We start from the raw sequence: 67,429 nt of genomic DNA, 5'->3' as shown, positions 1-67,429 counted from the left end.
AATTTTATGATATGTATTATTCACATAATTTACTTTAACCATTTTTTAACCAATATATAAATATAAATGTTCGCATATAATATGTTGTTTGATTCGTCTCGATAAATATTTTTAAAATATCAAATTTTTATATTTTTTTTTATAGATAATCAATGATATTAATAGTCAAAGTTGTGTATTGACATATATGAAGTGGTTGACTACGACATGTATTTAACAACAAATGGAGCGAGTAGTATTTTGCTGATAAAATTAACATTTATGTAATTAAGTGAATTTTACTTTTTGTTAGGACTGCTATAATATATATTTTTTTTTATCCCTTGAGCTAGTGAGGACTGGCGCTAGTCACACAAAAAAAAAAACAAGTTACATTTTAAAATGACTAATATACCCTTTAACTAAAATAAAAATTTCAAATTAACTAAATTTACATTAACGTAGATTGAACATAAGTAAACTTAATTTACATTAACTTAAATTGAACATAAGTAAACTTAATTTACATTAACCTAGATTGAACGTAAGTAAACTGAATTTACAAACTTAATTTACATTAACCTAGATTGAACGTAAGTAAACTGAATTTACATTAACTATATTGAACATAAGTAAACTTAATTTACATTAACCTAGATTGAACGTAAGTAAACTGAATTTACATTAACCTAGATTGAACGTAAGTAAACTTAATTTACATTAACCTAGATTGAACGTAAGTAAACTTAATTTACACTAACCTCTTATATACATACGTAAACTAAATTTACATTAATCTAAATTGAACATAACTAAACTTAATTTACATTAACTTAGATTGAACGTAAGTAAACTGAATTTACACTAACCTAAATTGAACATACGTAAACTTGAATTTACATTAACCTACATACGTAAACTACACTAACCCTTTTATATACATACACGTAAACTTAATTTACACTAACCTCTCATTTAAAATCAAATTGACAGGCATATCTCATACCAAAACAAACAATAAACAGATAGAAACTCATCGAAAATGAAATTCATAAAATTCACTAATCTTTATGAATATAGTACAGATCAATAACAAAGATGTTGATTCAGATATTGGTTGCACATCTATGGTGATTTGTGGATGAAAGGGATAAGGGTTCAGAATGATTATAAAAGATGAGTTTTTAAAAATTTACATGAAGATGACAATTTTAATATTATTGTAAAATTTTAAATAAATTTAGATGTAACTTGTTTTTTTGGGGTGTAACTAGCACCCGTCGCTAGTGAGGTGTTCTGGACAACTATAATACTGATTTATACATGGGCAAATCAGACGAAATCACATGCATTATTATCATTAACGAGGGTCCAAAAAATATATTATCATAAGTATAAATCTCATCAGCAAAAAACAAAAAAAAAATCAAAAGTATTTATTCATTTATTCTTTTGATAAAAAAAATGTTTAGGGGCAATATTAGCCATTGACTTTACAAAGCTCACGGGGGCGGTCTCAAATTATTGAACACTTATTTCTTTTAGTCCTTTTTACTTCATAAACTATTTTAAAATAATAATAATAATAATAATAATAATAATAATAATAATAATAATAATAATAATAATTATAACGTAATACATTTTCCATTAAAAAATAATTTATTAGGTTTGTTATGTCATATGTCTCTTATTAAAAAAAATTGCTATTTTTTAGAGGAATATTTTTTTATTTTTTTTGGTAAGATAAGAGTATAACATACAATGAGATAATCAACTAAATGCATACTCATAATAATATATATAAAAAAATTACAAAATAACAAAAAACTTGAGGGAAATATAACTTACAATCTAGTAAGTCCATAAAAAGTGTAGGTTTAACCCAAACATCTAAAACAATACAAGTAGATCCAATTTTAGTTAATTCTAATAAAACTCTAATCATAGGTCTACAAATCGGTGTATTAATCAATCGTCAATATAGAAAGAGTTTAATAATCAATAACTTCCTGAAATAGCAACAAGAAAAATGATTGTTTTAGATCAACTATATTAATTATTGAATAAAACAATTCATATATTTTTATATTCATTAATTGACGTGACAACATATAATTAAATGTATGTGCAAAATTCTTTGAAAATATGAAACTCTTTCTTAGAGGGGTTTATAGAATGTTTATGAGATTAAAATCCGTCAGCCGTGACGTAAGCAAGTGTCTGTCTTATTCATATTTGGTCCAAACTTGCAATGTTAATTTTTGTTTTTGTTTCATACAAAATACAATAATACATCATGCACTCACTCACTCAATTTAGCAGCAAGCATGTAATAGCGTCAAGTGTGATATCACATTTTTTGTCTTGTTACTCTTGTACTATTACCTCTTCAATTATTCACTTATTAGGAAATCATTTTCTCTTATCACTTCTTCCCATAATATCATTCATAATTTTTTAAGGAAACCCACGTGTATATCCCTATCTATTTTTATGGAAAATACTAATAAATCTCTTGGTACACATACCCTTAGAAAAATAAAACCACCTTATATGCTAACATTTGTATTTATATAATAGTTAAAAAATATGGTCAAAACAAGTTATGTTAATAGTTCATATTGTCAAACTATGACATGTATTTAAGAATGAAGAGAATGTACTACAAGTCTACAACCCAACATTATTCCACAAAGTGAGCTCATATACATAAATTAAACAACGCCAAAATATTTTATCATATATTAATATCCAACTTATCAATCTCTGAATATCTCTTAATGCGAAAAAAAATATTACGAAAAATGAAAGATCGAAATTGTACCTTGAAAAATAAGGGGATCAAAATCGCGAATGAAAAAAAAAGGTTTAAATGTGTCATTGGTCCCTGCATTTTCATCAGATTTTGGCATTGGTCCCTGCACTTTTTTTTTTGTTTGGCATTGGTTCCTGCACTTTGTAAAAATATTGGTATTGGTCCCTCTGTTAACTTTCTGTTAAAAAAAAACACAAAACCAACGGAGTGCCATGTGGCCCAATCATTTCACGCCACGTGGCACCAATATCAATATTTTTACAAAGTGCAGAGACCAATACCAATATTTTTACAAAGTGCAGGGACCAATTTCAAACAAAAAAAAGTGTAGGGACCAATGCCAAAATCTGATCGAAAGTGCAAGGACTAAAGACATATTTAAACCAAAAAAAATATAGAGAACCACATGCTAAATAATTGGGGTTGACCATATGGGAATTGTGACCGCATGATATCTATATTCCTTGGCCAAATCATTGGTTATTTATATCTGTCAGTTAGCAACACTCTGCAAACTATGTCATTGTACTTTTCAGTTTTCACTATCTTTATTTGCTACAGAAAAAAAGTTGTGGAAGTAGAAAAAAAAAAAAAAAAAAAAAAAACTAAACAACTCTTGTTTTCAATTTGAATGGGATGGGAAAAATCTAAGACTCATTCTTTTCCTGCAAGTTCAAGGCCAACATAGTTTACTTGTAACTTGGTTCATGTTGGTTTTCTTGTGTGAAGCAACAAGGTATGAATCACTCTCATGTACTTCACTGTGACATTTTTCTTATATGCTGTTCTATCGAGCACAGACACTTCAAATTGAACGTGTATCTTGTGTACAACAACAGACAAGTATCAATGTCGGATACTGACATTTTAGATTGAAAAACGTGTCGCTTGTCCAACAACCGACAAGTATCCATGTCTGACACCGACACATTGATTTCATTGGACTACTTTAGCTTTATCAAATTATTACTAGTGTTGACGTATCAGTGTCAGTGATGTGTCTGTATCCATGTCAGTGCTTCATAGATGACCGTGTCCCATTTATTTTATCCCTTTTTTTCTTTCTCTCCATATTTTAACATGAGGATGTTTATGGTTTCATGTTGCAGTTATTCTTCATTCTTGTGTTGGAAAAAAAGCTCTGAAGTTAACAGCATCGTCGTGTGAACTGATTGAAGCAAAGATGGGTTTTGAACCATTGATTTGGTATTGCAAGCCAGAACCAAACAGTATTTGGTCTAAAACAGTAGATAGTGCTTTTGGGTCATATACACCATGTGCAATCAATACTCTTGTTATCTCAACCTCAAATTTGGTTCTTATGGGGTTGTGTTTATATAGAATATGGCTTATTATTTTCAATGCCAAAGCTCAAAGGTTTTGTTTGAAATCAAATTACTATAATTATATTCTTGCAATGTTGGCTAGTTATTGTGCTTTTCAGCCTTTGTTGAGATTATGGACTGTAAATTCAGTCTTCAACCTGAACGAGGAAGCTGATTTTGCTCCTTTTGAGGTGAGTCTGGCATATCATACTCCAATGAGATGCCTTTGCATGAATGCACCCTCAAAGTTGATATTTGATGTTGTTAGCTTTATGCTCTTTTTGGATAAATAACTTAGTGCTTATAACATAAACACTTATTATATAAGTGCTTATGTATTAATTATTTCTATAACAAAGATAAAATGAAGTCAAACTGTTTTCAGAAGCCTATAAGGTATAAGCTGTTTTCAAAAGCTAATCATGAGAGCTTATTAAAATAAGATGAAAACATCTTATGGACATGTCATAAGTTGTTTTCATAAGCTCTAATAAGCCAATCCAAACATGACGTAGATTGTTCATCTAGTCACAGTTGTCATTTGAAATTGTAGAAAATAACGTTTTGTTCAAATTCCGTTACGCAAGTGTTATAGTACCGCTATTTGAAACAATGTGCACCAAATAGCATATCAAGGAAAAATAGTGATGTGTTCAAATTCCACTACAGTACAACGTCGGTATAGTTGGATTTTAACTGCACCGAATGTAGTGATACCTAAGAGTTATATGTCATGCTGTAAGAGAGAAACATGTAAAATTTGGGTGAATTTGTGTGGAATGTGAAATTTAAACCCCTTTATGTTTCTGTGTTCTTGCAGATAATGTCGCTGATCATTGAATCAGTTACATGGTTCTCAATGATAATTCTCATCCTCTTGGAAACAAAGATTTATATTAGGCAATTTAGGTGGTTGGTGAGGTTTGGAGTTATTTATGTTTTGGTGGGAGATATTGTAATGTTTGACCTTCTTCTGTCAGTGAAAGATTACTCTAGCAGGTTTGATTTTAAACTTTTCAATCCATAACATTTTCACTTTTAGATCGATAATAATTCACTCTATTTCATACTAATGCTTTGATTTCATTTTTGCAGATCTTCCCTATATCTGTATATTAGCACTATCATCTGCCAGGTACATTTCTGATTTCCCCTCATTTTACAATCTTCATTATACCTATAGTTTGATTTCATTTATTTGACTGCAATACTTAATACAATCTTGTTTTATTAAAACTACCTACCAGTCTTCTATGTAGCACTGACACTTCAGATTGAAGACGTGTCCGGTGCTCGACAACTATCGATGTTGGACGCCGACACGACACTGAAACACATTGTTACATTCAATCAATTTAATTTTTTAAAATTATTACAAGTGTCTACGTGTTAGTGTCATCTACTGTGTTCGTGTGTGTCAGTTCATCATAATGTTGCATGCATTGTAAGGCACTAATGAGCATAATGAACTTACTGTGGCTACTTTATCTGATGTAGGTGCTGTTTGGTACCTTACTTCTAGTTTACATTCCTAATTTGGTTCCATATTCTGGTCATGCAACATTCCAAGCTGACATACCTGACAACGGTGAATATGAACCACTTTGTGGAGATGATCAAGTTTGCCCTGAGATGCGCGCCAATTTCTTATCTAGTGAGTGATCCATGAAATGGATGAATTAATACTATGTTTTTTTTCAAAATTCTTTGCTAACTACAATTTCTAGTATTAATGTTTTATTTATGCATTATGTGAAGGATTAAGTTATGGATGGATAACTCCACTCATGAAACAAGGCTATCGAAAACCTATCACTGAAAAGGATGTTTGGAAGCTCGACAAATGGGACCAAACAGAAACGTTAAACGAAAAGTATACATTCTCTTTTCATATCGTAAAGTTCTTCATAAAATCATATATCCTGTATATATATAATTTAAAGTACTTTTTCTTTCTGCAGCTTCCAAAAGTGCTGGACATCAGAATTTCAAAGCTCTAACCCTTGGCTTTTAAGAGCATTAAACAGTAGTCTAGGGAAAAGGTGCATATGACAGCTTTTTCATGATAATTTGGCTTTTTAAATCGTTAGATCTTTATTTCGACTCTTGAAAATTACCTTAGTAATGTTGTTCTCTCATTTGTTTATTTGACTTGGCTTAAATTTGGTTAGGTTTTGGTTTGGAGGCATCTTTAAGGTGAGTCCTCATTTTTTATCTTTAACTTGATTGCCTCAAATGAATTAGTAAACATTTTCAAATTGCAAGATATTTAACATTTAATTTTCAGGTTGAGTGGATTATTTCTCATCTCAACTATAATGCATGATTTTAATTTGCGGTTACGTTGGAAACCTTTATATTGCGGCCATATTATGGTCGAAATTGCAGTTGCGATGTCATTGTTGTGACATGATAATCTGCTATATTGCAACTGCAATTTGAAATCATGCTATAATGTACAAGGTTTACATTTTATAGTAACCTGTAATCTCATTAGAGTATGAAAATGTTGTACATTGAAGGGCGTGTGATAACATTGTTGAACTATGTGTGTTCTGATTCTTGTGGAACTTTGAAATTTTTAACGATCTTTGCAGATTGGTAATGATCTTTCTCAATTTGTCGGGCCTATTCTTCTGAATCATCTCTTAGATGTAAGTTTATTTCTCTCAAAAACCAAATTGGATTGATGCGAACGTACAAAATAAAGAATGCGAAGAAGCACAATAGTACAATGATGGAAAAGATGAGAAAAAAATGGATACACAAGAATGTTTATGGCTTGAACTTGATATATTTTAGTGTATAACTGCTGTTTTTAATGTGCAGTCAATGCAAAATGGAGATCCGTCTTGGATCGGTTACATCTACGCCTTCTCCATATTTGTTGGAGTGGTAAGGATACTGTCTCTTATAATTTGAAGAGTTTTAGTTCAGTAAAATCATCTTCTGGTGAACCTTGTACATTTTAAGTGTTGATGGAGTTTTAAGTAGTCCCGTGACAGTAACTACAACAGCCACTCTGTTGTCGAAGATGCAGGCACAATTAGTCGAAATCCGCAATCAATCGTTGAAGTCTTGAATGTTTATTTATCTGTTTAATTTAGAGCTAGATTTTCTATTCTAACAAGAATGATAGAGGAATATACATTTTTTTACATTTCACAATGGACAGAGTTGGTCTTTGATATCATAACTTTTGTATACCTTTCATAGCATTCAAAGAAATAAGAAATGAACACTTAATAGATGTTTCTACCCTTTTCAGTCAGCCGGTGTTGTATGTGAGGCACAGTATTTCCAGAATGTTATGCGTGTTGGTTTTCGGCTTAGATCAACACTGGTACATCATCTCTTTCTCCTAAAATAAACTGGTTTTTCCTAGTATACCTACACAGTTTATATGATGTGACTTTGTCTAATTATAGGTAGCGGCTATATTCAGAAAATCTTTGAAGCTAACTCATGAAAGTAGAAAGAAGTTCTCAATGGGGAAGCTTATGAATATGATAACAACCGATGCCAATGCATTACAGGTTCATTTCCTACTTAACGGTGTTTTGTCAAATAGCCCTATGAAAAACACTACACTGTCCTAGTTCTGCTATAAGCACAGTAGCGGCACTGCTATGCTATAGTATAAATTTCATTTTCTAATAATATTGCTTTAAAATGTTCAGCAAATATGTCAACAACTTCATGGACTATGGTCAGCACCATTCCGAATCATCATAGCAATGGTTCTCCTATACCAGCAACTAGGTGTTGCTTCACTTATTGGATCGCTATTGCTAGTTCTCATTATTCCACTGCAGGCATGTTTTGATATCTCACAAGCACATGTACATGTTATTTTTATAGATTTATCTACCATTAATAAACTAATAATTATTATTTTTTGAGGACAGACATTTGTGATTAGCAAAATGAGAAAACTGACAAAGGAAGGACTGCAACAGACAGACAAAAGGGTTGGTCTGATGAATGAAATTCTTTCTGCCATGGATACAGTAAAGTATGAGAACATTAAAATATTTCCACTTTCAAAATTCAATTATAGATTATCATGTCTTAACATTGTTTGTGATATGCTGAATATTATTCAGATGTTATGCATGGGAAACAAGCTTTCAGTCTAGAATTCAAACCATTCGACATAACGAACTATCATGGTTTCGCAAAGCACAACTTCTATATGCTGTATGAATACGATCCTATGAAACTTGATATGGTTTTATAATTCAGAGTGTTTCCATATCATTTCTATTATTCAGTGAAATTTATAATTCTAATATGCATGTGTTACACAACAATTTTTATGGCATGCTTGTTAACAATTTCAATGACACATGAAATTCTCCTAGACGATGAAAATTTATAACATTTTTCCTAACTATCATTCTTCTATTGCAGCTAAATAGTTTTATACTGAACAGCATCCCAGTTCTTGTGACAGTAACTTCCTTTGGAGTGTTTACTTTACTTGGTGGAGAATTAACACCTGCAAGAGCATTCACATCACTATCATTGTTTTCGGTTTTGCGCTTTCCTTTAAATATGCTTCCAAATTTACTGAGTCAGGTTGTTACTTGCCCTAATCTCATTCAGTAAATGCTATTTTAGTCTTTTTCCCCCAAATAAAAGAGATATAATAACTACATTGTTATGCTCTATGATTTTGATCCCTATAAGATTTTTATACTTTTTAGTCTTTTGCTTTTAACAAAAACAAAATACTCTTTGCCGCTCATAAGGGACTACATGCTTTAAGGAAAAAAAAAACGTATAAAATTGTGATAGGGACTAAAATGAATATATATTTTTGGTTCATAAGAACCAAAAACATATTTAATCCAAATCTTAGAAATAAATTTATGATAAAGATATGAAGCCATTTCTTACTGTGTACTGATTGTATTTTCTAACAGGTAGCAAATGCAAATGTCTCATTGCAACGTTTGGAGGAACTGTTTTCAGCCGAGGAACGAAATTTACAACAGAATCCACCTATTGTTCCAGGACTTCCAGCCATCTCAATAAAGAATGGATTCTTTTCATGGGATCCTAAGGTCAATTTTTTTACTGATTCTTAGGAGCATTGCCATTATTTCGATTATGTTGCATGTAATTTTGATTAGAATTCTCTCTTCCCTCCATCATCCTGAAAAAATACAACATAGACCATATCATGGACAACTAGTGTTATCAAATAGTAGCTATATATAGCGGAATAAACAACTATTGCTTAGCAATACATGATTTAGTACAGAATATTGTTAAATAGCGCTATAGTGCTATAGCGTAGTAGAATTTGAACAAAACGCCATTGTTCAATAATACATAATTTGCAGGAAGAGAAGAATCCCACATTATCAAATATCAATGTTGAAATACCAGTTGGAAGCTTAGTTGCAATCATTGGAGGTACTGGAGAAGGGAAAACATCACTTATTTCAGCAATGCTTGGAGAGCTACCTCTTGTATCTGATGGAAATGCTATAATCAGAGGCACTGTCGCTTATGTTCCTCAGATTTCATGGATTTACAATGCTACGGTGATTTGCAACTTATTGTATTCATATCAGATTTATGATTTATTCGTAAGTACTATTTAATTTATCATTCTAAATCAGATATTATTTTGCAGGTTCGTGAAAATATATTATTTGGTTCAAAATTTGACCATGGACGGTATTCGAAGGCTATCGATGTCACTTCTTTGGAGCATGATCTCAACTTTTTACCTGTAAGATTGATAATAAAATTTCATATTATCTATAGTTTTCTAAAATTAATGCTGAAGTTTCTTATAATGTACTTATCTCACTTATATATTTTCAGGGACGCGATTTTACGGAGATTGGAGAAAGAGGAGTCAATATTAGTGGTGGACAAAAGCAAAGAGTTTCTTTAGCTAGGGCTGTATATTCAAATTCAGATGTATATATATTTGATGATCCTTTGAGTGCTCTTGATGCTCATATTGCTCAAGAGGTATTGTCCTAGCCATCAGATGTACTATATAGGATTTTCTTTTGTCCTGCGGTATAAATATTGGAATTGTTAATGTCAACATTAATTGTTGACAATTTAATTTCTTTGTAAATTATCTATGATCGTAGTTCATATAACCTGATTTTCCGTGAACTTTAGGTTTTCAAGAACTGTATAAAGGAAGGGCTGCAAGGAAAAACCAGGGTTCTTGTCACCAACCAGCTTCATTTTCTCCCTCAGGTGGATAAAATTATTCTTGTTAGTGAAGGAATGATTAAGGAGCAAGGAACATTTGAGGAGTTGTCGAAATGCGGGCCTCTATTTCAGAAACTAATGGAAAATGCAGGGAAAATGGAACAAGAAGTAGATAGTAACAAAGATAGTGATAATGTTACACCCTTGAGTGATGAGGCAATTGTAGAGTTACCAAATGATGCAAGCTATGAGAAGAAGGGAAAATTGCGAAAATCAGTACTTGTTAAGAAAGAAGAGCGGGAGACAGGCGTGGTTAGCTGGAAAGTTTTAACGAGGTAAGTTTGAAGAGTACATGAATCTTTTCCTTCAAATTATTGTTATTAGGTTTCATGAACCAACTATCTCATAAGGTTAAGCTGATTAAGTGAGGGATAATACACATGTCCATTTATGCTGTGATGTAATTCAATTTTATACTAGAAGAATGAGAAAGGCAAGGCTCAAAGTGTTAAACAACGTTTCAAATGTTTCGGAAACGAAAAAAAATATAGATCCAATATTATTCTCAACATTTTCGTTTACAAATTTTGAAAATAGATCGAGAATTTTCAGAAGTTTTGAAAATGTTAAACACCGTTTTGAATGTTTCGGAAATGCATTCTTCCTATCTTGCCTTTCATCTTTTGTCTATCACAATTGTTCACTGCACTAGTCTTCCTTATCCTTGTTAGCCATTTAAAATTTTAGATAATGAAAACGGAATATGTTTTCAATAAATAAACGGGTAAAGATCCTCTCCATTTATAAAAATAAATGGAAGTTGCAATTTGGAGAGAGATAGACAAAAAAATAAGTGATGGGTCCCACCATCATTAATTATTTTTTACTTTTTATGTGTCTTTATCTCTCTAAATGGAACAAATGGAGAAATTTATAAATGGAGAGGATCTTAAGAATTCAATTCCCTTCGTCAAAATGACAAAATGTTGTTTTTTCTATCATCTGTCTCATTAAAATGAAAGATTCTCGATCCCGTACTTTTGTACCGTTTCATCTCATTGGCCTTATCTCCTTTCAATGTGGGATTTAGGTTTTTCACAATACACCCCTCATGCCTAGCACCATTGGGATCGATGCATGGATAATATGGTGGGTGACCGAATAGATAGGCTCTGATACCATATTAGGTTTAGATTGAGCCTAAATCGTCCTCATCTAAATAAAATAAGTAAATATCCAACGTCTAGTTTAATTTTCTTATGGATGCTGTCGTGGTGTTTGTATCCGGTTGTATCTCTTTTATTTTTGTGAGCACCATCTCTTCTTTGCTATTTTTTCTACTTGGATTCAATTTATATGCTCTAGTTTGGTTATCACTTGTAAAGTTGTAATCATATATCGAAAATTACAGGTACACATCCGCTTTGGGAGGACTGTGGGTAGTTGCTATACTTTTTGCATGCTACACATTAACAGAAGCTCTTCGAATTTCGAGTAGTACATGGTTGAGTGTGTGGACATCTCAAGATTCAACCGCAGCTTCTCGAGCAGGCTATTTTCTTTTCATCTATGCAATGTTCTCATTTGGACAGGTAATTCTTCAATGGCTATGAGTTTCTATTTAACAACCATTTCTTCTTAGTTTTCACATGCTTCGAAACTCAAATATTTAAATTTCTACTTTGAATATTTAGTATCTTTTGCTTTACTTGTAAGGAATCAGTATAGTTCAGGAAAATGTTCATCCTTCAACACGCTATGAAATGAATATTTCATTTTCTGCATTCAGGTATCCGTAGCACTTGCAAACTCTTATTGGTTGATCATTTCAAGTCTTCGTGCTGCGAAAAGATTGCACGATGCAATGCTAGATAAAATTTTACATGCTCCAATGGTATTCTTCCAGACTAATCCTGTCGGCCGCATAATTAATAGATTTGCGAAAGACACGGGAGACATCGATACCAATGTTTTTAACTTGATGAATATGTTTCTGGGGCAAGTCTGGCAACTACTTTCAACATTTGTTCTTATAGGCACTGTCAGCACCATATCCCTGTGGGCCATAATGCCGCTTCTGATATTTTTCTATATTGCTTATATATACTACCAGGTGTGTTCTATATCTTTCCCTTACTTTAGGAATGAGTAGTAGATGAACATTTTAGTCCTTTAAATTGTAAGGGCCGGTCAACTTAGTCCCCAAATTTGCGAAATAGCAACTTAGTCCTTCAAATTTCCAAAATATAAATTTAATCCCTTAAATTGTAAAAAGCATATATCAGACAATTTAGTCCACTTTTCAAATTTTACACCACAATTTTGAAGGTTCTATGCTTGTTTCAATGCACAAAAGACTATTTATGTCAACATGTATGTCTTTTACCGGCTTTGATGGATGTTTGCTAAAGAAATATTTTGATGGAGGGACTAAATTGCTCGATCCTTATAATTTAGAGTACCAAATGCTGATTTCTTTAGGAATTGATAATTTTTTCGAGGAATTGACTAATCTTTCCTATCAACTTCATGCCTAATAGAGCACGGCTCGAGAGGTGAAGCGCATGGATTCCATTACAAGATCTCCTGTTTATGCACATTTTGGAGAATCATTGAACGGTTTGTCAAGCATTCGTGCTTACAAAGTGTACGACAGGATGTCAAACATCAATGGGAAATTCATGGATAACAATATAAGATTTACTCTTGTGAATATTAGTTCAAACCGTTGGCTAACCATAAGGTTAGAAAGTTTAGGAGGCCTCATGATTTGGTTGATAGCGACATTTGCTGTCTTACAAAATGCAAGATCTGAAAATCCTACACTGATTGCATCTACAATGGGTCTACTTCTCAGTTATACATTGAACATAACAAATCTTTTAAGTGGTGTACTTAGACAAGCAAGTAGAGCTGAAAACAGTTTGAATTCGGTCGAGCGCGTTGACACATATATAAATTTAGAAACGGAGGGTCAAAGTATAATTGAGACAAACCGTCCACCACCAGGATGGCCAACAAAAGGATCAATTGAGTTTGAGAATGTTGTTCTTAGTTATAGGCCGGAACTTCCTCCGGTCTTGCATGGATTGTCCTTTGTAGTGCCTTCAACTGAGAAGATAGGTGTAGTTGGAAGAACTGGTGCAGGAAAGTCTAGCATGCTTAATGCACTGTTCCGGATTGTGGAATTGCAAAGCGGAAGAATCATTATTGATGGATGTGATATTTCTACATTCGGACTAGTAGATTTGCGAAGAGTTCTTACTATCATACCACAGTCGCCTGTTCTTTTCTCCGGTATGAACTGTAATTTTGATCATGCATGCACGTTACAATAAAATACATGACTATTCTTGTATTTTAAGTTTTCATTTAATTGTAAATAATCATTGGCTATTAATTTTGATAAGAATTTAATGTTCTGAAAATTGTCATTCTCTATTTTTAGGAACTGTTCGTTTCAATCTCGATCCATTTAATGAACACAGCGATGCTGATTTATGGGAAGCTTTGGAAAGGGCACACTTGAAAGATGTAATAAGAAGAAATTCTTTTGGTCTAGATGCTCAGGTACATAGATTATGGAAGAAATTCTTTTGTGCATTTGATAATAGTCATCAACTGAAATTCTTTTAGTGAAGTAAGTGTATTTGAAATTTTCAACTGAAAGGAAGAAACATGACAAGTTAATCTTTTGCACCGAATAAAGGTTTCCGAGGGAGGAGACAACTTTAGTGTTGGACAAAGGCAACTATTAAGTTTGGCTAGAGCATTGCTAAGAAGATCAAAGGTTCTTGTCCTCGATGAAGCTACTGCTGCTGTAGATGTTAGAACAGACGCTCTAATACAGAAAACCATCCGACAAGAATTTCATTCCTGCACAATGCTCATCATTGCACATAGATTGAATACAATTATCGACTGCAATCGAATTCTGTTGCTCGATGCTGGCAAGGTACATCCAAGTAGCATGAATGAACTATAAATATTAACTTCTTGCATGTTTTACTTATAATGGCTCTATGAAAATGAATTAATTGAATATCATTACATGTGCTAGAGTTAATGATTCATCTTCTTGTATGCTTTACAGGTTCTTGAATACAATTCACCTGAGAAACTCTTACAAAATGAAGAAACTGCATTCTACAAAATGGTTCAAAGTACCGGTCCTGCAAATGCCGAGTATTTATGTAGCTTAGTATTTGGAAGGAAAGAGAATAATTCAAATGAATTTAACAAGGAGTCGGAAAACAGTACGAGACAGTTAGCATCTACAAATTGGGCTGCTGCTACTCAGTTTGCAATAGCTTCTACACTTTCTTCTTTACATCAACACCTTCAAAGTCCAAATACTAACGACAATAAAGACATTCTTAATAGAACAAAGGATGCAGTAGTTACACTTCAAGAAGTTCTAGAAGGAAAGCATGATGATACTATAGAAGAGACATTGACTCAATATCATGTTCCTACAGATAGATGGTGGTCTACTCTCTACAAAGTTATTGAAGGTAAACATAAATATATTAAGTTTATAACTAATGTATTAAAATTTGGATCAGAGATTAAACAGGTGAGACCTCCTAGTCATGGTTTAATCAGCGTGTGATGTAATCTGAATCAAATCAACTGATACATTGACTGGTTCCAGTTCAATGAGTTGAACCTGCCGGTTCTGTACGATTTTTAAAACATCGATTATAACAAATAAAAAATAATCTATCTTGATGGCCTTACAAGAAAACAAGATATGTGACTTTGCCTGACAAGTCCTCATGTTCCTTTCTAGTTAATGGAAAATAATTTTCCTTTCTAGTTAACTTCTTTATGACTACTCCCATTTTGAAGTACTATAAGTTATACGACATATTCCATTATAATGTTTCCATCTGTATTTGTTAATTTCTGATCATATGTTCAATTTTTCCTCCAGGTCTTGCTGTCTTGATCAGGTTGCCTCAGGACAACAACTATAACCAATTAGAACCTGATTTTGAAGGAAGATCATTTGACTAATTATATAATACATACATCTTGAAAATGAGATAAAAGAGTTACATGGAATCCAATATCAAAGGGATATCCAACAGGGTTGAATCGAGCATAAGAGAGGTTTAAACTCACACAATGTGGCAAACAAAGGTTTGAAACTCGGCTGCGACCGAGAGAGCTACCTACATTTTACGTCTGACAGTGCTTCGAATAGAATTACCTTTAGTAAAAGAAACCTATGGAAAACAAAATAAAATAAAAGAACTCAGAGGGATATGGTTCCGATCACAAGACTCTTCAGATTGTTTTTTTGTAACATTTTATATTTTTGTCTTGTATCAATAAAAAAAATAGGGTTACTTTCCTTCTTGTCACAAAGAAAAACTAGGGTTAATTTCCTTTTAGCAAGAACTATTTCAAGGAAGATTGTACTTATTGTAATAAAAGTAAGTTATTTTACCCCTTGTGCTGCTTGTTATTTTCAGTTTTACAAATTATATAAAATTTGGTAAACAAAATGAATTTCATTTGGATAATATGATAGTGGACTTCAATTTGACGGATCGTATTAAGTCATGTGGGCTTCATGACGATTTTCAGGAACACGTTTAATTGGAAAAAATTAAAATACAACAATTATTATAGTTAGAACGAATAATAACGAGTGCATATCCAACAGTCGGGGTTAGTGCTCAGTTGAGATTGGATCATTTCATGGACATCTGTAGATGCACAAAAGGCATTAAGAACGAGTTATAAACAAATGAAAACAGGAATAGAGTAGTTATATTCAGATAGACCAATAGATTACATAGTTCATGTAGTTACAAAGAGGTTTATCTACATGATCTAACCCTAGGAGTTTAACTACTCATGTTATTTTAAACAAAAATAAAAGTATATGAAAAGAAATACATGAATCATAATCATCGTTGGTCGATTCCTCACCTTCGGGATGTTTCCTATCGCTAACAACCTTTCCTAAATCGCGGTTTCGCCTTTCTCTGGTCGTTAGGGTGCGTTTTTCAAGTGAGGCTGGGACTCTGTATTTATAGGCGTGTAAAACCCCCTAACTCTCTGGAACAATAATTGTGGGATGCATTATAGCTTCTATGCTCCGCGTCTTAGGCAGTAGTAGTGCACCTCACAATTCATCGTTATGGATGGCACTATGTGTAGATCAATACACGCATCGGGTCATGGACAATAGATATATCCGGTTTTTCCTTCTTTCTGGGCGACCCAATGCTTATAGCATGCATCGCGTCATGGACAATAGATGGCTCGTCTGCAATTCTTCATCCCTTGTCCCACCATTTCATCTCACTGAAACGTCCATAGTGACTATACCTCAAGAAATCATTTTAATATCCTCGTAAAAAATATAGCATGACCACAAAGTTGTCTCGTTAGGGTGATTTTGGCATGTTCCAAGGTTTTTCTTTATTTTTCTCTCTTTTGCTAATCCATTGATTTATTTACAAAAAACTAAACTAAAACAAATTGAAACTTCCTAAAAAGTTGCTCGAAAATAATGTCGTTGCATTCTTGTATTGAAGATTTAGGGGATGTCCTTTTCACTTCTTGTACTATTTGAAAGTTTGAGGGCAACATTCCGCCTAATGATCATCATGAAACCACATAGTAAGTTTTATCAATTGATTACAAAAAATATACCAAGCCATGAAACACCGAATCTAAACTAAGTGCATCAACCTTATTCGATTTATATTAGACCATTCAAAGTTTTGCCACCACCGACGAACATGAATGGTTTCCAATATAAGGATGTTCAACACCATTTCGTTCAAAAATTGAGAAGTCGGCCATGAAGAAAGAGAGAGGGTTTCCCTAGGGAAGCCCTAGCAGAGCCAACAAATTCATATCTTATTCATTTCTTCGTCTACTTATTCATGGTTTTTCCGTTAAGAAAGATTAGTTTTATCAATACACATTTCTCATAGATGATTTGTGATTACATGCATCTTATGTTATTTTTATAATGTTTTTCACTCATTTTCTTTTAATTTTCATCAAGAATAGAGGAGCATATTAGAGCAATTGCTTATGATTTTCAGGATATTTTGTAATGTTTTCTATTTGAGTCATGTAATTCTACTTTTCCTGAAACATAGCAATTCTACGGTGTTTTGATGTAATTCAAGAAGAAATCATGCAAATCGGCAAAGCAAAACATCATGAAGACTTGTGAAGATCTTGGAAGACCGTAAATGAAGATTCAAAGAACGAAGAAACGGACGATTGCATGCTGGAATTGCACTGATGCTCCCCAAGTGTGTTGCCATGCGCCCTAAGTGTCTGTCATGCGCCTAGAGCATGCTGTCATGCTCCAGGCACATGAAAATTAGCTTTGTGCGTCCAGGAAAGCACCCCAAGTGTGCTGGGAGCGCGCCATATCTGATTTTTTTGGAGTTTTAAGTGGAAAAGTCCGGTTTTTAAGACCAACTTTAGGTGGAAACTCTCCATATAAATATCACTCCTCTGGTTCATAATTTTTCAGTCAGAACGAAGTGGTTCAAGACGAAGAAAAAACACTAGGAGCTTCATGGGAGGAGTATCTCTCCTCACTATAATTCTCTATGGTATGTTTTATTTCTTTTATAAATCAATACAAGTTTCTCAAAATTTGATTCAGACTCTGCTTGGGCACATGCTTTTAATTGATTTACCATATTCAATTCAGAGATGAATGAAAAGATTAACAATGATTTAATTGATTTACAAATAAGTGTGATTTAATTTAAAGATGTTTTGAGCTTTCATTTTCAGTGGTTATATTGATTTACAAAGATTCTGTTTGCAACGATGAGACTGCCAACGTCGACGAGAGTGTGCAGCGATGGTGCTGAGAGAAGGAGGAAGGAGTGATCGTTCTATTTTAGAGAAGAAAAAACGTGTGTTTTTTTTGTTGCAAAAGTGGGTATCTTATTTTTCATCAAAAAAGTGTTTATGCTAGAGCTTTTAATCCTAGCCCTTGATTTAACATTTGCCAAATATCACACATCAATGAAATGAAAAGGGATAAATGGAGGGTTGTTAAATAGAGCAAAGTGCCAAAGCAAGACTACCTCATGTTTAAGACTAGGGCTGGACATCGGACGGTTAGGGTCGGATGTCGGACCCAAACCCTCAATCCGGACAAGCCGACGGTGATAGTCGGACAATCCATTTCCGTCCAATTGAGTATTCGGTTTTTTCCGGTGTCGGTTTGACGGTTATCGCGGTTGGGCGGTTCGGTAGCGTCGGTTGTTCGTTCAAACAAAAATTGATAAAAAAAAAAAAAAATCTGCAAATCCATATCTTAAGAAAAAAAAAAAAACTCCAAAAACTGATTTTCAGAAATTGTTCCTTGTTAACATATACAACAAATAAAAACGCAAATGATTGTGAAAATCCTGCCAGATCTAGTTGCGGTTGCAGCTTGTCTTCTTGAATCAAATATGGAAGCATGTGTAGATCTATGAACCTTGAGCAGATTTGATGCAAATGCTATAGTTATTTTTGTTCATTGAAACTTTTAAAATGTTGGGAGTTATAGTATGTTGAAAAGAAAGAGATGGTTGAAATTGTTGTTAGTGATGTTTGTTTGATGTTTAAAGGATGGTGATAGAGATGATTTCTGGAAAGGATCATGATTAATGGAAAGGATTGTGTGAATCGTTTCTCGTTCTCAAGTTCAGAAGAGAGAATAACAACAATAACAGCGACGGCAGGAAGAGAAATTATGGAGACTAAGGTTTTTCTCTTTGAGTTAGGATTATATATGTCTGGGCCTTGCTACAATTGGGGTGCCATTTGGGCTAGACTTATGCAGAAAACCAGGATGTAAACTGACTGATGTATGGATCGGGCGAGTTCGGCTTTTGTTGGGCCTATCCACCCCACCCGAAACCGTCCACACCAAACCAAAGAAACCTACTTCTCTTGCTCCGCCTTACCCGTTTGACCCGCCTAACTTGAACCGACGCATTTCGGATCCAATGGGTCGGCCGGTGTGGGTCGATTTCACAATTCTTGTCCAACCCTATTTAAGACTCCCTTTCCCTTCTCTCTCCAAAATGTATAGGGCGTGGGGTCCACAAAAAGTACACTTTGCTTCTCTCGCCGAGAGAAAACTAAACTACTCCATCCGTCTCAAAATGAGTGTCGTTTTAGCTAGTTGTACATAAAAGAATGAATGTAATGAAATAAACATTAGACAAACACTTTTACTAAACTGCCCAAGAAAAAGACAAATTTAAAGTTGCATTGAAAATTGTGTGAGAGAAAAGTTGGAGTATTTATTGAGGGTAGAGTTGGGAGAAAAAAAATTAAAGTTGTATTGAAAATGTAAAGTAACATTCATTTTAAAACAATATTTTTTTACTAAAGTGACACTGATTATCAAACGGAGGGGGTAATACTTTAACTCCCTTTCCCTTCTCTTCATTTCTTTCCTTCATGTTACTTTTTAACCAAACACGTTTCTTAAAACGACACCGTATACTCAGGAATTTTCTACTTTGACCTCAAAGCAGAGTAGACAGACAAGAACAACATCATCAAATTAAGGAGCATCCTCTTTTCTCTGTTCCTCAGATTGCACGGTAATAATTCCTCATCTTAAGATTATATTAAGATTATTAAACTTGTGTTTGTGTTAAATGTGTATAGATTTGTTTTGATAATGATTTAATGGTTATTAAACTTGTTAATCCACCTTTTCAGCTACTTATTACAACACCCTTTTAAGTTTTAACTTAAAAAAAATCAGCTTTATTTTGATTTTATTCCATTTCAATAGTTTTTTCAAATCTCAAGTGGGTTTCTTTATTTAGTATTGAATAAATGTGTTTTGATAGCATTGACAAGATTGTAGATTCTGGAAACATGTTTTTGAGTGGCCAGATTTGAACACTTTGTACTAAATATCATATCGTAGAACAATGTCGATTAGTTCAAATTCTGCTCCTATAGTGCTATTGCTATAGCGCCGTTATTTGGCAACACTGACACTTATTTGGAGCTTGAAATATTCTGTTTGAAATTTGATTTGTGCTGTATTCCTAGGTAGAAATTACTCTTTGCTGTGGAATGATAACAAGAGTTATAAACTTGGAGTTGAAGGTATTTCCTGGATGAATTCGGTGAGTTTCAAATTTAAAAGCCGGATTGAAATCGAGTTAAATTGACATGTCAAAAACAATGAGAAGCAAACCTGTTAATTTAAGCGCGGCTAAAGATATGTTTGTTTCAGCTATTCGGTTTGCAGTGTCTATTGAGGTACCATGTTTTCCGTTCGGTGATGAGCTAAGAACCTCTGCTCAAGAGCAAGTTGACTACATGTTAGGAGAAGATGAAGATATTTCACTCATTATTTCTGATGACGAAGTGAAATCCGTTGTAAGAATGGGTGTTCACAATGTCATTCATTCGTTCGAAACGGACTTGTCGTCGTTGCTGTTGAATCCTACCCATGAGGTTGAGGCTGCGGATAATACAATAATGAGGAGAGTATCTGATCTTGAATGGATGTGTAATGTACTACCAAAGATGGATTTGATGAAAATCTTTGTTTCTAATTGGATTGCAATTTCTAGCAAAATCTTGGTGATAATTGAAGACGAAAAGTTTGAACATGTCAGGTGGGGCTTGAAAGTAAAGTTGATAGAAGTAACATGCAAAGTTTTTGAAGCAGTTAGCTATGGAAGTGTGATTGTTCCGGCTCCTAGTCGGGTGCAATTGCTAAAAACGTGGTTTCCCTACATTCGCAAGATGAAGCCGCTGTTGGATTCAAAAGCCTCCGAGGAGACTAATTTTGCTTATAAAATGGATGAAGATTTGTGCCAGGCCATTGAGGGAGCAATTGTGTCGTTGGTATTGACGTTGCCGTCAAACGATCAAGCAGGCATTCTAGCTGACTGGATCGGAAGTAGGGAAGTTGGATATCCCGACTTGAGTGAGGCTTTTGAGGTTTGGTCTTATAGAAGCAAATCTGCCAAGAGGAGATTAGTGGAAGGTTTACATGGACACAGTGACGAAGCTATCAGCAGTTAAGTTTGTTGTCTCTTAACTCCTAAAACTTATCATTTGCGGGAAAGTTTTACTGCTCATACGGTCTATTCAGCTTGAGAGGATAGTCATTGCAGTTGAGTTGTGTGGAGAGGATACCTGTTTTATACCAAAAAAAAAAAAACCATTTTTGTATACATTTAGTTTTATTACAGCGTTGTAAGATAATTAGTGTTGGATTGAGGTGTTGATTCTGTCCATGAGATTTCAGCTCAATGGTAACAGTCTGACCTTTTAACCTCAAGGGATGGATTTCAGATTCCCTCGAAGACGGCTGTAAGTCATTAGTGCCACACTAATTAATAACACCCTTCCCCAATTTTTTTAAAAAGGTGTTGGATTCCATGATGTATGACACTCGCTGAATGGGTTAGGGGTACTCAAATCCTCAACTTTTGATTCTTTGTATTGCTTTCTGATAGCTTTCAGATGAAATTCTATGAATACCTGCATCTTTGAAACATGAAAGGGTTGCTTGTAAACTAGTTGACTCACCAATCATTTTATATTGTTGTTCCATAGCATAAATCTATACCAATTCCTTTTTTGCCCATTAACATCATTAGTTGTCTCACAAAGAATAAATAATATTTCAAATTTGCTTGTATACTTTCACTATGCATCTCTGATAAGAACTCCTATAGTACACAAATTTTGGTGTGTGTGTGTGTGAGAGAGAGAGGGGGGGAATTGAAGACTGAGGGAAATGAATTCTCTATCATAGAATAAGTTTTGTTGGACTTTGTACACATTAGCGACATACAAGTACTGGCCTTTCAATTAAATGGGTTCCTGGGGTGGATTATTCTCTGCATAATGACATGTCTCTTGCTGTCTTAAACATCCCTGCGAGCCATTACACTACCATGGCAACTTGAACTGGTCTGTCATTACAGATCTCCTCCCTGCTGTCATTTGTAATAAAATGCCTTCCTTCTGCTGGTCCTAGCAGATTTCCCTGCTAGAATCTTACATCAGATGAATCCTTTAGCTTAAATCCGGCCTATCGATTGCTGCAACGGCATGATTTGGACCATGTTGATTTTGATCCCCTATTTAACTCGGTTTGGAGCTGACCTGGTTCAAGTTGTTCGTGTGGAAATTAGAACATGCTAAATTTATGACGAATGAAGAGTGTGGACGATGTGGTATTGTTGCAGTAGAGAGCCTATTTTGAATATGTCTCGTTTGCCCCACACTTGCTGCAACATGAAAAAACAACTCTGCTATTTTTGGGTGTGCGTGCAAGAGAAAAAATTCAGTAATCCAAGACAACCCCGGTTTAAAAAATGCCTATTTAAAGGCATATTTTCACCCAAAATAATTCATTCAGAAACTTGGCAGTTAAAAGGAAAGGACGGGCAACCGGAACATCAACGAGGAGTGTTTTTCATCTCCTTTCAATTGTTCTAGTGCATGTTTTCCTTATGTATCCAGTTACGATAAGTAATTAAACACATAAAGATTAGGGTACTAAGATGAATATCTATTTATTTGTTTGGTTTTTAGAATGCATAATTTATTTATTCGAGTATGATCTGAGTTGTGTTTAATTTACATATTTATCATGCTTAATAATTTTCGTACTATAACTTGTTGCACCTATAATTTGATTTGATCTTAGCTTAGGGTTTAAATATTGGAGCCTTGATTTAATTGGAATCATTATTTATGTATTTTTCTCAAGAATCATTAAGAAATTAGTGATTACTAGTATGATGGTTGTGTTTTAAGATACATGTGCGAGTGTAATGCTGACCTTGGGAGCAATACGACATTTTGACGCCTCTTGCATCTGTGAGAGTATAAATCCCTTAAGTAGTTGAGGAGAAACATGACATTTTGGAGTCAATTATATATGGGAGGAAACATGCATTAATAAAACAAAGAGGTAAAGGGGATTCGAAGAATCTTACATCTTAATCAAAAACCTATTTACTTTTCATTGCAAAACCAACAATCTTGCAAACTTCCGCGAATTTACAGTTTTTAATTATTTGTTTAGTAAATTGCTGAGTAGAAAACTACAATTCATAATCCTTATGAAGACGATAAACATAATTTCTACACCTCTTACTCACACATCACTAATTCTAGTTTTTTTTACTCTTTACTTTTGGATCACCTTAATAAATTTATTTTGTGTGTGTGTGTGTGGGTGGATGGGTGTGGGGGTGGAAGAACTCTGGTATCTAGTTTTCAAAGTTTTGAAGTTAATTTTTTTAGACCCAATCCATTCTCATTGTAAATGTGATGCTCTAATTTTTTAGACAAAGTTTTTATTTGTTTGTGCATAAATTATACTTTTGGTCCTTTTTTCTTTCAATTTCATAAAATAACCCTGTTTTGTGTTTTTATATTAATTAGGTATTAATCATAATGTCAAATTCTGCCAGCAAGATAACAATAACTCCACCGACAACAAAGAAAGTGAAACTCATCGAGAGTGAAATTAAAGACAGGCTCAGTGACTTAACTGATTGTGTTATCCTTCACATACTTTCATTTTTGAACACAAAAGATGCAGTTCAAACTTGCATTTTATCCCCAAAGGTTTAAGGATCTATGGAAACTGCTCTTGTATTGCATTCTACCGACTTTCGAACTTACAAGAAATTCACCAAATTTGTGTCTAAGGTTTTATCTCTTTGCGATTCCTCTATTTCATTGCAGACTCTCGATTTTAAACGTGACGTTGGTCGCTTGAACCCTAACATACTCAAAATGATCGTAGAGTATGCAATTTCACACAATGTCCAAAGGTTAGGACTTTTTGTTGTTGGTGGTATTGCACAAATTCCACCTATCATATTTTCATGCAAGACTCTAACACATCTTAAGCTTTGTATTTACAATAAAGGAGGTCATGAAACAATGTTTCCAAAATCTTTCAATTTATCGGCATTGACTAGCTTGTAACTACAAAATTTTGAATTTTGTGTTGGCAATAATGATCGTGCCGAGCCATTTTCGACTTTTAACAGGTTGAATAATTTGCTCATTTCCAATTGCACCGTGAGTGGTTCAAAAATCCTTTGCATATTAAATTCGACCCTTGTCAGTTTAACTATGTGTAATAAGTTTATTGATCACAAAAATTACACAATTGAACTACGTTTGCTTTTACTGGAAATCCTATGAAACTCTATGGAAAAGATGTTTCTTCTCTTAAACATGTAGATATTTATGCAAAAGTAAATCCATATCAAAAGGATCCTCCTTTGTTTCTATTCAACTGGCTGCTAGAGTTTCCTAATATAAAGTCATTGACGGTCTCGGACGCTACTCTTAGGTACCTTAACTCAGCATGTTAATAAGTTGTTTTTTATTTTTATTTTTGTCATGTAGTCTAGTGGCTAGAATTAACCTTTTTCAAGGTGAATAACTGCATATAACAATATATGTCTCTGCCAGCTGAGCTATGCTCACGGGGACGTTAATAAGTTATTTCTATTTTCTTTATAAGATGACTATATATTTCTAAATTTTATCAAAAATAAAATGATTAACTTGTTGAACTTATTGCTTAGGTTCTCTACTTAGTTCCTGATTTGTTGAAGATTGATCTTCCTTCATTGGGTAACTTGAACTCATTGAAAGTGAAAATGGAATCAAATTCAGATGGATTGATAGTGGGACATCTCCTCTATGAAAAATTCCATTCAAAGAAAGAAGCTGATAATTTACGAAGAGCATTTAAAGAAGGATTGGAACCATTTTCACTCATACCTGATGGAATAGTGAACTATTTTTTTTGTCAAGTAGGCTAGCAGATAGAATTCACCTTTTCTTAAAGAGAATAAGTGGGGTGTTTGAGGTTCGAATCTCGACCCCTGCATATAATAATACATATCCCTATCAACTGAGTTATACTCACGGAGACGGTTATAACTATTTATTAGTGAACAAATTACTGGTCTTTTGGGTAAAATAAATGAATTGTACATATATGTATTGATATGATTGTGTTTAGTCTTAATTTAATGATATTATTGTGTGCATTGTTTCAATAAGTGCTTGTTGAAATTTTTTACACACCAATTTATAGTATTATATTCTTTATGATGATCATTCGATTTGGTTATAAGGTTCTATATGATTATGGAATTTACAATTTTCACTATTGTATCGGTGCTCAATCTGATTTGAAGGTGGCAGCTACCAATTGAAATTTACTTGGTATACTTCTAGTGCATTTGAAAATGAAAATGCAAGAGTTTGTGCAATGAATATTACCGAAATAGTCATTTTGGTGGCAGCTACCACTTGAAATTTACTTAGTAATGACTATTTATATTCTTTGAATCTTGATTGAATACACAATTTTTTTTTAAAATTGTGTAATGAGTATTACCGAAATACTAGTCACTACACATTTTCATTTATATTCTATTATCAAAATACTCCCTCCATCCCAAATTATAAGCAAAACTCCATTTTCTTTGTCCCAAATTATAAGAAAAAATGACAAACTTTTATCGTATTTAATTATGTTTTTTCAAAAAATTATCTTTTCCAAAGGAAAATTAAATGCAAAGTGCATTCAATTTGCTCTCTTTTTCATTTTCTCTATAATCAACTACCAATGAAAATTGTTTTACATCTTCCTTCCTATAAAACTTATTTCAAGCATAACACAAAAAACTATGTTACAAACTACTATATTTTAGTTTTCTTAATAAGTGTGATTTTTTTTTTTTGCTTATAATATGGGACGAAGGGAATAGTCATTACTTAGTAATGGCAGTTATAATTATATTCTTTGAATCTTGATTGAATACCACAATTTTTTTTATAATTCTTTTAAAATCTTTTGAAATCCCAATTCAACCCCTAATAAAGATCTTATACATATCAAATGTGAGATTTCAGTATTTGTCACCTCTGTTGTCAATAGCGGCCAAACGCGGCGCAATCGCGGCCGAAAACAGCCTAGCGCGTCAGAGCGCGACCGAGTCACGTGTTAGGGAAAAGTGGGTTTCGCGGCCGCTTTACATGGATTGGTAGCGGGTCAAATCGCCAGCTTTTCCGGATCGGAGTACAAAACGAGAGAAAGAGAGCCAAAAACTATTGTCTTTTCAAAATCGACCCATGTGACCCGTTTTAAAAAACTAAATGTATATTTATGATTTCTTTGATCCATATTGCTTGCTGAAAAGTCACACAACGAATGTGCCAGCTAATTGCTTGCTTTTCCTAATGGGAATAATAAAAGCTCATTATTGATTGTTTTTAGCCTTAATGATATATTTTTTTTGAGGTAGCCTTAATGATTCTTATATTTGATATTCTTTAAAAAAAATCGTATATTTAATATATTACTTCATATATATTTTGATAGTTATTTTTCTGACAAATTATTTTAATACTTAATACTATTGGTTATTAATATCTTTCTTAATTTTAATATAATTTTATTTCAAATCATGAATACTTCATAAAATTTGAGTAATATTTAAGGTATTTTAGTATATTTTTTTGTATAGTATGATATTTTAATACTACATCTGTCTCTAATTATATGGTCCTTTTAAAAAAATAACGGGAACTAAGGTAGTTGATATTTGTATTAAATATGTTTGTAATTAGTATTGTTTTTACAATTTTATCCTTTAAGAGAGAGATGATTTATGTTTTCAACATGTTATTTATTGTTGATCGAAGAAAAAGATGTATAATTAATAGGGGCATGTATGTAAAGAAATAATTAATGTAATTGAAAATAACAAATGAGTCTTATAAAAAGGGACAAAAAAAAATCTCAAAATGATCTTATAATTAGGGACGGAGGTAGTATTAAATATATTAATGTCATGACGCGTCCGCTACGCACTCGCATACCTCGCCACGTTTCCGCTTTCACAGCAGAGCTTGTCACTAAAGGCTTATAATACTAACAAACCACCTCTCTCTCTCTCTCTAAAGTTCAATAAAAAAATAAATATTGCTTGCGAACTTTTTGCTGATGGTTTCAGTAACAATTGAATTGTTACTAGCTTGGAAATAAGAGGGTACAGAAAAGTAGGAAAAACTTTTGTAAGCTTCATTTGTCAAGAGCCAAACTAGAACATCAAAATAACTTACCATACATTAACCATCCATAATCAAACTTGACATAAACTCTAAAAATCGTTTTTTTTGTTGATAAATGCACATCTACACACAAAGTAGAATTCGAAGGACTAATAGTGTGTTTGTTTCTCTATCAAGAACCAACTGAACCCACATCTATGCCAACGAATGTTGCGTTTGTAAACGAGTGTCCAATTGCTGAGTTGTAACCCAACACGCCAAAGTGTAGTTTTAGTTCAAACTCACAACTCCACAGCAAGAAGTTTTCCAAACACAACATTTTTTCGTGTCTCACGGAACGCAATATTGGAACACGTAAATAGCCTATAAGGCACTTACTCAGATAGTATCTAAAATATTCAATCACACTTTTCACAGTTCATGTTGTACTATAAAATAGAATCACACAATGGTCATAGAATTTGAATTTATGCCAAATTCAAATAAAAAATCTAACTCAGGAGGTCAAGATTTCCCAACCACTACTTTGATCATAAAGTCATTTGTGAAGATGATGGCAGGAGCTTATATACATGCACAAATGAACTACAATTTTGCAAAGGCGGTCATAAGTAACAAACTCTAAACACAAAGTTCAAGAACATATTTTAGAGCAGAAATTAGGGGATAATAAAGATTTATACAATTGCATTGATGATGGAATTTGAATATCCTCTCAAGTATGTAGAAAAATGGTATTCATGCCCAAAGTAGTGTGATGACCAAAAATACAATGAGGGCCAATCCAAAACAGAATCCAACTATTGCCATGAAAGCCTGAATATTGTAAAATTAAATAACTCAGAACAAAACATTCAAAAAGTGACAAATGTCAAAAATAAATCTAAAAAAAGGGTACCACTATAAGTTACCTTCCCTTGTGATTGAAACTTAAACTTATTGGTAAACCAGGACAACCCTCTGTCAACAATAGGTGCTAGTGCCAATGCTCTGCATAAGAAGTAACTCCATTGTTTGGAATAGTTGTTATTGTACAAAAGAGGTTTTTCTGATACAGACAGATGAAAACAACAAACATAATGACAAAGTACAATCTAGGAAAGTTAAAGGATAAAACTTAGGTGCAGTGGCACAAATACTGTTCCTCTAACAAAAATACACTTTTTTATTTATTTAATTTTTTTTATCAAAGAGACAGTTTCTTTTGCACCCCTTAAAATAATTTGCAGCAGTAATTTTAAGTGAGGACTGAGGAACATAGAGATCGGTGTATAAAGAACTTTAACAGCGTTGATCACAAAGAAGCATAGCAATTTTAAAAGCTGTCATGATGTTATTCAGAAAGTTACAAACCAGTTGGAAGGATGAAGGTACAATATTTCTAACTATATTAAAATAAAGGGTTAAACATGCATTTGATTCTTATAAATATTTATCCTTTTTAATCTTATATTAGCAAAAATAGTCTGTTTATAGTCCCTCGTCACTTGGCAGTGCTCTTATTAGGAACTAAAACGACACAACTCTTAATCTTTGAGGAATTAAAAACAAATAAATTTTGTGAGGACCATAGTCGATTATGTTTTTTCAATTTTGCAGGAATCAAAAGATTTAATCCAGAAAAAAAAGTAAAGTTTGTACAATAAGCCCTTACAAAATTTTAGGCTTGGGTCACAAAATAAAATCTAAGTGCATTACACAGTTAACTGTAAACGGGTTCAGGCAGCTCACCCAGCGGCTCTTAGAAGCTTAGTGACTTGACTACCAGCCCAAACCATCGCCATCAATTTGAGAAATCTACATTGCCGTGAAATTTTTAAACTTCAAATCAACAGGCCATAAGTGATGCCACTAACAGGAATATGTACTTACCTTTCTACAGCTGCAAGATAACCCATCTTTCCAGGTGCTGGAGCAATATAAAACCTAACAAACACAACGTTGTTTAATAGGACCCTACGTCACTATACTATAGGGAAATTTGAACAAATTTCTTTTGTTCCACGATACGCTATTTAGTACAAAATGTTGTCAAATAGTGGCCCTATATCACTGTTGCATAGCGGAATTTGAATGAACCTCTATTTTCTGTGATTCAGGATTGACAACACTGTACAAGCATACTGCATATTCCTAGGTTCATTGACTTTGGAATAACTTAGAAATTGCCAAGAATAGTGAACAAGGCATGCTATCAAATGGTGCATAAAGGAAAGACAAAAAGTTCCATGCAACAGATTTTACAAATAAAACAGAGAAAAAAAGGATTGGATTGCATAAAGGAAAACCAGATTGCTAAGTAAAGGCACAATTATTCACATACCACACAAAAAGAAATGTTGTGAGATAGTATGCGGTATTCAAAAGTCCATAGGATAGGATTCCAGAAACTCCATATCTCTTCAGTTTCTTCATGATCCTGACATGTTAAACAAATCAAAGCAGGCTATAATTTTTTTATTACAAATATATCAGCCAAAGTGGATGCAAGAAACTTAATTTCCATCTTTTTTAGAATATTAATTATTTAGAATATTTAGAATAATAATGATTTTGAGTTGACAACGAGATCAACTATCTATGAAGCGTAAATTCTCCAAATTAGGAAAAGTATAACGTATTTGCCACCAATACTCCTAAAAAACTTCCTGATACCTGTCTCGAAAGTCTTCAGTTTTTTTCCTTAATTTTTAGTTTTTTTTATGATACTCTGAGAAACTACTCGACACTCCTTGGACTCCATTTTTTTACAGTCCTTGTTGTAAATCCTACAAGGATGGTTTTGTTGACATCATGACATACAGAGTGCGAATATATTATGCTGTAGGCAGAAACCTATAACTATTTTTACAATCACAAGTAATGATCCAAGGAGCCGTATCGTATCCTGTCATGCTGATACGTAATTAAAATACACATTCAGCCTTCATGGTTTGTATTCATGCAATACAGTAAAGAGCATATCAACTCTACTATTTTTGTTCATGATGACACAGTGAAAGAGGTAATATGAAAAATAAAAAGGTATCAAATGATTAGTCCCGTGACTCGTCTCTGTTCCAGTCAAGATAATGAAAGAAAAATCATTTCCATGTTATGAACAAGACTGAAAAAGTAATTAGTTTTTAAATTTAGGGTATCTCTGTTAGGATAGTCAAAAACCAATTATTCTTCATTAACTTCCATCATATGTTAAGAGGCAGGCCAAAGTAAATGCACAAATATGCAAACATCACCATCATCAGCAAATAAAACAACTATTTTTGTCTCTAGAGAATAATGAAAATATATTATAGGGAAAGTTTTGCATACTCGTTGATTGATAGTGAGTCTCCTTTCTTACTCTCTTCGCTTTCTGCTGAACCTAAAAGTATCTTGCAGCTGTCAAGTATGATACTTAAAACTTCAATGTAAGAGCTAGACAACACCAGGGATCAATTAAATCAGTATAATTTAACATTTCACTCTATATTCACATTCAACCAAAATGGAAATTTAATCCTAATGAGACGGAAGTTTCTCCAAATAAATTTAATCTTAGAAAATTCAAACTTTTGAAAGGGAACAAAAACAATTGAAAATTGAAACAGTCATTAAAATTGGAACAACTTAAGTAAACAGAACCCACTTACTTCACACTTCTAGAAAATAGAACAAATCACATACCTTCATGGCTGGTGGAATCTGATAGCTCATATGCCTGACCTTACACCAATGACAAACAAAACAATAGTTCAATTAATAAAAATATAAGCATACAAAGGGAATACAGATAAATAATCATGGATTATATTAGTAATGTGGGCGAAATTGTCAAAAAATAAAAGAAATTAAGGAATTTTTTTTTTTTTTTTGACAGAGTATTTTCATTCCCTAGTTTTCTGAACAAAAATCACATTTTCTTCAGCTTCAGGATCGGATCATACATATTTTGAATTCCTAGCTAAAACATTCGTCTAGAATACATCTTATCTATGTAGCTCTGACATTTCAGATTGAAAGGGTGTCTGACATTTGTCAGTGTCCACCAACAACACGACACCAACACATGCGATTAAATTCATTTATTTTATTTTGTCAAATTATTACGGTGTTGACATGTGAGTGTCATGTTCAGTGTCCATGTCTATGTCAATGCGTCGTAGCATCTATTTTATGGGCTTCAATTTTTAACGTTATATATATAACTGCTGAAGAGAGAAAAAATAAAAGATACTCCCTCCGTTTCAAAATGAGTGTCGCTTTATCAAAAAAAAAATTGTTTCAAAATGAATGTCACTTTACATTTCCAATACAATTTAATTTTTTTCTTCCAACTTTACCCTCAATAAATACTCAAACTTTTCTCTCTCGCACAATTTTCAATGCAACTTTAAGTTTGTCTTGTTCTTATAAAGTAAGGTTATTTTAGTAAAATTGCTATGACATTTGACTACTTTATTCCATTCCTTAATCCATGTGCAATTGGCTAAAGCGACACTCATTTTGAAACGGAGGGAATACAAAACTTTGCCTTTTTTCAAACAAGATCACATGTAAAACCAACTGTCATAACAACAACAATAACTAAGCCTTATTCAATTAGATGGAGTTGACCAATGGATTAGATGACTCCATAATTTCCTATCACACAGTAAGTTAAAAGATGTATTCTTACCTTTAAATCTTTCTTAATGATTAGACTTATAGTTTTTCTTGGATTTTCTCTTACCTCTAACTATAGGACTATTATTCTCAATGTCAACCCTCCTTACCTGTGGTTCTGTACATCTTCCCACACATCTAGACCCCCTATGACGAGATTCTAACATCTTATCTGCAGTGGGAGCTATCTCTAATAATTGCATTCCTAACCCTATTTGGTCTTGTGTGACAATGTATCCTACCTAACATTCTCATCTATGTGATACTATGTTTACACTGTTGTTTAGTTTTTAATGCCTAACATTCGGGCTACTACAACATTTCATGTCTTAAAGCTGTGTCGTAATTTTGTTTACACTTGAGTGGTGCTTTTCTATTGTAAATCACACTTGAAGCATTCTTCTATTTCATCCACCCTGCTAAGATCCTATGATAAACATTTCCCTCTATACCCTTGTCCTTTTGTAAGACAGAACCAATGTATTTTAAAGTGAGATTTGTGGTATTGTATGTTCCAGTTTTCACATCCAAGATATGTTGTGTGTTTCTTGCTAAATTTACATTTCACATAGAGGGATATGTTATTTATTTTTCATAATAACTATTAGAATTTAGGATAGACTTAATTCAACCTCAAAAAACCGTCCTGTAAGGTGAGGGCATGTCTTCCACTTATATAAACATATTTCAGGTCAGACCATAGCTCACCAAAATGAGACTCTCAAACAATCACTTTGTGTGATACATAGGAAACTTCCCCTGTTTTTCTGATATCTCAGTTAGTACCAAACAATTCTGTGATGGCTTTCATGGCTAAGGTTTAACTAAGCAACTAGATCCAAAGTAAGTCCAGGGAACTTGAGCTTATATGTTCCAAAGAAAACTTCTCTAATATGTAAAACCGGTGTGCTGTTGGAAAAATCAAGCAAAATGACAACAGAAGTAGTGAACGTGCATGGTCTGGCAATGATTCATTTGAACCTATGCCAGCTCCAGGTTAGAATGTTCACAATTGAGGCTACTTTTTAACCTTCACATTTTACTATTAACCTCTTAACTCAAACTAGCTTAAAAACGGTGTCACAATATGTTGGTGCAACAGTATCAGCTGAACCCAAACTCCATATAACCATACTTAACCTAATTCAAAGCCATAGTTAGGAAAGACAAGACCTAGCATAACACTACCCTGGTTAATATACTACATTTCCTTACAATTTCAATTTCAATCAAGGTTAGCTTACATTACACTTTACAACATGAGTTCCAACTAAGCAAAAGAGTTCAAAATGGTTGATACATTCAATGGCTATAATGACAGTGTCTCACACATTCATAGACCAAAATGGTTGTTTGCAGAACTAAACATATTTAATTCGAGTAAACGGTCATTTTGGTCTCTGAATATGTGAGGCGCTGTCATTATAGTCAATGAATGTATCAAAATTGTAAATATGTCCCTAATGTCTTCTTTGCTTGTAATTTTATAGACTAGATTGACGAACAAACAACTGTTTTGCGACCAAAAGGACTAACAAAAGACACGAATACAAAATGATTAACTAAAGAGACACACATGTTTTCAATTTCGATACATGCAGAGACTATAATAACACCCTAATTGTCATACATAAAAACAAAAATTTACCACATGTAGTTGAAGAAAACAGTATTATAATTACTTACATTGTCATTGGTGTTACTTGAGCAAGGTTTTGTACGAAGAGTGAGGAACAAATTGGTATTGTTACACAAGTGATTGTGCATGAAAAGGGTACTACATTTCCTCTTTGAAAAGCAATTGAAGCGTTGTAACAGAAACTTGAGACATACCCAGATAGCAAAAAATAGAAAAGATTATAAATTTGTGAAGGAATGAAAGAAAAGAGTGAGAATTGAAGGAGAAAAGTGGGATTGGGAATACCTGATGAGAGAGGGGTGTGGAATTGAAATGAGGTTGAAGTTTAGCAGAAAGAGACATTGATGAATGGATATTGGTAGCAATGGAGAGTGAAGCAATTCAAGGAATTACATGTCTAGAGAGAGAGAGAATTTATGGAATTGGATTCATCATCTGTAGAGAGAATTCTACAGATTCATAGACTTACTTTACTTTTTTTTTTTTGCAAAATAAACCTATTTTACTTAACGTCAAAAATAAAATAAAAAGGTTAATAGTGTTTTTCACCCTGTAATATATGTCATTTTCGTTTTCACCCCTATAAAATTTTCGGTTTGATTTGCACCCTCGTAAAAAAATTATTTTCCGAAAAACACCCCTAATAGGCAATTTTCAGATTTTTTTTTTCAAGAAATTTTGGTTTTTGAATGGCATATTAAGGGTGTTTTCCGAAAAATAAAATTTTTACGAGGGTGCAAATCAAACCGAAAATTTTATAGGGGCGAAAACCGGAAATTGGATATATGACAGGGGTGAAAAGCACTGTTAACCCAAAATAAAAAGACTATTTTACTTTTTGTAACAAAAAGAAACCATTATACTTTTTAGGATTAATAGTGTTTTACCCTCTGTAATATAGGTCATTTTTTGTTTTCTCTGTAAAAAAAAATTTTTGGATTCCGTCCTTGTAATTTGAAGTTTTTTGGTTTTAGACCTTCATGAATTTTGACTGTACAAAATCGATGATATGGCAGAGGATAAACCGAAATTTGCTCAAATTGCAGGGGGTAAATCGAAATTTCCTCAAATCATAGGGGACAAAATTTTTCATGAAGGTCTAAAATAAAAAATCTTCAAATTAAAAGGACGAAATCCAAAAACAATATTTTATAGGGGAAAAACCGAAAACGTATATTACAGGGGGATCAAGCATTATTAACCCTACTTTTTAATACTCCCTCCATTTCAAAATAAATATCGCTTAAGGTTGTTACACACATATTAAGAAATGTAATAATATTGTCCAAATATATGACATTTTTACTAAAACACTCTTATTAACTATTGGTGCATTTTCCATCATTATAAATTAAAATAGAAAATGATACCGTAGAAGTTGTGCTACATTTTGAAACAAATGAAGAAATGAAGTTGTGCATCATGTGGCCTCTTAGATTTATTTGTGTGGGGTGCCCTTGGCACTTTAGTACTCCATCCGTTTTTAAATATAAGCAAAACTAACTTTTATAACTTTCAAAATAAAAAAATTTGTCAAAAAAAAAAAAACTTTCAAAACAAAAATTAAATTAAGATTTGAAGAGTTTGAAAATGAGAAATGTGTTGACTAACTTAATTGGTTTGATAAGTAGAATAAATTTTATGTTGTTTGTCAGACATGGAAACATACTATGAAGGACATGTAAAAACATAATTGAGATTTAGAAAGTGTATAATGAAGCAATACATTAAAGAGCAATGATAACTAGACACAATTTGTGTGACACAATATAGATATCATGGGCAATTTAGATTTTTTCAACCTTAAAACAGGGGTATTTTTGTAAATATAACTCACTCCTCTTCTTCCTCACTCTCTGCGTATGCTCTCTTTCTCACTCTCTGCTGATGTTTCTCTCTGTTCTACCACCATCCTCCTCCCACCACCACCGTCCTCCTTCACCGTCGTTCTCACAACCACCATCGTCCTCACCACTGGCCACCAACAACACCCTTCGACCTCCACTTCTTTTGTTCTCTCTCTCCACCATCCTCTCATCACCACCGTCATCCTCACCTTCGTCCTCTCAACCACCGTCGTCAACTGTGACCAACACCATCGTCCTCACCATCATCAACCCCGTCAGATCTAGATCTAATGTTGCACCGGCGACATCCTCTTCTCTTTCACGCCGCTGAGATCCAATCATGTTGTCCGAGATCCGTTTGGTTCTCCTGCCGTCCGAGAGAGATGCAATACTGAGAGAGATGCAGTTGCAGAAAAGGGGAGAAGGGAGAGGAAGAGGGAAGGGAAAAAGAATGAGAAAAAAAAAAAAAAAAATACCGTATAATTATACGGTGGTGTTGTATTCTTGTCTCAAAAATTGTGTTTACTTATCATTTCTGGTACATTAAATGATTAGTTAACAACATCTAATCCAAACACATTTTTTTCCAAATATTTAAACATTTTTGCAAATTCATACTTTAAACTCGTTTTCATAAACTCTCGATCTATAAAATTGTAAATTCCGAAGGTTAAAAATATACAAAGTGCAATTGGATATAAAATAACTCTTATAAAAAAGTTTTTTTTTTTTCTCACTAGGTTTTGTTTGCGAGTTTGGAGGGGGGAGAAAAAAATATTTTGGAGTGTTGGAAATACAAGGAAAAATGGTAAAAACTTTTCCATTTTTTGAAAGAGTAATTTTTTAGAGAATGATACATTAATGCTAATGATTAATATAGTTTAAGTTCTAAGAATATTATAACTACGTAGATTAAATTTGAAGAATTCATACCCCCCAAAACTCTCCTCCGATACATTTTTTTTTGTTCCCCAAATGAGGAGGATATTTAAAACATTTTCCTCTCAATGTCATCTATTTTTTTCACTTGTTTTTTTTTTTCTTTCAAACTCATCCCCTCCTTTCCCTTTTAAACTTGCAAACAAAGCTTTTATGCGGCCATATTCCTTTCTTAGTCAGAAAAATGTAGAGTTACCCACTTTTGTTGATGTACAATGCTGTTTCACCCTATATCAGTGACAGAGACACCACCCGGCGACCCCGGGATTTTGCCCGGGCTCAATCGATATTTTCTTTATACTAGCCCAACCCAACAGCACATTAACCCACTTAAAAAAACAAAAAAAAATTGGAAAACTCTAATATTTTTTCATTACACACGCACAACACAACAAAAGCTAGAAAAATGCCTAAGCTCTATAAATTTTTTGCCTCCGCCACTATCCTATATCAAAGAGGTTTAATTAAAGCAATCTGCTTGATGTCAAAATAAGGTGCGCTTCGCCTCTATATCGTTAGATGATTAGGGCACTACTTTACCTAACTTGTAGTAAATAAACTCTCAATACGTGCAAAACTTCCACTGCCACACATATGCAGCTCTCAAGCGTGTTTTGCACTATATCTGCATTTATTTTAGACCACCACTCTTAACTCGCCTGCCTTCCATGATGTTGATTAGGGGCACAATTATTATTTAAACTCTTTATTATACTTCCATCCCAAATTTGAGTCAAATATATTAACTTTTATTGATCAATTTTTACTTATATTTTAAGATGAATGGAATATCGATTAACACTTTGTTCGAGATCTTAGAGCTAAGAAGTTCTTCAAGTTTTCATGTCCCTCCGAGTCACCAACTTACCGACCTACGCACCAGGCCATTCTCATGGAGAATAAAAAATAAGCTTACCTATCTATTTATAATGGGGATATGGCTATCTATTTATAATGGGGATATGAAATTTTGATTATACTCTTAGATTTTGATTGCGAGTTCGGAGGTGGAAGAGAGGATAAAGTTTTTGATAAAAGGAAGGATCAAGTGAAAAAAATGAAGAGTTTTGGGAGGTCAAGGCTTTGTGGGGTTTAGATTTCTTTATAATACAAAATCTTTTAATTTGTGAAATTAAAAAATGTTGGTATATTTTATTATTTAATTATATTTCGATATCATTATGCGAACAAATATTGTAATAATAATTATATAATCTATTTATCAATAGCGAGCCTTATTTGATTAGTGATCAAATTAAATAATAAAGATATTTAGATTTCTAATTGAAAAATTAATTAAATATTTAATTAGTTGATATAAACTCAATACGAGTATATGTCAGGATGACCCATTAAAAGAATAATGAAAATCCTAATGACCAACAAATATAAAAGAGGTCATGGTCCCAAATATACCATATACGGCGAACTCTCTTTTCTCCCTATCTGAAGAGAACTTAAGACATAAAGATACTTATTGAAGAAGAACCAAATCTATATTAAGACTAATTAAAATTTAAGACTTGGCTTAAGAAATTCGAACCTAGTTTCATATGATTAAATTGAGACTCTTTAATTTAGTATTAATAGTTTGACCTTATAATATTAAGAGACTGTTATAAATATTAATAGTGGATGTCCAAATAGCAAATGTGTTAGTGGGCTATACTACTAGGTTATTGGGCTTAGTTCATAAGCTACTCTATTTCCCTATAAATAGAGCTCATTTGTAACATTGATATACACATAAGTGAATAAGAATATTTCTCCTAATTCTCTCTTCTCTCTCTCTCTCTATTACTCTCTCTATTTACTTATTTTCATAACACGTTATCAGCACGCTCTAATCACCGAAAAGAATGAGTAGCTATGGAGAAATGTGTCTCGCTGATAGTGCAACTACCCACACCATTCTCAAAGATAAAAAATATTTTTCTTACCTATTAAAAGGAGAATCGACCGTTAATACCATATCTGGTACTACAAAGATAATTGAAGGCTCCGGAAGAGCTAATATATCATTATGTGGAGGGACAAAATTATATATTAAGAATGCGTTGTATTCACCTAAGTCTCATAGAAATTTATTAAGTTTCAAAGATATTCGCCTAAATGGATACCATCTCGAAACAAGAAACGAAGTAAGTGTTGAATATCTTTGCATCACAAAACATGACTTAGATAAAATATGTGTATTGGAAAAACTACCTACTTTTTCCTCTGGATTGTACTACACTTACATTAGTACAATTGAAGCAAATGTAATTGTAAACCAGAAGTTTACAAATCATGATAAATTTGTGGCTTGGCATGAACGGTTGGGCCATCCCGGATCTATAATGATGCGAAAAATAATTGAAAATTCATGTGGTCATCAATTGAAGAGTCGGGAGATTTTTCAATCTAATAAATTTTCATGCACTTCTTGTTCACAAGGGAAGTTAATAACTTGACCATCACCAACAAAAATTGGAAGTGAATCTCTAAATTTTTTAGAACGTATACATGGTGATATTTGTGGGCCAATACACCCACCGTGTGGACCATTTAGATATTTTATGGTTTTAATCGATGCATCAACTAGATGGTCACATGTTTGTTTATTGTCCACTCGCAACTAGGTGTTTGCAAGATTGCTAGCTCAATTAATTCGAATAAGAGCTCACTTCCCTGATTATCCTGTAAAGAAAATACGTCTTGATAATGCTTCTGAGTTTTCATCTCAAGCATTCAATGAGTATTGCATGTCCATTGGAATTGATGTTGAACATCATGTAGCACATGTTCATACACAAAATGGACTTGCAGAATCATTTATCAAGCGTATAAAGTTAATTGCAAGACCACTTCTCATGAGAAGCAAACTCCCAATTTCCACTTGGGGACAAGCAATTTTGTATGCTGGAACATTGATTCGCATCAGGCCAACAATTTAGCATGACTCTTCCCCTTTGAAATTGGTTTTTGGTCAAGAACCTAGTATTTCCCATCTACGAATTTTTGGATGTGCGGTGTATGTTCCAATTTTTCCACCACAACGCACTAAGATGGGTCCTCAAAGAAGGTTGGGAATATATGTTGGATATGAATCTCCATCAATTATAAAGTATCTTGAGCCCACAATAGGAGATTTATTTACAGCTAGGTTTGCTGATTGTCACTTTGATGAATCAAATTTCCCAACATTAGGGGGAGAGAAAATGCAGCTGAAAAAGGAAATTAGTTGGAATGAACTTTCATTGTCTCATCTTGATCCTCGAACTAAACAATGTGAAATAGAAGTTCAAAAGATAATTCATTTGCAAAGCTTAGCAAACCAATTGCCAAATGCATTCACTGATCCAAAAAATGTGACTAAATCATACATACCAACTGCTAATGCTCCAATAAAAATGGATGTTCCTGTTGGACTATCTCATATTGCAAACGAGTCTCAACCACGCATGAAGCGTGGTAGACCAATCGGTTCCAAAGATAAAAATCCTCAAGCAAGAAAAGGAGCTAAAAGAAAAGATGGTCCAAACGAGGATATAGAAACTTTAAAAGAGCCTTCTGACATAATCAATATTTCAGTTCCAGAAGAACCTAATCAGGTACCTGAAATACATGAAAATCAAGAGATCTCCATAAATTATGTCACCAATGGAATACAATGGAACCGACATGAAGTCAACGTTGATGATATTTTTGCATATAATATAGCGCTAAATGTCATGAGTGATAACGAGGTTCATGAACCAAGGTCTATTAAAGATTGTAGACAAAGCGAGAATTGGCCAAAATGGAAAGATGCAATTAAAGCAGAATTATACTCGCTCAACAAGAGAAAAGTCTTTGGACCTGTCGTCCGAACACCTAAAGGAGTGAAACCAGTTGGGTAGAAATGGGTGTTTGTGCGAAAACGTAATGAAAATGGTGAAATTGCAAGATATAAAGCAAGACTCGTGGCTCAAGGATTTTCGCAAAGACCTGGGATTGACTTTAATGAGACATATTCACCTGTAGTTGATGCAACTACTTTTAGATACTTAATTAGTCTTATAGCTTATGAAGGGCTAAATTTGCACATGATGGATGTGGTTACTGCCTACTTGTATGGCTCACTTCATAGTGACATCTACATGAAGATCCCTGAAGGATTTAACTTGCCTGATACAAATAGTTCAAGATCTAGGGAAGACTACTCCATAAAATTAAATAAGTCTCTCTATGGGCTAAAACAATCTGGACGCATGTGGTATAATCGCCTCAATGAATATTTGCTAAAGGAGGGATACAAAAATGACTCTATTTGCCCATGTATTTTTATGAAAAGATCTGAAAATGAATTTGCTATAATTGTTGTCTATGTTGATGACATAAACATAATTGGGACTCCCGAAGAGCTTCCAAAAGCCATAGATTGCCTGAAGAAAGAATTCGAAATGAAAGATTTGGGAAGGACAAAGTTTTGTCTCGGATTGCAAATCGAACATTTAAATAATGGAATCTTTGTGCATCAAGAAACTTACATAGCAAAAGTGTTAAAACGTTTCTACATGGACAAATCTCATCCATTGCCTACTCCAATGGTTGTTAGATAACTAGACGTGGAGAAAGATCCTTTCAGACCTCGAGAAGAAGGTGAAGAACTACTTGGTCCTGAAGTACCATATCTTAGTGCAATAGGAGCACTAATGTACCTTGCTAATTATACGCGTCCAGATATATCATTTTCTGTCAACCTATTATCAAGATACAGTTCTTCACCTACACAAAGACATTGGAATGGGCTCAAGCATGTATTTCGTTATCTTCGAGGTACAATGGATATGGGTTTGTTTTATCCTAAAGTGCCCAAACTAGAATTAATTGGTTATGCAGATGCAGGTTATTTATCAGATCCTCATCATGGGAGATCACAAACAGGTTATTTGTTTACAAGTGGAAATACAGCAATTTCATGGAGATCTGTGAAACAGACAATAACAGCAACATCATCAAATCATGCGGAACTTTTAGCATTACATGAGGCAAGTAGAGAATGTGTTTGGTTAAGATCCATGATTCAGCACATCCAAAAGAATTGTGGTTTATCCTCCGGAAGAATGGATGCAACAATAATTTACGAAGATAATACAGCATGCATCGCTCAGTTGAAAGAAGGATACATTAAAGGAGACCGAACAAAACACATTTCTCCAAAATTCTTTTTCACTCATGATCTTCAGAAGGATGGTGATATCAGCATTCAACAAATTCGGTCGTGTGATAATCTTGCAGATGTTTTTACAAAGTCGCTCCCAAGTAAAGTTTTTGAAAAACTTGTACTAAGAATTGGTCTTCGCCGTCTAAGAGATATTTGTCTTCATGAGGGGGAGAAATAAATGTGTTCTGCACTCTTTTTTCCTTCACCAAGGTTTTATCCCATTGGGTTTTCCTGGTAAGGTTTTTAACGAGGCAATTCAAACTCAAAAAGATATTGTACTCTTTTTCCTTCACTAGAATTTTTTTTCCCATGGGTTTTATTTTAATAAGGTTTTAATGAGGCATATCCTCGATGGACATCCAAGGGGGAGTGTTATAAATATTAATAGTGGATGTCCAAATAACAAATGTGTTAGTGGGCCATACTACTAGGTTATTGGGCTTAGTTCATAAGCTACTCTATTTTCCTATAAATAGAGCTCATTTGTAACATTGATATACACATCAGTGAATAAGAATATTTCTCCTTATTCTCTCTTCTCTCTCTATTACTCTCTCTATTTACTTATTTTCATAACAGAGACAAAGATCTAAATAGTTATTATTTTTCATTTTTTTTATAAAGCAAGAAATGAATTAAACTACAGGAAAGTGCCTGGATCACATAGAGTCAATTAAACCAAATTAAACCTATATCCCACCACTGTGATCCAAAAGGAGCTAGACTTTGACCATTGCTAGCTAGAGCATTGGCTACTTGGTTTCCCTTTCTGTGAATGTGAGAACAGAAGCATGTAATGGAGTTGGATAAGAGCAAAGTGTCTCCAATTTTTTTTAAATATATATATGTATATACATAAATTCCTTGTTTTGTTTTTAAAAAAAAGAACATTGTTGTAATCAATAAACCTCCATAATTTATCCGAGGAATAGTTTTTTTTTTGGTTCCATCTGAGGGATAGTTTAGGTCAACATATATGATTATTATATAAGGTATCAGCATCTTATCCAATGATGTTTCCCATGGAACACTGTGACATCACATGCTATATAATATATATTCATGAGAAAATCGAATTGTGTGTTTCCATCCAGGTTGCAAATCACTTAAGAACAACGTCACCCAAATATTTTGGAGAGCCGGATCGATATGCTCTAGGCATCAACAATGACATATATTTAATATATAAATGATTAAACCTTTGATCCTCTACTTGTGTTCGTAACTTTTGAATTAGTATTGTTATTTCATTTATTTAAAAAAAAAAAAAAATTATGTCACATCGACAGTTCTTAGAGAATCGTTAAGTTTGAGTGAATCATCAAATTCGTCCTTGAATTTTTACGAATCGGCCAAATTCATCCCTTAATTATGCGAAATATCAATTCAGTCCCTAAATTTGTCATACGTCCATCAAAAAGGTCCATCCGCCCAAGTGCTCCGTTAGCGATGCTGATTTGTCGCCCTGCATGCTATGTTGTCTAATACACGTGGCAAGAAGGAAACCACATGTTCAAGGACTAATTTGATGGAAGTGAAAAAATTCCAATTTTGACTTTTCAGTTTAATTTTTTATGTTCTTCCAATTTTGCCCCTGTATTACTCATACCTCCTTCCTCACATTTCACTCAGAAACATCAAAAATGTTCGTGACCCTTCTTCTTCCCGCAAAAACCTTCTCCATTCTCACCTCTCCAAAATCATCATCATCTCCGGTGATCCTCTAGTTTTTCAAGTTGCTTTGTTCGTTTGTGGTAAAATTAGAGTTCCATATCCAACCTATGGTCCATTCGGTTCGACTAAACCTACTAAATTCAGGGAGTTTATACCAACTCCCGGATTTCCAAAGAAGTTATGCTTCATGGAGTTTAAAATATGCTTTTATGGATTTGTAATATTTAGGCTTATTTGAATTATGCCTCATAGTTGGGTTTCTTTTTGCTTATCTTCATTTAAAACTTATGACTTGTTAATGCCCCATAGTTGGGTTGCTTTTGTCTATGTAATTTCTCAGACTTATGACTTAAGACCTATGATTTTTGCCTATGTAATATTTCAGTTTCACTTTGTGTGTTCTGGATTTTTTAGTTTATTTTGTAAACATATGCTTCAAGGATAAATTTGATATCTAATTAAACAATTCAGGGCATCATCTAATGTGTTTTTGATATTACGTAAGGATCTATTTGATAGATAGAGAAATAATTTAGGGGCTAATTTGATGGTAATATTATTACAGAAAGGGTACATTCCTCAATCATCTTCAACCTCTTTTCATTAGAACTTTACACACGCCTAGAGCAATACAATACCATGTTAAAAACCTCAAACAAGCAAATTATGACCATCACAAACTTAATCAACCTAAGCTCAATTCCTACACACTCAACTTTGTCCATCAACCTTTCTCCAAGCCTTTTCATTGCCACTAATTTCCTTAGTCTTGGCCTTAACCATGGACTGAACCTTCTCCATCAATCTTGTCTTTCTTCCATGACCAGCACTAATTCCATTATTGTTTTTAAAGTATCCTAATTCTTCAGCTTCATTAACCCGAAGAAAAAATTCACAATTTTCAACAACATCCTATACAAAAGAAAATTCAAAATCAGTCATGTGTTGTTCAAACCAAGATGACATCACATATATAATAGTTAAACAAACATTTGGCAGAGGGCAAGCATAGAATGACCTTCCTGGGTTTTGTACAGTATTGGCTTTTCTAACAACACAAATTCTAGGACAACAACATTCAAGCAATCTCACATCACCATTAAACTTGGAACTTGAAGATGAAGCTCGACTTTGATAACTGTTTTTCCCATATTCCCACCCCTTATCATTTCAGATTCAATTTCAATAGTTTTGCTTCAAGAAAAAAATTAGGGTTTGAAGTTTTTTGAATTGGGGAAGAACTGGACCGCTTATTATTGGAAGAAATTTTGGTGATTTTGGAGTGTAGAATGAAGATTGTGTAATTAAAGTTCCAATTTTATATATTTGGGGAAGAAAGAGCCATTAGGGAAGAAAAGATCCGTGAGAAGAAAGCCAAAACAATTTCTGGAAATCAATCAATTTGGTCCTTTGAAATGTTTGTCATTATCGACCAAATTAATCCCTGCCTACGTGATGTCTGACATGTGAGAGGTTAACGGCCACGTCAACACCGTTAACGTTTCGGTCGAACAGAAGGACTAACTTGATTGAAATTTAACAAATTCAGGGATTAAATTGATATTTCGCATCATTGAGGGATGAATTTAGCTGATCCGTAAAAATTCAAGGACGAATTTGGTGATTCACTCTATTAAGTTTAAAAGATATGTCCTTAACCAGGGACGAATGTAGGTTATAGCCATGTGTGGCTAAAGTCACACATCCGGTTCCCCAACTATATATATATATATATATATGATTGGAGTCGATTTTAGAATTGTTTATGAAATATTTTAACGTAAATGACTATTTAACCATCTTAGTGTACAATCAAGACTATTTTAAAATTTTGATGAATTATTATGACTACTCGTTATACATCAAGAAACCAAAATGACTATTATTCAAAAGGTATCTATTTGCTAATTGCTACCGTGCATTATGACAGAATCAGCTGCATTAAACAACGACGTTATATACATATAGATATTTCTTGAAGTTTATTGGTTTTATCGACATTCCCTAAATTCTTCCGATCTCTCTTTTGTTAAGACTCCAGCTATATGCTGACAAAAGTGTATTCAATGAAAAAACCAAAAAATAAATGGAAATAATAATTAAAATAATAATCCAAAAGTGTATTCACTAACTCACAAGATTATTGGCCAATAAATTCACATTGCTTCTCATAAATTAGAGAAAATTTGAGGCCCCTTTCAAAGTATATCCGAATATGCCCATTTCTAACAATCTCTTGTGTTCTAATGGATTCATCACTTTCCTACTAGCTTTTATCACAAGTCTTCTTTCTTTATAAGTATAAGTGCTTGCCAAAGAAATAATAAATGTGGATAGTTTTTTTGATAAATATTTTTGTGTTTAATCTCCACATTCCTCCATCATTTATGTTTTGATAGAATTACAACATAGAAACATTTTCTCTTATATTTTTCCTTCTCTAGGTTATGCTTTGTTTAAAGATATCAATCAAACTCTCATAGTATATAATATGAAACCCTTTGATTTTCCAAACTCCACAAGTATATATTTGATTTTTGATAGAGTACCTTTTGCACTTCATTATAGTTATAGTTATAAGACCATATATCAAAAACAAAAAGACATAAAGGAAACAAAATTAAGTTGCATGAAAAACTTAGAAAATTATGTATGCATTTAGTATTTTAATTTTTTGAGTATTGAAAAGTTTCACATAAAATCTCTTTAAACCCTTTTTTTCTTTTGAGAAAGAATAATTTGTTAGAAACTTGAAGAGCAAGTTTTTAAACTAAGAAAGGGGATGAGTACAGAAGCTCAAACAGTAGTGGTGATCCAAGATGCATCAAGAGATGTTGGTTTAAAGGCAATAGAAAAGGCCCTCAAAAAGTTATCAGTTAAAGCTGGAGATCAGCTTATAATTATTGCCATTCTTAATTGGTTTAGCAGTCCTAGTATGTTTTCTTTCTTTGGAAGAAAGAGTTGTAAGAATTCATTTACTTCTTTTTTCTTTGTCAACACACGGATCGCGCAACACTAGGGTTTCGTTTTTTAATTTAATTTGTATGCCTTGTCAATATAAAACTTTTTTATGCATACATCCAATCAAATCTTACTATTCAGATTTTCGAATGTTTTGAAAACTAACATAGTAAGTGGCATCATGGTGTGATTTGATTAGATGTATGCATGAATTTTTTTTCATTGTTAGTACACTAAAAATTATTCTCTTGATTTTAATCAATTACAAAATTTTCAGAATGTTTTTATTTTAAAGTTTGGTAGAAATAGTGACCACAGAAATTGAAAAGAAATTCAAAGTTAATTTTCAATATTTATACAGAAAATAAAAAATAAAAATAAGGTGGCACTTTTGTAATTAAAATTGAACAGAGTGAAAAGAGAAAATGAAAACAATAATTAAAATAAGTAGTTTGATTAAACCAGGTGATTTTTTTTTTGTTAGTTATAAACTAGGTGATTTTAATGGGTATTAACTAACTCTTCTTTTTTCTTTTTCTCTTTAGTGGGTTACATGGTCTCAGTTGATTCAAGTTATTTTGTTTCATCAAACAAGAAAATCATTGAAGAAAACTATTCCAAGAGAAAGAATGATTATCATATGAACCGGTACATCAACAAGCTTTCTGATTACTGTCAGACGAATGAGGTTAGCACATTAATCTTTATTCATATGTTATCTTCACAGTGTCAATTCCGGTTGACTAATTTCACTTCAAAACAAAATTATCCATATACTATAAAATATAGCGGGGGACAAATCTAGGTTACACTACTTAGACTAGTGACGTATCTAGAACCCTGAATCAGGGTACGAAATACGAAAATTTTAACTTATATATATATGGGTTATCGGATTTTGATATAATAATTTTTTTTATGATTTAATTAATATGTGTCAATAATATAACAGTATTTTACACATGCATTTAATAATATGTTGTCACATCATTTAATATGGTTGAAAATACATGATTTGTCATATTCATTGATTGACGTGAAAACATATTATTAAATGCAAATGTAAAATAATTTTACAATTAGTGCATAGAAATTAAACTCATTTTCTTATTACTACTAAATTTACATTTTTGCTACTTTTACCCAATAAAAAATATCACAAAATAACTAGAGAGTAAAATGCTTTTAGTTTACATATTTATTTGCAATTAATATAAGGTAAAAGTCTTGGGACATGAGTCATGTTCTTCGTTTTTGGCTTTTATGGAAATAAAATACAGATGTGATTGGAAGAAAGGGTTCATAATAACTGTTGCATAATAATCTTATAGATGAACTAAAATTATTCTCTTGGCAATGATAATTTTCAGATTGAGTTCCAACTAGAAGTGCGTGTAGGAGCAGCTTCACAGGTTACTTCTGAGGCTGTAAATCAATTTCAGCCTACAACTTTGATACTTGATAGGTCAGTTTCTGACTTCCATATCTTTTTGCCGTAATCTAAAATATTCTTTCATTTTTTTCATCACTCTTATGCACATACACCAAGAAAATCATATCTAACTTGATTGTGATGTACTTTGCTTTGTAAATTTCATCGCATAATCATGTATAAGATCGTATCTTGACTATCAAGACGTTACTATCTTGACTATCAAGTTGTTATCAGTAACGGTAATCTGGGAATCTCTCAACATAAAAAAATGTTATGTCGCGACCCAGATTGCGGCTGCAGACCTTTATTTAAAACCCTAGTCTCCATCAAACATACAAATTTAACTAGTTGCATTTAACAAGTTAAGATATCAATTGCTCAAAAAAAAAAAGTTAAGATATCAAATTATCCATTGACTAACTAAAGACTAATTGTTGGTGACATAAATTGTACTCTTTTAACTGCAGACAGATCCACAGAAACATGACGAAATTCATGGACAGGATCCCTTGTGGTATGTATAGGATAACGAGTGACAACTCAATTGAAAAGTTGAAAGATCCAAAATCATTAGCTGCCAAACTTTCTGAAAGGCACGAAAATATAAGCTATTCGGAAATGATACCAGGAAATGAAGATGATGGATTTTCTTTTCAAAGTAAGTATTTGTTATGCAGATATTGGAAAGAATAAAAAAAACCTTATAGCAATATCTGCATATTTGGAAAAGTGAAAATATATACTTCATTTTGTGAAAATGTATGCTATGAATCAAAGATATCATGATGTTTCATTATATACCTATGTTGAGGAAAATCTGCACACACTAAGGATCTTATATCGAAACACACAAACACGTGCGCAAAGCAATAGAATAAACACAAAAATTTACGTGGCTCTCGGCACCTATTGCTCACATGCGCAAAATCTTCTCAACAATTATGTTTGTTATCTTAAACCTATCTTTGCATTTGGATGATTAAGTACTATAACTGATGATGCTAATGATTCATCAAGCAGTGTCCAAGTCTTCTTCATCTACCGATCTATTCACATCCGGAGTTTCAAGTCAGTGCAGTACTGATGCAGCTACTTCTGGTCTTGGAAGTTCACAGTATGTCCTTCAAAAATGCCACGTGGGGGATTTTGTTCCAGAACAAGAAAAACAAGGGAGACAATCGCTATTTCATATTTCTGGAAGTCAAGAAATAATCCAAACAGAAGTAAATCAAAAGGCGATACAAATTGAGAATGAAATAGTTCATATGGAGGCAGACTTTACATTTCCAGTTTGTTCTGTATGCAACAATAAAAGACTGAAAATTGGATCCAAGAGAGACTTTAGTTATATAGAACTCTATACTGCTACACAAGGATTTTCTGCCAAGAACTTTCTGTCAGAAGGTGGGTTTGGATCTGTCTACAAAGGACAAGTTAATGGAATGACAATTGCTGTTAAGCAACATAAAAGTGCAAGCTTCCAAGGAGAGAAGGAATTTAGGTCTGAAGTTAATGTACTTAGAAAAGCAAGACATGAGAATGTTGTCATGCTTTTAGGTTCATGTTCAGAAGGAAATAATCGACTTCTTGTTTATGAGTATGTCTGCAATGGCTCACTTGATCAACATCTATCAGGTAAGCAAACAAAGCTTTTATCAAGTAATTTGTATATACTAAACGAAGGGCGGGTTCTATATGGTGGCTGGACAATCTTGATAGGTGATACATAGTTGATCAGTACTTTAACATCACTTGAAACCCTAACGACGATTGACAATGCCTTTTGGGAATAGAAGTTTACAGTCCTTCTTGTCCTTACAGCCGAGACGCTGCCCTGATCTGCGTCAGTTTGACAAAAGCAAGAAAAAATGAATATGAGTTGAGTTTTGAGACACGCATATTCATTTTTCCTTATAATTGTCAAACTGATACGGATCAAATCGCCGTCCCAGTTGGGATAACAAAGAGAACTGTGAGCTTCTACTTCCAAAAGCCAATGACTCTCGTCTTTGGAGTTTCAAACGATATAAAGCATCGGCCCACGGTGGACCACCTGTCAAAGTGGTCCGCTGTAGAATATCTTTTCGACAAAGAATATGAGAGACTTACTTGTACATTATTGATGCAGAACACTCTAGATCACCTCTTACTTGGGAAGATAGGATCAAAGTAGCTATTGGAGCTGCCAGAGGCTTACTATACCTGCACAAAAATAACATAATACACAGAGATGTCAGACCAAACAATATCCTTGTAACACATGATCTTCAACCATTGGTAATTAATACATCAACTTTAGAATATGTGTGTTTGGTTTCAAATAACACACTCAACTGAAGTTGTGTGTTTACTTTCAGAATGAAAACATCCAAACAAAGAACAGTTGAATTTTGTTAAGACTAATACTTTTCTTTCGTGATGAAATTATTAGATTGGAGATTTTGGACTAGCACGAACTCACAACAAAGACTTGACACACTCAACTGAAGTTGTTGGTACCTGGGGTTATTTGGCACCAGAATATGCAGAATATGGCAAGGTGTCAAGTAGAACAGATGTATATTCTTTTGGAGTGGTCCTATTACAGCTTATTACTGGAATGAGAACTACAGACAAAAGACTTGGAGGAAGAAGCCTTGTTGGATGGGTAACAAACAATCTTAATACCATATGAAAATTTTAATTTACCTGTAAACTGAAGGTGTGTCTAGTGTTTGACACGTGTTGGACATCAACGCATATTACCGGTGTCCACGTATCAAAATAACAAATTTCTAAGTGCAACATTATTCTTACTTTGTATATTTAATTTTTTTTGCAGGCAAGGCCTCTTTTAAGAGAGAGAAATTATCCAGATCTAATTGATGAAAGGATCATTGATACTCATGATTACCATCAATTATTTTGGATGATAAGACTAGCTGAGAAATGTCTAAGCAGGGACCCTAAAAAAAGACTAAGTATGGTTGCGGTAAGTAAACAAATATTAATGACTTAATTGCATAGCTAAGTAAACATATATCATCTTTTCCTTACATATAACATTCATGATCAACAAAGCATGACCGGATTTTTAAGTATTACTTTTCCGTGATCACAACAGGTTGTTAATGCTTTGACGGACATATCGGAAGGCAACACATGTGACATTGGAACAGGAGATTACTCCCCAGCAAGATCAGATTCATCCTATAGTGAATCAGAATTTGATGAAAATGATGAGAATGAACCCTTTGAGCAAGGTGAATTACTAAGAACTATTTCAGAATCCACAGAAAGCAATGAATACATAAGTCAGATGAGGCATATGACTGTGAGGCAGCCACCATCCCCTCCCATTAAAAGCATCTGTTCAAGTGGCTCAAGCTCATTTCAGTTTTCTGATGAATCTAGTGATTATGAAGCACATAACAGAAGTAACACAGAAATGCCTACATATAAAATGGGTTTACTCAACTCTTAGATGGTACTAAAAGGCTATAAAAGAAAAAACAAGAGAGTATTTCAGTTAAGGGCAGGGCAGGGGCAGCCCGGTGCACTAAAGCTCTCGCCTACGCAGGCTTCGGTGCACTTTGGAGTATTTCAGTTAAGATCATTAAAAAATAAACTCTCCACTTTAATTATAGTGTTGAAGTGGTACCTTTGTGATAGAATGAGTTTAGGTAAACTTGTGGAGCCTTGTATTGTCTTAATTAGTGTTTCACACTATCAATAAAATATATTTGTGACATGTTTGAAAGGCTTTTCTTGAAAATAATCATCAAATTTTCACCTTCTGATGTTGGCAAATGGGATGAAGCAATACTTGTTTCTTTCAGATTCAATGAAGATAAAAGATAAAAACTATAGTTTCAGCAAAGTTTATTTTTATAACAACCCTTAAAACTTAGAAGAAAAAAGAGAGGGAAGGATTAAGATTGGAAATAGACATGAAAATAGTTGCTAAATTTGCACCAAGGATATTGGATGTATCCTGAAATCACATTCCTTGTGTAATGCAGTTACGGATCTCAACTGTCCTATCATGGACAGTTCCTATCTAAATCAGTCACAGATTATTCAATGTTGATTTGGTAAATGTATAATATTAGTTGTCCGATCTTAAATTAACGATTGAAATTATCTCTTGTGTAACTGCGTAATGAAGTACAACAAATGCATGTATCATATACATTATTCGGTAAGGGTCCATTAGTCCATTACAACAACACCCAAAAGTCAACCCACTAAATAGGTCGTCTACATTGATCAAATGTTGCCTTAATATTCTATTATGTATCATACTTCTGATCAACTCATTTATCTCTTAGATTTTTCTTCATAGTTTTTCTTATAGTTTTTATGGGTTTTCCTCAATATCTAGTGATTTGACTACTCTCCATCCGATCAACTCTCCTTACTACAAAATCTATGGATCTTCTCTCTACATGCCCAAATAACCTAAGCCGAATTCCTACAATTTTTTCTATTGATGCTACTTCAACTCTTTCTAATATTGTAATTCAATCTTCTCTTAGAGGAGGGGAGTGAAAAGTTTTCTATAATGTTTTGAATAATAAAATGGGAGTGAGTGTAATTCAAGTATCATTGAGGGGAGAAGAGTGTAATTTACTCTAAAAAGTATTATAATGAGAATTGCTGTTCCCACATATAGTATGGCTGTGCCACACGAGTAAAATACCAAAATGCCCTTCGGCAGTTTGCTACCGAAGTTTTAAGGAAACCGGCGGCAGTTAGCTGCCGAAGAAAACCTCGGTAGTTAACTGCCGAGGAAATCTGAACATAACCAGAACGCAGAAACTCAGTTTTCTTCATTCTTCAAACTTCTTCCAAACCATCCAACTTCTCCAACTTCTCCAAATTCGTTTTTTCAGCAAAATCAAGTGCATCATCTTCATTTAAACACAAGTAAGTATGTTGACTCATTTTTAATCATAATGTTAGTTTGGGTAGGTTTTTTTTTAAAAAAAAATGGTAGTTTTCATGTGGTTAGGGTTGATGTAGGAATTGAATTTTTTATGAGTGCATGTAGTTTATAATTGAATGTAGTTGGTTTAATTGATGATTGAATGATGTTAGGGTATAATGTGGGTTTGAATGGTGGCAAATGAACACAATTTGAATATGTTTTATACTTTGCACACAAAGTGTTTGATAAAATGTGTCAATGACAAATTTATTGATTATTTAGTTAGTTTAGGTATTGGATACAATCTTGATTGTAATTTGAAAAAATGTATGTTGAATTAAGTTGAATGCATATTGAAAAAGTGTATATAGAATTAGGTTGAATGTGTATATTGAATTATGTTTAGTTTAGGTTGAATGTGTATGATAACGCATTTGATTTTTTACGTTTGAATGTTAATGATAATGTGTATGATAATGTTTAGGTTTAATCAATGTCTTTATTTTGGTAAAGTGGTTTAATGTGAAAGCGGTTTAGTTTAGGTTATGTTTAGGTTGAATGTGAAAGTCTAGGTTTTGTTTAGGTTTAGTGTTTGTTGATAAAGTGGTTGAATGATATAAATTTTTTATTTTTATTTTTTGTAGATATGGCCGATCAGGACCCCATTGATCCATCGAAGATGATTGGTGGTAGGCGTGCCATGACTCAGAGCCACCGCAGGGAGAGGCAGGGCGGCCACATCCCAAAGAGGGGTAGAGGTCGAAGAGGAGATGGCTCAGGAAGCTCTCAGGCTACACAGCCTGAGGAGTCACATGTTGTTAACCCGTCACAGCCTGTTGACCAGACTGGGGTGTGTTGAGACAAAATCCTTATTTGATGTTTTAAAGATTACAAACATATTATATTTATTTAATCTTGTTATCTACTAATTCGTTTTTGTGAGAATTTGTTTCATGAGAATGAAATGAGAACGTTCTGGCGAAAACGATGAAAATGGAACAGTACATCAAAAGCGAACAAGTCTGCTCAGCAAGAAAGCTTGGCTGATTATGTTTACTTGGGCCATAAGAAAAGCTTTAAGCCCATTTGGAAAAGTAAAGCCCATTAAAAGGATAAGATCACATGGCTTACTTAAGCATGACATCACTAGAGCAAAAGGACATGACATCATCAGAAGTGGGCTGCAAGTTATACAGCTCATCACAGCTGGTTATCTCATGCGCAAGCAAAGCAACAGTGCTTTCTAAGTCAGGCAAATCAGAAAGAACATTCTGAGAACGTTCTGGCTATTTTAAAGAAGAAAAGAGAAATCAATTGAGACTTTGGACAGCTATCAAAAACGTGTCCAACAGCTCTATTTTCTCCCTTGGTCACCAAGACACTCCTCACCTATAAATACAAGGGCCTTTGAAGGTCATAAGCAAGAGTTTTGCAAGCTAATATCTCTCAAAGTGAAAATCATCACTACAAACAAAGCTCTTCACATACAAAGCAAATTCCAAGCTCTCTCACTATATCTCTTGGATCATCTCTCTTGAATTTGCCTCTTGTAAAACTCAAACAAAGATTTGAGTATTTATTCGATCCAAACAAATCTCTTCATACAAAGAGTGTTGTATTTCTCAAAGTCTATTGGGCTTAATAGTTTTGAGATAGAAAATTCCAACCTTTCTTTTGCTAGTGTGCAAAGAATTGTATAAGCCTGCTGAGGTTGATAATACAGAGGTTACGGACTGATCTGGTGTGATCAAGAAATTGTAGTGCTAGTCAGAAGTTTCTGTTAGCAAGAAAACTATAGTGGATAATCTCACACGAGGTGTGGGGACTGGAAGTAGCCGGGTTTGGTGAACCAGGATAACTCTCCTGTGTTATTCTCTCTCTCTCTCTCTCTCTCTCTCTCTCTCTCTCTCTCTTTATTTAAAGTTACACAACACACACACATTATTTTATTAATCTCCAGAACATTCTGGTCCTTGCTAAAATAATCTTTTAACTTAACTTCATTTTTCTCATTCTGTTTATAATCATTCTTAAGAACGTTCTGTTCTAATTCAATTAATTGTTATATACTCTAATCTTGATAAACTAACATTCACCAAGATTATTCTTGAGTATATAAATCTAAAATTAAGTTTCAGGAATAATTTTTAAAAGGGTCACAATTCAAACCCCCCCTTTCTTGTGACGTTTATTGCTACTTCAATTGGTATCAGAGCCCGGGCTCTACAAAAACACCTAACAAGTGTTGGAGAAAAAAATTCAGGAAGAAGGCAATGTCAAAAGAAAAGTATATACCAGAAGGTCTATCATGCACAAGACCACCATTCTTCAATGGAAAGAACTATTATTTCTGGAAAGGAAAAATGGAACTATTCCTCAGATCCCAAGACGTGGATATGTGGAAAATAATCACAAATGGAGAACACATACCTATGACAACCGATGCAACAACAAAGGTGGAGACACTCACACCAGAAGCATCATGGTCAAAAGAAGATAAAGAGAAAGTACTTCTAAACTCTAAAGCTCGACTCTTTCTATCATGCGCACTAAGCATGGAAGAAAGTGAAAGAGTTGATGAATGTGTGACTGCAAAAGAAGTGTGGGACACTCTAAAAATTCATCATGAAGGAACTAGCCATGTAAAAGAAACAAGAATAGACATTGGCGTAAGAAAATTTGAAATCTTTGAAATGAACGAAGATGAGAACATTGATGAAATGTACTCCAGATTCACATCTATTGTGAATGAATTAAGATCACTTGGAAAAACTTATACCACTCATGATCGGATAAGAAAAATCTTAAGATGTCTTCCAAGCACATGGAGACCCATGGTAACTGCAATCACACAAGCTAAAGACTTAAACTCTTTAGCTCTTGAAGATCTCATTGGGTCATTAAAAGCTCATGAGACGCTGCTGCAAAATGATAAACCATCAAGGAAAGGAAAGATGGTTGCTCTCAAAGCATCTCAAAGTGTACAAGAAGATGTCTTTTCACAAAGCGAAGAAATTAAAGAAACCAATGAAGAAGAAAACATCCAAGGTGAAGCAGAAGACGAACTAGCTCTCATCACAAAGAAGATTCAAAGAATGATGAGGAGAAGAGATCAAATAAAGAAATACTTTCCTAACAAGAAAGATAACTCAAAAGGAGAAGTTGACAAAAGTCAAGTAACATGCTTTGGATGCAACAAATTAGGACATTACAAAAACGAATGTCCATTAAACAAAAAGAGTCAGAAGAAATCTCCTTACTCAAAATCAATGTTTACATGGGATGATCTTGAAGAATCAAAAGATGAAGACACTGAAGCCAACATGGTTCTAATGGCAGATTCAGAAAACGAAGAGGTAATTCTTATCAACCAACCTCTAGTATATAAAGAGTTAGAAAATAAATTTGATAGTCTTTTATTTGACTCAAATTTCTTAACAAACAAATGTCACTCTTTACAAAAAGAAATTTCTGAGTTAAAAGAAGAAAAAGAGAAACTTCAAACTTTGAATAATGATCAAAAGAAAATCATTCAAAGTCTACAAGATTCTTATTTTCAAGCAGCTGAAAAATTAAAAACTTTTGGAAAAACAAAACTTCCTGAAAATTCTAAAAATGAAAATGTTATTCTTAAAAAGGAAGTCAAAGAACTTAGAAATGATCTTTCACAGTTTATAAAATCAACAGAAACATTTCAAAAAATTGTAGGTTCACAAATGGCAGAATTTGACAAAACTGGTTTAGGCTTTAATCAAATATATGAAAAGGTTCTTATACCACAAAAACTAAAATGTTCTTTCTGTAATAAAAGAGGACATCATGAATCAGTCTGTTTTCATAAAAAGAGAAAACTAGAAGAACCATCTATCTCAGAACATTCTCCAGAACATTCTTTCTCATTAAAAAGAAAAGAATGCTCATATTGTAAGAGATTAGGTCATCTAGAATTAAACTGTTTTCTCAAGATTAAACATCTTGAGACCAAAGAAACTAACCTCAAAGGACCCACATCTTCATGGGTACCTAAGGAACCACTAACTCAAAATGCAGGGATCCTCACAAGATGCAAGAACAAAGCCATGGTACTTGGACAGTGGTTGTTCTAGACACATGACTGGGGATAAACAATGCTTCATCTCCTTCACAAAAAAGGAAGGAGGTCTAGTAACCTTTGGCAATAATGACAAAGGACAAATTAAAGGTAAAGGTATTATTGGTAAAAAAGACTCTGCAAAAATTGAGGATGTTCAATATGTTGAAGGTTTAAAACACAATCTACTAAGCATAAGTCAATTATGTGATAGTGGCTTCGAAGTTGTTTTCAAACCTAACATATGTATTGTAAAACATACATCCTCAGGTAAGATTTTCTTTACCGCTTCTAGAAAGAAAAACCTATATGCTTTATACTTAGATGATATTCCAGCAGAAACATGTTTTATGACACTTGAAAAAGATAAATGGATTTGGCACAAAAGAGCTGGACATATAAGTATGAAAACTATTTCAAAAATCTCCAAACTGGATCTTGTAAGAGGACTTCCAAAAATTGATTTTGAAAAAGATAGAATATGCGAAGCTTGTACAAGAGGTAAACAAGTTAAAAGCAGTTTTAAAACAAATGATTTTGTTTCAACTAAGAGACCTCTTGAACTACTTCACATAGATCTATTTGGTCCTGTTAGAACCGCCAGTCTAAGTGGAAAACAATATGGGTTTGTTATAGTTGATGATTTTTCCAGATATACATGGGTTCTATTTTTGAAACATAAAGATGAAGCTTTTGAAGCATTCAAAACTTTTTGCACATTAGTTCAAAATGAAAAAGAATCAAAAATCATTTCAGTAAGAAGTGATCATGGAGGAGAATTTGAAAATGCTTTCTTTAAAAACTTCTTTGATGAAAAAGGAATTTCTCATAATTTTTCATGTGCAAGAACTCCACAACAAAATGGAGTTGTTGAAAGAAAAAATAGAACACTCCAAGAAATGGCAAGAACAATGTTAAATGAATCAAATGTAGAAAAATACTTTTGGGCTGAAGCCATAAATACTTCTTGCTATATCATAAACAGGGTTTCAATTAGAAAATTTTTAAACAAAACCCCATACGAACTCTGGAAAAATATAAAACCTAACATCTCATATTTTCATATTTTTGGATGTTATTGTTATATTTTAAATGATAAAGAAAATCTAGGAAAATTTGATTCAAAATCAGATAAAGGAATATTCTTAGGATATGCAACAAACTCCAAAGGATATAGAATTTATAATTTGAAAAATCAAACCATGGAAATAAGCATGCATGTTATTTTTGATGAGTTTGATGACTTAATAATCAACAAAGAAGATGAAGAAGAAATTCCTCAAAAAGAAAGTAATGATTCTCAAGAACATTCTTCTCAAGTTCTTCCAAAAAGCTGGAAAACCGTCGGTGATCATCCTCCTGAACAAATCATTGGAGACACATCTGATGGAATAAGAACAAGACGATCATTTATGAATAATGATGTCAACATGGCAATGATCTCTCACATTGAACCAAAAAATATACAAGAAGCAATATGTGAAGAATCATGGGTAAAAGCCATGGAAGAAGAACTCTCTCAATTTGAAAAGAATGAAGTATGGAATCTTGTTCCTAAACCTCAAAATCAATCCATCATTGGAACAAGATGGGTATTTAGAAATAAACTAAATGAAGAAGGAAAAGTTATCAGAAACAAAGCCAGATTGGTAGCTCAAGGGTACAATCAACAAGAAGGTATTGATTACGATGAAACCTTTGCTCCGGTAGCCAGGTTAGAAGCAATTAGAATTCTTCTTGCATATGCATCTCATAAAAATATTAAATTATTTCAAATGGATGTCAAAAGTGCCTTTTTAAATGGATTTTTAAATGAGGAGGTTTATGTTCATCAACCTCCTGGTTTTGAGAACACAAACAAACCTAATCATGTGTTTAAACTCACAAAAGCACTATATGGTCTTAAACAAGCTCCTCGAGCTTGGTATGAAAGGTTAAGTACATTCTTAATCAAAAATGATTTTTCTAGAGGAAAAATTGATACAACCCTTTTTAGAAAAAATGACAAAACAAATTTTTTAATTGTTCAAATTTATGTTGATGATATCATATTCGGTTCAACAAATGAAAAAATGTGTGATGATTTTTCAAATCTCATGCAAAGTGAATTCGAAATGAGTATGATGGGAGAATTAAGATTCTTTCTTGGCTTGCAAATTAAGCAAGAATCAAATGGCATTTTTATTTGTCAAGAAAAATATATAAAAGATCTTCTCAAAAAATATAAAATGAATGAAGCCAAAATAATGGCAACTCCCATGCATCCAACATCTAATTTAGATAAGGATGAAAATGGAAAAACCATTTCTGAAAAAGAATACAGAGGCATGATTGGATCTCTGTTGTACTTAACTGCTAGCAGACCAGATATTGTTTTTGCTGTTGGTTTATGTGCACGTTTTCAAACCTCTCCAAGGGAATCTCATTTAACTGCTGTAAAAAGAATTTTCAGATATCTAGTAGGTACTACTGATCTTGGCCTTTGGTATAGCAAAGGGTCTTGTTTTGATCTTATAGCATACTGTGATGCTGACTATGCTGGAGACAAAATAGAAAGAAAAAGTACAAGCGGAGCATGTCAGTTTCTTGGGAATGCACTCATAAGTTGGTCATGCAGAAAGCAGAACACTATCGCTCTGTCAACTACAGAAGCAGAATATGTGTCAGCAGCCAACTGTTGTTCTCAAGTTCTCTGGATTAAAAATCAACTTGAGGATTTCTCAATAAGGTACACAAATATTCCAGTATTTTGTGACAATACAAGTGCAATAAATTTATCAAAGAATCCCATTCAACATTCAAGATCAAAACATATTGAAATAAAACATCATTTCATTAGGGATCATGTTAATAAAAAGGAAATTGAATTAATTTTTGTTGATACAAAAAATCAATTAGCTGATATCTTTACTAAACCTTTAGTTGAGGATCACTTTAATTTCATTAAAGAAAAATTGCATATTATTCAAAATCCTTGCAAAAGGTCAAAATAGGAAGAGTCTCTCTTCATCAGAATGTTCTGAAAACATTCTTTGAAAATCTGTCTCCCAAAGACTGGCTTGAGGGTCACGCCTCAACCTTGTCCTTTCAGCTTAGTTCTATTTAAGCTAATCTCTAGGTAAAAATTTAATTACCAAGAAATCTCTTACAGCTCATTAATGCTCTTGTCCTCTCTCTCATCATTAAACCACTAATAGTCACTTCTTACCTTTTTCCTTCTCCCAAAACCGGTTTTCACTTTTTCTCTCTAAACTCCCACTCTCTTCCTTCTTCAAACCGTCTCTTCTTCTTCTCTCAACCACCATTTTCTCCATCACAAAATGGCTCCTCATCTCAGGAACATGACCAAAAGGAAGTTGCCTCCCAAGAAGGCTAAATCTGCTCCTAATCCAAGACCTAGAAAATCTCAAAGGCTTCGTTCTGCAGTTGGAACAAAGAAAACCAACAGTGTAGACACAACTGTACATGATATCTCTGATTCAGATGAAGAAACTGAACCAACTACCCCTTTGGCTGAGAAAACTCCTTCTCCTCTTAAGCCCAAACCTAAGAGTAACAAAAAAGTCTTTCTGATAAAGACTATGAACTCTCTTCAGATTATTCTCCAGAATGTTCTCCAAAGCGCAAAAATCCTTCAAAACAGAAGATCATTCATATCTCTACAGGAAAGAGAGTACCTCTGTTTGATCATTCTCTGAAAAAGGATTTCAAAGAAAAATGGGGAAATAGGTCAATTGGAATTGGAAGGTATTATGATTTTGTCAAGCTGGAAAAAGACAAAGTCGTTCTTAAGGAGTATGTTGATGAGCAAGGCTGGACCAAATTTCTACAGCTTCGTGAGAGACACTACCCAAAGCTTGTCCAAGCTTTCTATTTCATGGCAGAAGCATACCCTGAGGAAAGCTTAATAGTGTCTAGGATTAAGGATGTTGAGATACGTCTCACTCCACAGGTAATCTCTGATACTCTTGGTATCTCAAATTCTGGTCAAACTGTCTTTGGTGATGATTGGTTTGAAAAACTTGAAGTCAATTCTGAAAATGTTTACAAACTCCTTTTCAAACCAAATGTCACTGAGTTTGTTTCTTCAAACCTTTTGCCAACCCCAAAAATGCTGAATGGCATAAGCCAACATTGTGTCTTGCCTAGAAATGGTAATTTTCAACATGTTAGTTCAAATGATCTCTTGGTCATGTATCATCTTTTAATAAAAGAAAAATTGAGTCTTCCTCATATCATTATTCATAACATGATCAATGTTATTCAGTCTCGTAACAAAAAGTCTTGTCTGCCATATGGAATGGCTCTGACCAAAATCTTCATTAAGAATCATATTCCTTTTGAAGGTGAAAAATTTGTTTTTGAGTATTCTCAATTCACTCCAAAAAATCTGAGTCACATGAAGCAGGAACCTGTTGATGAGCCTCCTTCTGACCTCAAAAGAAAGAGGGAAGATGGGTCTGATCTGCAGAATCCAGTTCCAGAAAATGCTTCTGATGAACACTGCAATCCTCTAGAACGTTCTTCAGAACGTTCTCCTGTGATGGAGGAAGATCAAGAACTGCTTGAAAACTTTGGCAATCATGCTTCTCTGTCAAAAGTCAAAGCTTCAGAAATTCTTCAAAGTTTCACTGAAAAAACCCCAATCACAAAACCTTCAAAATTGTTCATCTCTCCTCAAAAGCATGATTATTCTGCTTTGTTTCAATCTGACTCAGTGGACAAATTCTTTGTTCCACAAGCTTTTGATTCATCTGTCCAGATGGACTCTCTCAAGTCTCTTCAAACTAATCTCTCTTTTCCTTCAAGATTCAATGAATCTCCTTCAATGGCGCAAAGGATTTTTGAGCACAATGAAAGGCCAACCAAAAGGACCAAAGGTTGAGAAAGACTGCAGTAAGACACGCAGTGACTTGACTAGGGTAATTGAAGGGAACAATGCAATTTTGCATTATCTGTCTTGGATGACTTTTGAAATGTCTCTGTCAAGGAAGTGGAAGGACTCCATAAGTGACAAGAATGAGTTTGCTAGACCAGAACAAAACCCATTCCCAGTTCCTATGTATCCCATGTTCATGCCTACTATCTCTTCATCATCTGATGCTTCTTCTCCAATCATTCCACCTACTGCTGCTGTTGCCCCTTTTCATGATGACAAAGGGGGAGATGATTTAGGGGATTATGAGTTAGGAGGACCAGGAAAACAGTTAGGATCTAGGGAAGAATAGATCACTATGCTGCTGTTTATGTTTAAGTATTTTGATGTTTAAAAACTCTGTTTTTATTTCTCTGTTTATGTCTTTTGATCATGATTAACTAAGGATCAAATTGCTGCTAGTATGTGCGCATATGAATGATACCTTGTAATGATCTTCATGATTTATGAATTATGTTGTTTATGTTCTATATTCTCATCTTGCATATTAAATCTTGAATGCATGAATTGAGGGGGAGTTCCTTGATAAAATTATCAAACTCAATTGTCCATAAACAAATTCTGGAAAACTCTCAAAATGGCACAAAATTTTGGTTGCTAAAATTGAGGGGGAGTTTTTAACAAATTTTTCAAAAACTCAAAATCAAAATCAAAATAAATTATAAATGTTTGTCATCATCAAAAAGGGGGAGATTGTTGAGACAAAATCCTTATTTGATGTTTTAAAGATTACAAACATATTATATTTATTTAATCTTGTTATCTACTAATTCGTTTTTGTGAGAATTTGTTTCATGAGAATGAAATGAGAACGTTCTGGCGAAAACGATGAAAATGGAACAGTACATCAAAAGCGAACAAGTCTGCTCAGCAAGAAAGCTTGGCTGATTATGTTTACTTGGGCCATAAGAAAAGCTTTAAGCCCATTTGGAAAAGTAAAGCCCATTAAAAGGATAAGATCACATGGCTTACTTAAGCATGACATCACTAGAGCAAAAGGACATGACATCATCAGAAGTGGGCTGCAAGTTATACAGCTCATCACAGCTGGTTATCTCATGCGCAAGCAAAGCAACAGTGCTTTCTAAGTCAGGCAAATCAGAAAGAACATTCTGAGAACGTTCTGGCTATTTTAAAGAAGAAAAGAGAAATCAATTGAGACTTTGGACAGCTATCAAAAACGTGTCCAACAGCTCTATTTTCTCCCTTGGTCACCAAGACACTCCTCACCTATAAATACAAGGGCCTTTGAAGGTCATAAGCAAGAGTTTTGCAAGCTAATATCTCTCAAAGTGAAAATCATCACTACAAACAAAGCTCTTCACATACAAAGCAAATTCCAAGCTCTCTCACTATATCTCTTGGATCATCTCTCTTGAATTTGCCTCTTGTAAAACTCAAACAAAGATTTGAGTATTTATTCGATCCAAACAAATCTCTTCATACAAAGAGTGTTGTATTTCTCAAAGTCTATTGGGCTTAATAGTTTTGAGATAGAAAATTCCAACCTTTCTTTTGCTAGTGTGCAAAGAATTGTATAAGCCTGCTGAGGTTGATAATACAGAGGTTACGGACTGATCTGGTGTGATCAAGAAATTGTAGTGCTAGTCAGAAGTTTCTGTTAGCAAGAAAACTATAGTGGATAATCTCACACGAGGTGTGGGGACTGGAAGTAGCCGGGTTTGGTGAACCAGGATAACTCTCCTGTGTTATTCTCTCTCTCTCTCTCTCTCTCTCTCTCTCTCTCTCTTTATTTAAAGTTACACAACACACACACATTATTTTATTAATCTCCAGAACATTCTGGTCCTTGCTAAAATAATCTTTTAACTTAACTTCATTTTTCTCATTCTGTTTATAATCATTCTTAAGAACGTTCTGTTCTAATTCAATTAATTGTTATATACTCTAATCTTGATAAACTAACATTCACCAAGATTATTCTTGAGTATATAAATCTAAAATTAAGTTTCAGGAATAATTTTTAAAAGGGTCACAATTCAAACCCCCCCTTTCTTGTGACGTTTATTGCTACTTCAGGGTGGAGTACCTGAACTATCAGGATCAGGTACATCATGATGTGACGGATGGTGGATATGACCAGGATCATATACCACAGCAGCAGGATGCAGTAGACGAGGATGACATTGCAGCAGCTGCTGCACCGGAGGTGTTACCTACGGACCCTCCATTTCCTGGTGGACCGGAGGACCTGTCATTGCTCCACTCTTATGCCGATCATGTGGCTTTGTCACTCTGGTATAATTCAAATAATGTAAGTGTATTTATTTTAAATGTTTTTTCTTTATGTTAAAATATTTTCTTTAATTTAAATGTGTGTTTGTTTAATTATTATATCCAGTTTTATATGTGTTTTTTTTTTATTATATTTTGTATGTTTAATTATTATATCAACCTTTATATGTGTTTTTTTTAATTATTTTTCTTTATGTTTAATTATTTTCTTTAAATGTGTGTTTGTTTTAATTATTATATACACTGTTATATGTTTATTTTTTTAATTCTATTTTTTATGTTTAATTGTTTTGTTTATATGTGTTTTTGTTTAAACCATATTTATTTTTCTATTATTTCAGGTTCGTAAGACCCGCGTGCTTAAACCGATTAATCATGGGGCCTAGATTCTCACTCTCGGACGCCCTAACGCGAATGAGAATTGGTTTTGGGATGCGCTTCAGCAGAGCGGGCTACATGATTTGGTATACTTGGGGTACTCCACCGTGCCTCATGCACTGCTGCTGACTTTATGCGAGAGGTGGCATCCGGAGACCAGCACCTTCCACATGCCGATGGGGGAGATGACTGTGACATTGGATGATGTCGCATGTCTGACGCATCTTCCTATTGAGGGACGGATGTTGGCTCATGGGAAGAAGATGCCCAAGCATGAGGGAGCGGAACTGCTGATGACGTATCTGGGTGTGTCCCAGAATGAGGCTCAGAAGATCTGCAACCAGGAGTACGGCGGGTACATTAGCTACCCGAGGCTGAGGGAGTTCTATACCTCGTACCTTGGTAGGGCCAACGTATTGGCGGGTACGGAGGATGCTGAGGAGCTTGAGGAGCTGGAGAGGATCAGGACATATTGCGTCCGGTGTTACCTTCTGTACTTGGTCGGATGCTTGTTGTTTGGCGATAGAAGCAACAAGTGCATCGAGCTGATATATTTGACGACCATGGCGGACGGGTACGCAGGGATGCGTAATTATTCCTGGGGAGCTATGACCCTCGCCTACCTATACGGCGAGTTGGCGGATGCATGTAGGCCTGGACACAGAGCGCTTGGGGGGAGCGTGACACTGCTGACTGTAAGAAAACTTAAATTTTATATTTATGTTAACTTTATTTTTTTGTTAACTTTTATTTTTTTGTTATATTTTTCCATGCGTAATAATTTATAAATGTTATTTGTTTGCTTTGTGCAGGCATGGTTTTTGGCGCATTTTCCAGGGTTTTTTAGTGTTGATCTCAACACTGACTACCTGGAAAACTATCCGGTTGCAGCAAGGTGGAAGCTCTAGAAGGGTCATGGGGAGGGGATCACGTATCGGTCACTGCTCGATCGTATACAGTTAGATGATGTATGCTGGAGGCCGTACGAGGAGCACAGAGAGATCCAGGACTTCGAGGAGGTTTTCTGGTATTCTGGATGGATTATGTGCGGCGTCCGTAGGGTGTACCGTCACTTGCCCGAGAGGGTTTTGAGGCAGTACGGATACGTGCAGACCATCCCCAGACATCCGACTGATGTTAGGGACCTCCCACCGCCTTCCATTGTGCAGATGTTCGTCGACTTCGGCACTCACACGCTTAAGGCGGACGCCCGGGGTGAGCAGGCAGGAGAGGAGACATGGCGGGCGGCGGATGGCTATGTCCTGTGGTACGCTAGGGGGTCTCACCCTCAGATCTTGCCACCTATTCCAGGAGATCTTCCAAGGCCTGCAAATGAAGAGCAGATCATTGCAGAGTAGTGGTAGCGGTATGAGGCGAGAAGCTCGCCTGACACCTATGACATGGTTAGTGGCGCTGTTGCCTACGCTGATGCGCAGTTAGGCCAAGAGGAGGTCATGAGCATGACCCCTCAACAGTGGTTTGAGGCCATGACCCATATGAGGGAGCAGATCGCGCCGATTCTGACCAGGAGGAGAGCCCAGAGGCCGAGGCGGAGGCACCATCAGCAGGATCAGGACCAGTAGTATTATTTTCCTTTTTTAGTCTTATTTTTTAGTTTTAGTCTTTTGATGACATTGAGTTATGTATATATGTATATTTGTATATTTGTATATTTCTACTTTGATGACATTATTTTTAATTTCGTGGGTTTTTTTTACTTTGTTTAATGTGCAAAAATAGGTTGCTTTAATGTGCAAATATAGGTTGCTTTATGAACATAAAACATAAAAATAAGTTGAGAGTAGGAAAAATAGGGACGAGAGAGAACTTGAGAGAACTTGACAGAATATAATATAAGTGTCCCGTTGATTTGCTCGCAATTCGTGAAAGAAAAATTGACGAAGATTTGAGAGAACTTGAGAACTTTGTGAAGTATGTTCAGTTTTCCTCGGCAGTTAACTACCGAGGTTTTCTTCGACAGTTTTCTTCGGCAGTTAACTGCCGAAATTTTCTCAAATCCGACTGCAGTTAACTGCCGAGGAAAACCTCGGTAGTTAACTGCTGAGGATCTTCTGCACTACAAAATCTGGCAGAATCTCCTCTCATCCATTATTGATCTTATCTTCCAAAATTTCTTCAAATGTCTCTCAAATTCTCTCTAACAAACACAACCAAATCCAACAAACTTTATTCAACAAAATCACAAGTAAGTAATTATAATGCTATTAACTTACATTTTAGTTGTTATAAATGTTATTATTTTTTAGTTTTTGAGTACATTTATTATTTTTTAGTAGATTTACATGTTATAATTAAATTTTAGGGTATATGTTAGTTGATTAATGTTGTTAAAATATTTGCATGATGTTTATGTTATATGATATAAATTTTTTTATTTTAGTAAGAGTATATGATTTATAATTTTAGGGTTATTTTTATGAATTTTAGAGTGTATGTATAATGTGTTTTTGATTGATTGTTTTTAGTTTCTTATTGTGTAGATTTAAAACAATGGCGGGGTGGATCGACGTTCATGTGCAATTCAACGGCGGAGAACCTCAGAGGTTGAAGGTTCGGTGCCTTGGTGTAACGTTAAGAGGTCTCAAGGATACACTGACTGAATTCAACCAAGGAGTCAACCCCAGAGACACAAGGATGGTGGAACACATTTGGTATAAACGTCCAACACTCGACGAGGGGAGAGTATCATTCAGTTGGGTGGAATTAACGAACGACGAAAACGTGACGACCATGTTTTGGGAGCACAGCATGTTCCAGTGGATCGATATGCGGGTGAAGTTGCTTAGATCAACTGAAGATATCATCAAAAGTTTGATTCCGCCACAAGATCGTCATTAGTTAGGGTAAGGTGCATTCCGACTACAACATTTGTCTTCCTTTGAATGAGGTAATTCAAACTTGTCAAACAACAGGACTCAAGCATTTCGCAAGCACCTCATGTTTCTCCTTTGAAAATATTAAATTTTTGTTATGCTGGTTTAGATGAAGGTATTAAGTGTCAAGGATTGAACCTCAATTCGGTGGCACTTGAATACCATCATCTAAAGCAAGCCTCACAAAAATTTATTATTTTCAAAGGGAAAACATGAGGTGTTTGGCGA

General features: G+C 33.9%; 6 protein-coding genes across 11 annotated transcripts; 5 read left to right on the top strand and 1 right to left on the bottom strand.

The window, feature by feature from the left end:
- The first annotated feature begins 3,311 nt into the window (after nucleotides 1–3,311).
- On the top strand, nucleotides 3,312–15,765 carry LOC25488556 (ABC transporter C family member 12). The gene is made up of 28 exons (XM_024779413.2): nucleotides 3,312–3,533; nucleotides 3,907–4,313; nucleotides 4,943–5,121; nucleotides 5,218–5,257; nucleotides 5,620–5,776; nucleotides 5,881–5,995; nucleotides 6,084–6,164; nucleotides 6,294–6,318; nucleotides 6,720–6,776; nucleotides 6,952–7,017; nucleotides 7,391–7,465; nucleotides 7,551–7,658; nucleotides 7,803–7,937; nucleotides 8,031–8,137; nucleotides 8,229–8,322; nucleotides 8,536–8,703; nucleotides 9,051–9,191; nucleotides 9,474–9,677; nucleotides 9,770–9,868; nucleotides 9,964–10,116; nucleotides 10,276–10,646; nucleotides 11,723–11,903; nucleotides 12,101–12,424; nucleotides 12,852–13,608; nucleotides 13,760–13,881; nucleotides 14,021–14,266; nucleotides 14,405–14,825; nucleotides 15,248–15,765. The coding sequence occupies exons 2-28, from the start codon at nucleotides 3,981–3,983 to the stop codon at nucleotides 15,328–15,330; spliced, it is 4,842 nt and encodes a 1,613-aa protein (XP_024635181.1). The 5' UTR covers nucleotides 3,312–3,533; nucleotides 3,907–3,980; the 3' UTR covers nucleotides 15,331–15,765.
- Nucleotides 15,766–19,771: 4,006 nt separating this feature from the next.
- On the top strand, nucleotides 19,772–21,846 carry LOC25488555 (BTB/POZ domain-containing protein At3g05675). 4 transcript variants are annotated; one of them, XM_013603440.3, is made up of 3 exons: nucleotides 19,772–19,913; nucleotides 20,377–20,453; nucleotides 20,564–21,846. In XM_013603440.3, exon 3 carries the CDS (start codon nucleotides 20,650–20,652, stop codon nucleotides 21,361–21,363), a length of 714 nt encoding a protein of 237 aa, XP_013458894.1. In that variant the 5' UTR covers nucleotides 19,772–19,913; nucleotides 20,377–20,453; nucleotides 20,564–20,649; the 3' UTR covers nucleotides 21,364–21,846. The 4 variants fall into 4 exon arrangements, with proteins under 4 accessions (XP_013458894.1, XP_013458895.1, XP_024633421.1 ...); XM_024777654.2 differs by having other exon boundaries at nucleotides 19,780–19,913; nucleotides 20,381–20,453; XM_013603441.3 differs by having other exon boundaries at nucleotides 20,377–21,846.
- A 5,955-nt stretch (nucleotides 21,847–27,801) lies between these two features.
- Nucleotides 27,802–34,167, bottom strand: LOC25488552 (uncharacterized). 3 transcript variants are annotated; one of them, XM_013603437.3, is made up of 9 exons: nucleotides 33,980–34,167; nucleotides 33,742–33,876; nucleotides 31,078–31,111; nucleotides 30,724–30,775; nucleotides 29,735–29,830; nucleotides 29,284–29,337; nucleotides 29,143–29,208; nucleotides 28,323–28,401; nucleotides 27,802–28,227 (listed from the first exon to the last, which is right to left on the bottom strand). In XM_013603437.3, the coding sequence occupies exons 1-9, from the start codon at nucleotides 34,034–34,036 to the stop codon at nucleotides 28,150–28,152; spliced, it is 651 nt and encodes a 216-aa protein (XP_013458891.1). In that variant the 5' UTR covers nucleotides 34,037–34,167; the 3' UTR covers nucleotides 27,802–28,149. The 3 variants fall into 3 exon arrangements, with proteins under 3 accessions (XP_013458891.1, XP_024633993.1, XP_024633994.1); XM_024778225.2 differs by having other exon boundaries at nucleotides 30,724–30,769; XM_024778226.2 differs by having other exon boundaries at nucleotides 30,724–30,766.
- An 11,957-nt stretch (nucleotides 34,168–46,124) lies between these two features.
- LOC120579327 (uncharacterized) lies at nucleotides 46,125–48,431 on the top strand. Its single transcript, XM_039831283.1, has 4 exons — nucleotides 46,125–46,275; nucleotides 46,849–46,991; nucleotides 47,674–47,768; nucleotides 48,206–48,431. Exons 1-4 carry the CDS (start codon nucleotides 46,125–46,127, stop codon nucleotides 48,429–48,431), a joined length of 615 nt encoding a protein of 204 aa, XP_039687217.1.
- Nucleotides 48,432–48,642: 211 nt separating this feature from the next.
- On the top strand, nucleotides 48,643–51,463 carry LOC25488550 (probable serine/threonine-protein kinase PBL18). Its single transcript, XM_013603435.3, has 5 exons — nucleotides 48,643–49,373; nucleotides 49,867–50,015; nucleotides 50,170–50,385; nucleotides 50,560–50,709; nucleotides 50,842–51,463. Exons 1-5 carry the CDS (start codon nucleotides 48,734–48,736, stop codon nucleotides 51,199–51,201), a joined length of 1,515 nt encoding a protein of 504 aa, XP_013458889.2. The 5' UTR covers nucleotides 48,643–48,733; the 3' UTR covers nucleotides 51,202–51,463.
- A 12,857-nt stretch (nucleotides 51,464–64,320) lies between these two features.
- Nucleotides 64,321–65,655, top strand: LOC120579397 (protein MAINTENANCE OF MERISTEMS-like). Its single transcript, XM_039831454.1, has 2 exons — nucleotides 64,321–65,002; nucleotides 65,120–65,655. The coding sequence occupies exons 1-2, from the start codon at nucleotides 64,478–64,480 to the stop codon at nucleotides 65,213–65,215; spliced, it is 621 nt and encodes a 206-aa protein (XP_039687388.1). The 5' UTR covers nucleotides 64,321–64,477; the 3' UTR covers nucleotides 65,216–65,655.
- The last annotated feature ends 1,774 nt before the right edge of the window (nucleotides 65,656–67,429 follow it).

Source organism: Medicago truncatula, chromosome 3, assembly GCF_003473485.1.
Source record: "Medicago truncatula cultivar Jemalong A17 chromosome 3, MtrunA17r5.0-ANR, whole genome shotgun sequence".
Taxonomy (NCBI): domain Eukaryota; kingdom Viridiplantae; phylum Streptophyta; class Magnoliopsida; order Fabales; family Fabaceae; genus Medicago; species Medicago truncatula.
This window is presented reverse-complemented; position numbering and strand designations above follow the sequence as displayed.

What these genes read in the sequence shown, in the direction of transcription:
- LOC25488556 (XM_024779413.2), top strand. Translation starts at nt 3,981, where the DNA reads ATGGGTTTTGAACCATTGATTTGGTATTGCAAGCCAGAACCAAACAGT. An exon ending in GGTTTGGAGGCATCTTTAAG is followed by an intron (nt 6,319 to 6,719) that starts GTGAGTCCTCAT and finishes CGATCTTTGCAG; the next exon opens with ATTGGTAATGATCTTTCTCA. An exon ending in ATGATCTCAACTTTTTACCT is followed by an intron (nt 9,869 to 9,963) that starts GTAAGATTGATA and finishes ATATATTTTCAG; the next exon opens with GGACGCGATTTTACGGAGAT.
- LOC25488555 (XM_013603441.3), top strand. Translation starts at nt 20,500, where the DNA reads ATGTCAAAAACAATGAGAAGCAAACCTGTTAATTTAAGCGCGGCTAAA.
- LOC25488552 (XM_013603437.3), bottom strand. Translation starts at nt 34,036, where the DNA reads ATGTCTCTTTCTGCTAAACTTCAACCTCATTTCAATTCCACACCCCTC. An exon ending in TATCTTGCAGCTGTAGAAAG is followed by an intron (nt 29,209 to 29,283) that starts GTAAGTACATAT and finishes ACGGCAATGTAG; the next exon opens with ATTTCTCAAATTGATGGCGA. An exon ending in AAGCTTCTAAGAGCCGCTGG is followed by an intron (nt 28,402 to 29,142) that starts GTGAGCTGCCTG and finishes CTTCTTATGCAG; the next exon opens with AGCATTGGCACTAGCACCTA.
- LOC120579327 (XM_039831283.1), top strand. Translation starts at nt 46,125, where the DNA reads ATGAGTACAGAAGCTCAAACAGTAGTGGTGATCCAAGATGCATCAAGA. An exon ending in TAATTGGTTTAGCAGTCCTA is followed by an intron (nt 46,276 to 46,848) that starts GTATGTTTTCTT and finishes TTTTCTCTTTAG; the next exon opens with TGGGTTACATGGTCTCAGTT. An exon ending in ATTACTGTCAGACGAATGAG is followed by an intron (nt 46,992 to 47,673) that starts GTTAGCACATTA and finishes GATAATTTTCAG; the next exon opens with ATTGAGTTCCAACTAGAAGT.
- LOC25488550 (XM_013603435.3), top strand. Translation starts at nt 48,734, where the DNA reads ATGATGCTAATGATTCATCAAGCAGTGTCCAAGTCTTCTTCATCTACC. An exon ending in CACATGATCTTCAACCATTG is followed by an intron (nt 50,016 to 50,169) that starts GTAATTAATACA and finishes TGAAATTATTAG; the next exon opens with ATTGGAGATTTTGGACTAGC. An exon ending in AAAGACTAAGTATGGTTGCG is followed by an intron (nt 50,710 to 50,841) that starts GTAAGTAAACAA and finishes TGATCACAACAG; the next exon opens with GTTGTTAATGCTTTGACGGA.
- LOC120579397 (XM_039831454.1), top strand. Translation starts at nt 64,478, where the DNA reads ATGCCGATGGGGGAGATGACTGTGACATTGGATGATGTCGCATGTCTG. An exon ending in GGAGCGTGACACTGCTGACT is followed by an intron (nt 65,003 to 65,119) that starts GTAAGAAAACTT and finishes TGCTTTGTGCAG; the next exon opens with GCATGGTTTTTGGCGCATTT.